The sequence below is a fragment of the Erinaceus europaeus genome, chromosome 5, assembly GCF_950295315.1.
Source record: "Erinaceus europaeus chromosome 5, mEriEur2.1, whole genome shotgun sequence".
Classification (NCBI taxonomy): Eukaryota; Metazoa; Chordata; class Mammalia; order Eulipotyphla; family Erinaceidae; genus Erinaceus; species Erinaceus europaeus.
Genome location: NC_080166.1, coordinates 119,596,691 through 119,657,638, shown reverse-complemented (window position 1 = coordinate 119,657,638; position 60,948 = coordinate 119,596,691). Strand labels below are relative to the sequence as shown.

The following is a 60,948-nucleotide window of genomic DNA, read 5'->3' as shown; positions in this document are numbered from 1 at the left end:
TCTAACCAGAATCCTCACGCTGGTCCTTGCACTTTGCGCCACATGCACTTAACCCACTGTGCTACCACCTGACTCCTGAGAATATTCAATTTTAACAAGGGCTCCCAGCTCAGGAAACATTTGCTAAGCCTCAAAGGAATGATTTTGGAAATAACAATTTCTAGTATTTTAAATTGAGTGTTATATACTAGTGAAGCAATCATTGATTATTCTACAGGAAACAAAGTCCTAAGCAATGTTATCAAAACCATACTATGAGGCAGAATCCTATTTTCAAAGAGTTATGAAGAAATTAATTATCTCATTGTACTTTAATACATTTTTGTTACAATAACTTAGGAAATGACAGATTTGAAGGATCTGTGAAAATATTACAGAACAGTTGCTGTGGAACTATATCCTGTAATCTTACAATCTTGTCAACCACTAGTAAACTTAAAAAAAAAGAAATAAAAATATATTACAAAGCAATTTTATGGGTGATGGACAGAGAACTTTGGTGGAGGATGTGGTGACTCATAATAGCTGTGGGTTTGAAATTACTACCCCTGAAATCTTATGCTTTTGTAAAACACTGTTAAATCACTAATAGAAAAATAAAACCTGATGTAGTATCCTGGCAAGTCGGTGATTACCACCCTCACAATGCATTAAAAATATATGTAGCCTTATTTTTATAAGTGAAAACAAAATTTTGTCATCACTTAGTTCAACCAGAAATTATTGAAGATACGGTAAAACGTCAAAGATTGCCTCTGTCCTCAGTGTACTCATTATCCAATAGAGAAAAGAACAAGGCAATGCCAATGCTAGGACTAGAGTTTATACAAAAGGCTTCTGCGGGGACTAAGGGAGAGGTGGGGAGAAATTTCAGGAAGGCTGAACAGAGGAAACAGTGGCTTGGCTAAGATTTGAAACTTTCAAAGGGAGGAAGGGCAAATGAAACTGTTATGCCAGGTCCCTCAGGCCAATATCTAGTCTATCCACCAGCACAAGAACAACCATGGAGGACTGAGGAGGCAGCATGAGAATTACGCAAAAGACTTTCATCCCTGAGGCTCTGATGTTCCCAATTCAATCTTTAGCATCACCATAAACTAGCGCTGAGCAGTACTCTGGTAAAAGTAAATAAATAGCTAGAGACTGTCATGCTGATTTACTGAAGGATTTTATTGCAGGAGAGGAGAGACAGCTGAGACCAGCCACCTGAGCAAGTCCAGAGGGGCTGCTATGCCACCCACTACCTCACCTAGTAATATGGCTCCTAGTATTTGGTAAAGGTGGCTCCCAAAGGAATGATCTCTGGTGCATTGTAGTCTTGTCTTCTCTAGCAGTTATCTTGCCAGCTCCACATTCTTCCTAGGTAACCACTTAAATGTTATAGAATCATGGAGTAGGGGACAGAGACAGTCATGATCTCTAGTAGAATCACAGTGCAGAAGGACAGTGGCAAGAGAGAACCTGGGGTTTTCAGAGCACAGGTGAATCCGGGATTAGTATAAGTCAGCAAGAAACAGGTAACCTTTTACAGAATAAGGAACAAACCATGGCTTTATGTTATTGATACAGCACAATTTAAATCCTTTGCTATTAGCAGTTGACTTATTTTTAACATTTCTTCAGAAGGAATTTTCTTATGCAGTCACCTCTGTGCTACATACGGGAGTATTATGCCTGTTATTGATAAAATGTATTAAGAAAATTAAAACTTTTTTCAATCGTTCCCTTTTTAAAAAAATATCTTTTTTTCTTTTTAAACTTGATAGGACAAAGAGAAATTGAGAGGGGTAGGGGAGATAGGGAGAGAGACACCTGCAGGTGGAGACTGGATGTTCAAATACAGGTCTTTGCACGAGGGAATGTGTGTGCTCAGCTGCGTGTTTGACCACCTGCCTTCAGTTGCTTCCCTTCTAAAAGTTTTGACAATCAGCAGTACTTTGATGAACTCTGAAACAAAGCATTATCTAAGTGGAGATAAAATTATAAATATTTGAAACTTCTCTCATCATTTCCTGTCAGTAAATGATTTGTCATAATTTTCAAGTTATGCCCTTTTAAAAAAAATCCTGAAAAACCCATTTCGCTGATGAAGTAACTGAGGTAGAGGTCTCCTTGGTCTCAATGGGAGACTGGAATATGTCAGGGAGATTATTGCTTTTAAACATTCCATTTCTTAACCCCTCTTTATATCACTAAGTTTCTGTGGGTTATGTTTAGAGATTTGTTCTTCCATATATCGGAAGCAGTAGGATATTTATAAAGTGCTGGAAGTGCATTAGAAGTTAGAGCCAGAAGCCCTATCTTTGACTGTAGAGTCTAGAAAAAGGACACGTTGCATTGACTATTCATGAATTATTGATTGTAGAGCTGGATCATATTCTTCAGAAGTCAGAGTATGGCATGTGTATTTGGCTTTTTTTTCCCCTTTATCACCATTGATCAACTGTCTGAAGTATCTTCATTGGATTCTTCTTGTGTGAGAAGTACATAGCTTCCTTCATTCCAGTTGGTACACTTGACAACACTGCCAATGCAAACAGGACATTTTAAAACTGGGGTTAAAGCAAAACATAAATCATCTGCTCTCTTCTTTTTCCTGGCCATATGACTTTTTTATACATTATGTAGAAAAGGAACATCCTAATATTCTGAATCCAACTGATATATACATATATAGCATTCTGAAAATAAGAAATCTGCAGGAATTTTTTTCAGACTCAGAAGATATCTTTTTGTTTACATTTATTTATTTATTTATTTAACCAGAGCATTACTCAGTTCTGGTTTTTGGTGGTGCTGGAGACTGAACTTGGAATCTCTGGTGCCTCAGGCATGAAAGCTTTGTGCATAGCCATTATGTTGTCTCCACAGCCAGTCTGTCTTATTGTTTGCTCTCTGTAACCTACATAACTATAATTAAAGTTTATGTTCAATAGTTATGCTTAATGCTAAAACAAGGAGGCATATGAAAATAAAGAAAAAGCATGTACTTTTATTTTTTTAAATATCAAATGATATAAGGTTAAAAATATCTCAGAAGACTGTACTTACATTATTAAAAGCATTGCTGAAAGGATAATGATCTTTTGTTCTTTTGTACTAATTTTTCTAACACAAAATATGTGTTCATAAAAATATTTATAAGTAGATGAATAAAATGAAAATGAACCATTATCCTATGTATGCAATTCTGATAAGGTCACTTTTTTATTAGTGACTTTATATTGATTTACAAAATTACATATCAAGCAGGGTTATATTTCCAGACTGTCCCCACCATCAGCTTGGACTCCCCAATCCCTCCACTGCAAACCACTGTGGTTCTCCTAAGGCTGCAGACATGGGTTAACTGTCATCTCTACAACTATCTGTCTACACGTGGACATAGGTGCCCCCTTTTCTTCCAGGTTCAGTCCTCTCTATACAGTCACTTTTTTATGATATAGATGCATCGTCATCATCATCGCCATTTATCTAGCCATTTCTTCTTGTTGGATGTTTTGGTTACTTAAAACTTTTGCCACAACACACTTCTGTATATATAATTTTTGAGATCAGAATTCTCTGAGATTAGGTCTCCAAAAGGAATTAGTGGGTTAAATAGTAACAGTTTTTAGATGATTTTTTTTTTTTAAACTAAGCACTGCTCAGCTCTAGCTTCTGGTGGTAGCTGAGGACTGAAACTGGGGTCTCAAAGCCTCAGGCATGAAAGTCATTTGCATAACCATTATGCTATTCACCAGCCCCTATTAACTTGATTTCTCCTAGAGTTCATTCTGATTTATTTCTGTTTTAGTATTGCTTTTTTTTTTGGTAGTACATATTTTGATACATATTCCATAATCACTTTCCAGAAACGCACAGTGCCTTCCAGAAAGCACTGAATAACATCACAACCGGTAATGCTGTCTAACTAGCAGAATATGTTGTTTTGTCAATTTGATGGGTGAATATCTCTTTTGAAAAATATAATAAAATTAAATTTTTCCTTAGAATTACAGAGAAATTGTACATGCTACTGTCTTCTGTCATGCACAGATCAAGGTATCAGCATTCAGACGAGACAATGTGTATTGAGGTCAGACTGTCTACAAGACACTGGCTAGTTCTTTAAGAAGTTTATAGGAGGGGATGGGATACGCAGTTCTGGTGGTGGGAACTGTATGGAGTTGTACCTCTCTTACCCTTTGGTGTTTTTTTTTTTGTCAGTGTTTCTTTTTTTTTTTTTCTCCTCCAGGGTTATTGCTGGGTTATATGCTGGGTTCATGGTTATGCCTGCACCATGAATCCACCGCTCCTGGAGGCCATTTTTTTCCCCCTTTTTGTTGCCCTTGTTGTAGCTTCGTTGTGGTTATTATTATTGCCCTTGTTGACGCAATTCGTTGTTGGATAGGACAGAGAGAAATGGAGAGAGGAGGGGAAGACAGAGAAGGGGAGAGAAAGATAGACACCTGCAGACCTGCTTCACCGCCTGTGAAGCGACTCCCCTGCAGGTGGGGAGCCGGGGGCTCGAACCGGGATCCTTACGCCGGTCCCTGCGCTTTGTGCCACATGCGCTTAACCCACTGCGCCACCGCCCGACCCCCTGTTTCCTTTTAATAAATAAAATTTAAATAAATAAATAAATAAATTTAAAACGAAGTTTATAGGTTTAGTGGAATTCTTTAAGTATATGGTCAAATATTTTTCTTCTTTATTTCAGTCAAACCCAGAGTGTGCAGGAGAAAGCAGAGAGACCTAACGTCACTTTCCTTTTCTTTTTAAGAATATATATATGTATATATATATATGTATGTATTTATATGTATTTAAAATTTCCTTACATTTTTCCTCTCCCCACCACCTGTCTCAAGGTTTAAATAATCTTTTTTTTCCTTTCTTTCTGAATAATCTCTAGGCTAGGTAAAAGTAGTCATTTTTATCCACTCTTTAGTCAAAATATTGTTATTTTATGATTGTTAAATGTCAAGGCTTCCTGATAAACTTTATTCCTTACCTTCAGCGGCATTGTGTGTTTAGTATAGTATGTCATACATATGGCCATTTCTCCCCAGTGATACGCTTGTCTGATACACCTGCTCATCTCACATATGAGCAACTCCGTTGCATGATTCTTTTATTTCAAAGTTCATTTCCTAGGGTCACTATCTATATCAGGTTTTTTTAAATCAGTTTCAGAGCAGAAAACAGATGGGACATTAAGAAAAAATAGAAAAAGACTCATAAGGGGATTATTTTTAATGAGGTGGGTAAAATTAAATTAACCAGCAAAAATGGCAAAACAAACAAAATTTGAAGAGGTAGTGAGAAATAGCTATAACTAGAGTTTAGGGAGAATTGTAGTTATAGAGAAAGGTTGCCTTTGGGGAGCTATGCTCTTTTTAATTATTATTTTTCCCTTTATTGGGGTATTAATGTTTTACATTCAACAGTAAATACAATAGTTTGTACATGCATAACATTTCTCAGTTTTCCACATAACAACACAGCCCCACTAGGTCCTCTGTCAGCCTTTTCCAGGACCTGAACTCTCCCCCCGCCCCACCTCAGAGTCTTTTACTTTGGTGCAATACACCAACTCCAGTCCAGGTTCTGCTTAGTGTTTTCTCTTCTGATCTTGCTTTTCAACTTCTGCTTGTGCTAACCCCACTTTCTATTAAGTTCCAGCAGCCTGATGAAATGGGCAGAGCCCAGCAGAGGCAAATCAGTGCGCTCTCAGCCCCATGCTTTAGCCCTATAGAAGGTACCCAGTTTGCTTGGGCATCTTAGCAACCACTTATCTAGTTGCCTGAAAGCTTTTGTTAACTAAAAGGGCAAAAGGAGCAATAAACATTACTCTTATGTTTATGTCTCAATCTTTTAATTTTATGTATGCCCTATAAATTGAATTTTGTACTTTATTTGGTCATTCACATTTAAGAAGCAAGTTCAATAAACAAGTCAACTTTCTGGGAAAAGAATTCCTAATGCTGCTTGCTCTTGTCACTTATCCAAGTATCTAGATTAAAGTATAACTTCTTTTAGTAATCTTTTGACCAATAGGGGAAATCATTGTTTGAATATATGCATCTCTATTTTTGGATGCTAATTTAATTAGCTATTCAAAGAAGAGGTGACTTTTCAGAGCCAATCTTCTTCAGGGATCTTAGCCATGTCAGTCTTTTCTTTCTCAGTCTCCAAAGTTACTGAGAGATCTTCATGTCTAAAAGTTCTTCAGAAAAGTAAAACCTGAGGCAAAACTTTAATAATAATAATATATAGTTTTACCAGCAAAGGCACGGCACACACTTAATCCAACAGGCAATTAGTATAAGCAGACCAGAGAGAGAGAGCTGACCTGGTAGGACTCAAACCCTAGCACCACTGGGAGCACTATGGCACAGGGTGAAGCTCTGCTACTATGTTGCCTCTTCCTTCCTTTTCTGTCTATCTGGATGAAAACGCAACCCAGGAGTAGTAAAATTGCATATGTGTGCTGTCTCGGGGAGACACACATGCACACGCACGCACACACGCACGCACACAGAAAGAGAGATAATAAAAATGAATTACATACCACAGGCTGATCATTGGAATTAGTAGTATCCCAGCAGATAGCAGGAAGCAGAAGCCTGGGTACCAAGCAACAGTGGCCGAGTAAATTCCATTGAAAGCAATAACTGCAGTGACTCCACCCAGTGTTTCTAAGAAAGCAATACAAGCAAACAGGGTACCTGTTTGGGGTTGAGATGTGGAGGGCGAGGGAGGGAAAAAAAATAGACAGCTGAGTTATGTAACCAACAACAAAATCAAGAACATTGTCACTCACTGAAAAGACCAAACCTAGAGGCAATGTGTGGTAGATGAGAGGTATTCCCTCAAAATAAGAGGTTTTGTAGGTAACACAGTAAAGAGACAGAGATCAAGAGCTCTTGACTTTGAGGTGAGAGATAAAGGGAAACCCAACAGCCAGTGGCTGTAGGGCAGAGCTGAGTGGTCATAGCAGCTGCCTCATTAAATACTGTAAAGTTCTCCACAGCACTGGCCTGAGGTTCTCAAGGCTGTCTCTCCTGCTCTGCCTTCCCACAAACCTGTAAGGGCAGAGTGGCTCCTAGGAGGGGATGAATGGCCACCCTTTTGAAAACACAGCATTTCTTTGTATCTTTCTCTTAGATCTGAAGGAGGACAGTTGCAGATAAAGAGATGATCATACACATCTGCAGTTGGAATTTGACCCCTTTCTCTAAGGTAAAATAATACAGTTCCCAGAGTCCTGCATGTTTGACTCTTTGAAGAATGACTCTATGATCTCATAAAGGCCTTGCCTTAGTTTGATGTTGTTATTTTTTAATCCTTATTTATTGGATAGAGACAGCCAGAAATCAAAAGGGTAGGGGGAAAACAGAAAGGGAGAGAGACAGAGAAACAGCTGCAGCCCTGCTTCACCACTCATAAAGCTTTCCCCCTGGAAGATGGGGACTCAAACTCAGGTCCTTGTGCATTGTAACATGTGCATTCAAACAGGTGTGCTATCACCCACCCCCTATGTGATTCTTTTAAATCATATTTTTTCTGGCTAATTCGCTTATAGGTGCTTCCAGTCTGAGGTGGGTCACTCACTTTAAAATAGGGGATTCTGGTTAAGTGCACGTGGTACAAAGCACAAGGACAGGAGCAAGGATCCAGGTTCGAGCCCCCAGCTCCCCACCTGCAGGGGAGTCGCTTCACAGGTGGTGAAGCAGGTCTGCAGGTGTCTTTCTTTCTCTTCTCCTGTCTTCTCCTCCTCTCTCCATTTCTCTCTGTCCTATTCAACACTGACAACATCAACAACAATAATAACTACAACAACAATAAAAACTAGGGCAACAAAAAGTAAATAAATAAATATTAAAAAAAAAAGAATAGGGGATTCTGTTGCCATTCACACTTGTGACAGACCAGCTCTGATCTAGAGTAGGCGTGTAGGGTGATATGTGCATTTAACCTGGTGCACCACTGCCCAGCCCCAGGAATATATTTTTAAATCATTTGTTTGATAAGGGAATTTCACTAAGAATACATAAGAACTCTTAAAGTTCAATAGTTCTATGAACATGCTTAGAATCACTGAATTGGATAATTTAAATGGGTAATTTTTATGTCATATGAGTTATATCTCAAATAAAGTTGTTTAGGGAAAAGAAAAAGATTGTAGTATTATCTGAAGAACTAAATGTCATTATACAACAACTTGAGTTGGTACAGGTTGTAGATTCATTGTACTTGTTAAGCATTGTAAGCTCACCTTGTTCAGTAGAACGAACTACTTTAGACATCATGGACCGTAGAACAGAGAGTGGTACAATGGCGAAAAGGAATGGTAACCTGACTGTGAGAGAAATAATGGGAAAATCACTGACTTCATCAGAAACTCAATGATCAACTTTAAATGTGCGATATTTTCTTCTTTTTTTTTTTTTTTTTTTTACTGTAAGCATCCTAGCACAGACTGAATTAATCATGGAATTCTGCTGAAAGAATTTAGACAGCTCTATTTAAGGTTAACTGATTATAGAGTCCTCTCTCTCTCTCTCTCTCTCTCTCTCTTTCTTTGCCTTGAGTCACTGGCATTCAGTGCTTGCACTACCAATCCACTGATTCTGGTGATTCCCCCCCCCCCTTTCATTTGACAGACCAGCGAGAAATTGACAGAGGAAGGAGATAGAGAGAGGGAGAAAATTAGACAAATGTGGATCTGCTTTACTGCTCATGAAGCTTCCTTTGTGCAGGTGGGGACCCCCCTCTTCTTCCTCTTCCCCTCCCTTCCCTCCCCTCCTCCTTCTCTCTCTCTTTTTCATTTCTTTATTGGGGAATTAATGTTTTACATTCAACAGTAAATACAATAGTTTGTACATGCATAACATTTCCCAGTTTTCCATATAACAATACAACCCCCACTAGGTCCTCTGTCATCCTTCTTGGACCTGTGTTCTCCCCCCTCCTCACCCACCCCAGAGTCTTTTACTGTGGTGCAATATGCCAATTCCAGTTCAAGTTCTACTTGTGTTTTCTCTTCTGATCTTTTTTTCAACTTCTGCCTGAGAGATCCTCCCATATTCATCCTTCTGTTTCTCACTTACCACAAATTTTTCAAGGTCCATCCAAGATCGGCTGAAAATGGTGAAGTCACCATTTTTTATAGCTGAGTAGTATTCAATTGTGTATATATACCACAACTTGTTCAGCCACTCATCTGTTGTTGGACATCTGGGTTGCTTCCAGGTTTTGGCTATTACAAATTGTGTTGCCAAGAACATATGTTCTTTTTGGATGGGTGTGTTGAGTTCCTTAGGATATATCCCCAGGAGAGGAATTGCAGGGTTATAGGCTAGGTCCATTTCTAGCCTTCTGAGAGTTCTCCAGACTGTTCTCCACAGAGGTTGGACCAATTGACATTCCCACCAGCAGTGCAGGAGGGTTCCTTTGACCCCACAACCTCTCCACCATTTGCTGCTGTTACCTTTTCTGATGTATGACATTCTCACTGGAGTGAAGTGATATCTCCTTGTTGTCTTGATTTGCATTTCTCTGACAATCAAAGACTTGGAGTATTTTTTCATGTGTTTCTCGGCCTTTTGGATCTCTTCTGTGGTGAATATTCTGTCCATGTCCTCTCCCCATTTTTGGATGGGGTTATTTGTTTTCTAGTTGTTGAGTTTGGCAAGCTCTTTATATATTCTGGTTATTAGCCTCTTGTCTGATGTATGGCATGTAAAGATCTTCTCCCATTCTGTGAGGGGTCTCTTGGTTTGGGCAGTGGTTTCTTTTGCTGTGCAGAAGCTTTTTAATTTGATGTAGTCCCATAGAGTTATGCTTGCCTTAGTCTTCTTTGTAATTGGATTCGTTTCATTGAAGATGTCTTTAAAATTTATGTGGAAAAGAATTCTGTCAATATTTTCCTCTTAGTATCTGATAGTTTCTGGTCTAACATCCAAATCCTTGATCAACTTGGAATTTGCTTTTGTATTTGGTGAAATAAAGTGGTTCAGTTTCATTCTTCTGCATGTTTCAACCAACCCATTATTTCCAACACCATTTGTTGAAGAGACTCTGCTTTCCCCATTTAATAGTCTGGGCACCTTTGTCAAAGATTAGATATCCATAGGTGTGGGGGCTCACTTCTGGGCTCTCAATTCTATCCCACTGGTCAGTGTGTCTATTCATGTTCCAGTACCAAGCTGTTTTGATTACAATGGCCGTATAATACAATTTGAGATCTGGGAGTGTGATGCCTCCAGTTCTGTGCTTTCTTCTCAAGATTGTTTTGGCAATTCTAGGTCTTTTGTGGTTCCAGATAAACATTTGTAGCATTTGTTCTAGTCTCCTAAAAATGTGGTTGGGATCTTGATGGGGATAGCATCAAATTTGTATATGGCTGAAAACCTGGAAGCAACCCAGGTGTCCAACAACTGGCTGAGCAAGTTATGGTATATCTACACAATCGAATACTACTCAGCTATAAAAAATGGTGACTTCACCATTTTCAGCCAATCTTGGATGGAACTTGAAAAATTCGTGGTAAGTGAAATAAGTCAGAAACAGAAGGATGAATATGGGATGATCTCACTCTCAGGCAGAAGTTGAAAAAAAGATCAGAAGAGAAAACACAAGTAGAACCTGAACTGAAATTGGTGTATTGCACCAAAGTAAAAGACTTTGGGGTGAGTAGGGGGGTTGGGGACAATACTGATCCAAGAAGGATGACAGAGGACCTAGTGGGGGTTGTATTGTTATATGGAAAACTGGGAAATGTTATGCATGTGCAAACTATTGTATTTACTGTTGAATGTAAAACATTAATTCCCCAATAAAGAAATTTAAAAAAAATGTATATGTCTCTGGGTAGTATATTCATTTTGATGATGAGTGTGTGCCAATCCATGAACATGGAAAATCTTTCCATTTCTTTGTGTCTTTTTCAATTTCCTTGAGTAGTGACTCATAATTTTCAGTATAAAAGTCTTTTACTTCTTTGATTAGATTTATTCCTAGTTATTTTATTGTTTTTGTTGATATAGTAAAAGGAATTGACTTCTGGATTTCAACTTCTTCTAACTTAGTGTTTGCATAGAGGAGTGGCACTGACTTTTTAATGTTAATTTTGTAGCCTGACACCTTACTATATTGCCTGATGATTTCCAAAAGATTCTTGCTGGATTCCTTGGGTTTTTCTATGTATACTATCATGTCATCTGCAAGTAGGGAGAGTTTGACTTCTCTTCCAATCTGCATCCTTTTAATTCCTTGCTCCTGCCTGATTGCTATGGCAAGAACTTTTAACACCATGTTGAATAGTAATGCTGATATTGGGCAGCCTTATCTAGTACCTGATCTGAGGGGAACTGCTTCCAGTTTTTCACCATTGAGTATGATGTTGGCTGTAGGTCTGCTATATATAGACTCCACTATCTTCAGGAATTTTCCATCTTTTCCCATATTTGGTAGTGTTTTGATCATAAAGGGATGTTGTATTTTGTCAAAGGCTTTCTCTGCATCTATTAATATGACCATGTAGTTTTTGGTCTTGCTTTTATTGATGTGGTGGATCATGTTGATTGATTTACATATATTAAATCAACCATGCATCCCTGAGATAGACCCCACTTGGTCATGATGAACAATCTTTTGAATATACTGCTATATCTGATTGGCTAGAATTTTGTTCAATATTTTAGCATCTATGTTCATCAGAGATATTGGTCTGTGGTTTTCTATTTTGGTTGTGTCCCTGTCTGCTTTTGGTATCAAAGTGATGTTGGCTTCATAGAAGCTGGCAGGGATTATTCCAGTGTCTTCAATCTTCTGGAAGATATTTAAAAGACCAGTCAATGCCCATGTTCAGCAGGGAAGCAATTACAGAAGCCACACCTTCCACCCTCTGCAACCCACAATGACCCTGGATCCATACTCCCAGAGAGATAGAGAATGGGAAGGCTATCAGGGGAGGGGATGGGATATGGAGATCAGGTTATGGGAATTATGTGGAATTGTACCCCTCTTATTCTATGGTTTTGTTAATGTCTCTTTTCTTAAATAAAAAAAATAAATAAAAATAAACAGTTATATACAAATAATAATAATAATAATAAAAGTAGAGGTATTACTTCTTCTTTGAAGGTTTTGTAGAATTCATTTGTAAAACCATCTGGTCCAGGAATTTTTTTTGGGGGAAAGTTTTTGATAACTGTTTCAATTTCATTAGCTATGATGGGCCTGTTCATGTTACCTAGATCCTCTTTACTTAATTTTGGAAGTTCATAGGTATCTAGGAAATGGTCCATTTATTCCAGGTTTTCTAGCGTGGTGGCATCGTTCATAGAACGATGGTGGCATTGTTCATAGGAGTCTCACATGATATGCTGAATTTCTGTGGTGTCTGTTGTGATATCTCCTCTTTCATTTATGATCCAATTTATTTGGGTCTTCTCCCGTTTTTGTTTTGTGAGTCTGGCTAAAGTTTTGTCAATTTTGTTCACTCTTTCAAAGAACCAACATTTACGTTTGTTGATATTTTGTATGGTTTTCTTATTTTCAGTGTTACTGATTTCTGCCCTAACTTTAGTGATTTCTGTCCTTCTGGTTGCTTTAGGGTTCCTTTGTTCTTCTTCTTCTAGGGCTTTAAGCTGTGCAATCAGGCTGTTTATTTGTGCTTTTTCTTGTTTCCTAATGTGTGCTTGTATGGCTATGAACTTCCCTCTCAGTACTGCCTTAGCTGTGTCCCAAATATTTTGATAGTTTGTGTCTTCATTTTCATTTAACTCTCGAAACATTTTGATTTCTTACTTTATTTCCTCTATGACCCAGTAGTTGTTAAGGAGTGTACTGTTGAGCTTCCACATTTTGGGAATCTTACTAATCTTTTGTTGATTGTTAAGTGTTAGTTTAATTCCACTGTGGTCTGAGAAGATGCTAGGGATGATTTCAATGCTCTTTAATTTGCTGATGCTGTCTTTGTGGCCTAACATATGGTCTATCCTTGAGAATGACCCATGAGGACTTGAGTAGAATGTGTATTCCAGTTTCTTGGGATGAATGATTCTGAAAGTGTCCAATAGTTCTAGTTTATCTATCTCTTCATTTAGGTCCCTCATGTCTTTATTGATTTTCTGCCTGGATGATCTGTCAAGTTGAGAGAGTGGGATGTTGAAGCCCCCTACTATGACTGTGTTGCTGTTAATATATTGCTGTAGCTCTTTCAGTAGATGTTTGATATGTTTAGATGGCTTCTCATTGGGTGCATAGATGTTAATAATTGTTAAGTCCTCTTGATTGACTGATCCACTGAGCATTAAGTAGTGTCCATCCCTATCTTTTTAAATTTTATTTATTTTAAAGTCTATCATGTCAGATATGTGAATAGCTGTTCCTGCTCTTTTTTGTGTGCCATTGGCTTATATTATAGTTTTCCATCCTTTCACTTTGAGTCCATGCTTATCTTGTTGAGTTAGGTGGGTTTCCTGTAGACAGCATATAGTTGGGTTGTGTTTTCTGATCCACCTTCCTACTCTGTGCCTTTTAATAGGTGAATTCAGGCCATTGACATTTATTGATATCAAAGATTGATGATATTTTAACACCATTCTTGTAGAGTTCTAGAGTGTTCTGATATATGGCCTATTTATGGTGGTCTGACTATTTATAGGAGACCTTTCCAAACTTATTTCAGGAAGGCTTAGTGATAGTTGATTCTTTCAACTGTTGCTTGTCTGAGAAGGTTTTGATACCTCCTTCTAGTCTGAATGACAGTCTAGCAGGATACAGTAGTCTTGGTTGAAAGCCTTTCTCATTGAGCACTTGATAGATATCTTGCCATTCTCTTCTGGCCTGTAGTGTTTATGTGTGAAGAAGTCTGCTGCTAATCTTATGGGTTTTCATCTTTAGGTGACTCTTTGTTTTTTCTCTTGCAGCCTCCAGGATACTTTCTTTATCCTTTTTCCTTTCCATTCTAAATATGATGTGTCTTGGTGTCTTTAAGTCTGGGTTAATTCTTTTTGGGACCTTCTGGGATTCTTGAACTTTTATATCTTTTATGATGTATAGACTAGAGAAGTTCTCAGCCATTATGTCCTGAAGAATGCTTTCTTCCCCTCCTTCTCTTTCTTCCTCTGGTAAGCCAATAATGTGTATATTATTTCTTTTTTTTATTTTTTTAATATTTATTTTATTTATTTATTCCCTTTTGTTGCCCTTGTTGTTTTATTGTTGTAGTTATTGTTGTTGTTGTCATTGTTGAATAGGACAGAGAGAAATGGAGAGAGGAGGGGAAGACAGAGAGGAGGAGAGAAAGATAGACACCTGCAGACCTGCTTCACCGCCTGTGAAGCGACTCCCCTGCAGGTGGGGAGCCGGGGTTGGAACCGGGATCCTTATGCCGGTCCTTGTGCTTTGCGCCACCTGCACTTAACCCGCTGCGCTACAGCCTGACTCCCAATGTGTATATTATTTCTTTTGAAGTCATCCCATAGGTCTCTGTTGTTGTTTTCAGTATCTCGTAAACTCTTTTTGAGAACTCTTCTTTTTTAGTTGTCTCTAATTCGTCCTTGATGTTGCTAATTCTGTCTTCAGCCTCATTGATTCTATTCTCTCTCCCCTCTACTACTTTCTGGAGTACATCTATTTTGTCACCCTGTTCTGATACTGGTTCAGCTAGTTGTGTTCTTAGCTCAGCTATTTCAGCTTTCAGCTAATAACCTTGAGATATTTAGTGTTTTATTCCAGTGTCTCATTTCTTGTTTCTGCATTTCTGATGACAATTCTTTCAAACTCCTTACTCACTCCTGTGATTATTTCCTTAACTAGTGTTTGGATGTTGCCCTCATGTTATGCTTCAACCTTTGGGGGGCTTTTAGCTGTACCTTGTCCTGGTTCATTTCTCCAGTATTTCTTCTTGTTGGTTTAATCATTTTATATAGTATGTTATAGGGTCCCTCTCTCATGACTTTTCAAGTTACTGATCACTCTTGCCTGGATTGACTTGTGTCTAAGTAAGGTAATTAATGAGTTCATAGTTGTGGAAGTTGATAGTTGTTTCAATATTATTTTAATCCCTGAGTTGGTGCTCAGTAGCTTAAAGGCCCCTTTTGTTCTTTTTCTTCCCTGTAGGCTATGGGAGCCTGAGGGCTTTAAAACTCTAAGTAGGCTTCTTAGCTTAATCACTAACTCCTGACCAAGAGATAAAGCAAGGTGGAGCAGAGATAATCCAGTGGTTATGCAAAGAGATTCTCACAGCCACACTGCTAGACTACCAAGGTGTAGATCTTTTTCTGAGTTTCCTGGTTAGTTATCTGTTCTCGGTGTCAGCACTAGGCCTCCCCACCGCTGCTCCAGATTCTGAGGGCAGTAGCAATGGTGACTCACAGTTGCATTTGGTGAATCTTATGGGAGTCCTCTCCTCCCTTCAGCCATCTTTTTGTTGGTGAAACACTGGAGGTGGTGTCTCAACTGGTAAACTGCCGGACTGTTACCAGGCACTTAATCTCTCCCTAGGCTCCTCTCTGTCCACAAGCCACATGTGTTTGCACTCACCATTGATTTGGTGGGTTCCTGAAATTGTTCTAGTCCTTATTCTTCTTCTAAGGTTACTTATTCATTAGGAAGCCAGAGGGAGAAAGAACCAGAGCATCATCTGGTACAAGTGTTGCTGGGAATCAAACTCAGGACTTAAGAGTTCTTATCCACTGCACCACATCTATAGAGTTCTTTTTCTTTTTAAATACTATTTATTTATTTTTATTATTAGATACAGAGAGAAATTGAGAGGGAAAGTGGAGACAGAGAGATGGAAAGAGACAGAGAAACCCCTCCAGCCCTGCTTCACCATTCATGAAGCTTTCCTCCTGTAGGTGGAGGCTGGGTGCTTGAACCCAGGTCTGTGTGGATTGTAGTGTGTGTGCTTAACCAGGTATGCCACCACCTGTCCCCTACTAGAGTTCTTATGGCAGTGCTAACAACGAGAGTGAATGAAAGTTTTAGGCCTAGATCTATATGATCTGTCAATTAGGATTAGCCTGCTATTTTCATTATTATTATTATTATTAGTAGTAGTAGTATTGTTATTTTATTGCCACCAGAGTTATCAGTAAGGCTTGTTGCCAGCACTATGAATACATTGTTCCAGAGCCCATTTTTTCTTTCTATTTTAATTGATAAAACAGAGAGAAATCAGGTGTGGAGGGGGAGATAAAGAGGGAGAGAGAAAACAGAGGCCTGAAGACTTGTTTCATGGCTTGTGAAGCTTCTCTTCTGCAGGTGGGGAGCTGGGGCTTGAACTGGATCCTTGTGCATAGTAATGTGTGCGCCCAACCAGCACCACTGCCGAGGCCCCTACTAATTATTATAGTATCCTCTTATTTAGCAAATTGTGACTGCTATTGTATATATATATATTTGGTTCTTTTGTTTTGCTTTTTTTTTTTTAGGTTTGGCATCCTTTGTGGTTGTGTGCCTTCATTATATTGATTGATTCACTGATAAACTAGTTTCTTTAAAGTCTTGTTTGTTCTTCTTTTTGGTTGAGTTGCTCCATGAAATTGTGTCTAGTCTTAATTATGACACTCAATAGTCAGTACTATTTTTAATTCTATGATAAAATAGGAATACATTTGCAGATCACGATCACGTTAAAGCTTCTGGTGTGCCTTCAGATATATTGCTCTGGACAAGTATGAGGGAAACAGAAAGTACTAGCACTTACTGACTGAGGTAGTGTGCTAAGTGCTCTATAGTTACCTAACATTCCTATAGCCCTCAGAACTAAGTACTGTTATACTCATTTTACAGATAACAATGAGGTTTAGAGTGGTTAAGTAACTTGCCTAAGAGCACCCATTGCTATAAATGTAAATGAAGTCCAATTCTGTTTGGTGTCTGCAAGGTAGCAAGGGGTCAAAACTGCATTTGTAGGAAAGAATTAAACTGGCCTTGGGAGACAGTATAAAGGTTATGCAAAAAGCCTTTCAAGCCCGAGGCTCTGAGGTCCCAGGTTCAATCCCCAGCACCACAATAATCCAGAACTGAGCAGTGTTCTGGTAAAAAAAAAAAAAAAAAGAAAGAAAGAAAGAAAGAAAGAAAAGAATTAAATTGGAGATTTCCAGAAGTCCAGTTAATCAAGCCCAATGCCCTTTCACATTGTAATATCTCACCCAGGCCTGTCAGAAAACAGTTATGAGGTAGGTAGTTAAGCCTGGAATCCAATTTGCCAGAAAGTGATTCATAAATTGCCCATTTATGAAATGATCAATATACTGAGATCAAGCTGCAAAAAAGTCTGTTGAAGAATTCCCACCTCGAATATATTCAGTGACTATGACTTTTGAGTATACATCATGTAGTTCTCTTTACATATAGTATGGGAAATAGTCTCAACAATATTCAGTTTGGTGAAAGCTGTTCATAAAGATTTTGTTCCTCCAAACAACCTTCTGGCAAATACACAAATGCAGAAAATTGTGGTTATTTGGTGAATTACTTTTTCCTTAGCAAAATGGCTTTCAGCTTCTGGCACACTATTAACAAATACCCTTTAGTTGAACTAGAACAAGTTAAGTAGAGAATTTCAACTTAAATTTTTCTCCCCCAGCAGACTAATTTTATAGAAACATCAAATGCACAGTTTAGGTTGTGAAGCTATATTTGTAACTCACCTAAAAGCATCATCAGTGTTGTTCTGGCAAAGGCTGTCATAGCCATTCCTACCATGGTGGTGAAAATTCCAATGAAGGCCATGTGAATATCTTCCATACAGTACGAAAAGAGCCATATTCCTAGAAAACTACTCAAAAAAGAGACACTACCCAAAGCTGTACCATAGCCTATAAAAATTTCATTCCAGCAGAGTGGTGAATCTAACTCATAAAGGGTAAAAATAGGGGAAGCACCAACAATCACCAAAAAATAAAAGAGCATTGTAAAAAGTAACAAACAGAGCAAAGATCGTCGCTTACCAGAAGCATTTTTAAAAAGCACGTAAGTGTGGTAAAAAATATTTTTTAAGCTTTCACTCCATGATAAAGAAGCACTCTGAGATGAAGACTCTTTCACTGGCTCATCAAGAAAAAACAAAATATAAATCAAATTAACAGTAAGAATTATTGCAATTATTATAAACGACCACACAAAACCTAGTTCTCTAATAAAATAACCAGAGGACAGTCCTGCTAGTCCAGTAACAAATCCAAGAAGAAAGTCGATTATAGCTATCCGAATTGTTTTCTTTTTCTGGTCTTTACACTGATCAACTATATAGGCAAAAGAGGCTCCAAAAAACGTGGTAGAATTGCCACAAAGTGCAGCAAGAAAAGTAGATGCAATCAAAAGCTGGAATGGAAGGGCAAAATAAGAGAGCAAACAGAGCCAAGTGCTGGTAGCAAGAGCACCAATAGAGGACAAAATCATAGGGAATTTCCGTCCGTACTGATCACTGCTAGACAGAAGTATGAATGTAGATACTAGACTTGGAATTAATCCACTAATATCCATCTTCAGATTAAAAAGAGAAGCTTTTTTCTGAACTTCCTACAAAAAAAAATAAAAAGAAGATAATGTGTTTATAGAGAGTTACACAACATGCATATCAGTATCATGGTGCCAGGCCAGGCAGTGGCACACCCAGTTGAGTGCACATGTTACCAGGCAAAAGGACCCAGGTTCAAGCCCCCACTCCCCACCTGCAGGGGGGATACTTTACAAGCAGTGAAAGAGGTCTGTATATCTATCTTTCTCTCTCCTTCTCTATCTCCCCGTCCCCTCTCAATTTCTCTCTTCCCTATCAAATAAAATAGAAGAAAGAACAGAAGGGAAGAGAAGAGAAAAGCAAAGAAAAGGCTACTAGGAGTGGTGGATTCATAGTGCTGGCACCAAGCCCCAGATATCCCTTGTGGCAATTAAAAATACACACACACACACACACACACACATCATGAATAAGGAATCTGGTTCATGGATCTAGCACAGCTTAAATTTTCATCCTGTGCACAAAGCAAATATCAAGACATGACAACAGTCACCAAAGCTCACACTATTCAAGTTTATAGTGAAAACTAAGTGATACAAAAGAAACTGTGTGTACTAGCATATGTCTGTCTAATATAGAGGATCCCCACACCTGTAATGTATGTAAGACTAATTGTATAGTGATTTCTACTTCTTCTGTGGGCAGTTCCACTAAGTGATCATGACCATTGCTCTAAAGCAAGAGCAATGTGCCCTTTTCCATAAAAATAATAATAATAATAATTTTTTTATTTACTTGAAAGGGAAATGGATACTAGGAAGAGCTTTACTGGTGAAGAGCTCAACTGCTTCCTCTGGAAAAAAAAAACAGGGGGTCAGTCTGTAGCACACCAGCTTAAGCACACATGGCACAAAGCACAAGGACCAGCATAAGGATTCCAGTTTGAGCCCCCGGTGCCCCACCTGCAGGGGAGTCACTTCACAAGCGGTGAAGCAGATCTGCAGGTGTCTATCTTTCTCTCCCCCTCTCTGTCTTCCCCTCCTCTCTCCATTTCTCTCTGTCCTATCCAACAACGAATGACATCAACAACAACAATAATAACCACAACAAGGCTACAACAACAAGGGCAACAAAAAGAGGGGGAACAAGCCCTCCAGGAGCAGTAGATTCATGGTGCAGGCACTGAGCCCCAGCAATAACCCTAGAGGCAAAAAAAAAATTCTACAAATAGGTTAGAGATTCATTCTTTATCCACTAAAATATAAAATCCAAAGAAGAACTTTACATTGACCAAAGACAGTAGGGTGTTGTGAGCTGAAGAGTGAAATAAACTTAACACCCCACACACTGTGTCTAGTCTCTAGGCAGAATCAAGTACAACTTGGATTTCTCTGACATTCCCAAATATCATCTCTTCTTCTTGGGAATGTTTTCCATATGACAAGTGATCATTCTTTGCTTCATTTTCTTTTTCTTATATTTTGATAGGACAGAGAGAAATTGAAAGAGGAGGGGAGTTAGAGGAAAGAGACAGAGACACATGCAGCACTACTTTACCACTTGCGAAGCTTCCCACCCTACAGGTGAGCACCAGGGACTTGAACCTGGGTCTTTGCACATAGTAATACCTGTGCTTAACCAAGTGCACCACTGCCTGGCCTCAAGTGATTTTTTTTTTTTTTACTCTAGGATTATCGCTGGGTCTCGGTGTAGGCCCTATGAGTCCACTACTCCTAGTAGCCATTTTTTCATTTTACTGGCTAGGACAGAGAGAAATTGAAGAGCAGGGGGAGATAGAGAGGCGAGAGAAAGACAGACACCTGCAGACCTGATTCACCACACATGTAGTGTCCCCCTTGCAGGTGGAGAGCTGGAGGCTTGAACCCGGATCCTTGCAGGTCCTTGTGCTTAGTACTATGTGTGCTTAACTGGGTGCACCACCATCCGGTCCCCAAGTGATCATTCCATATTAGTCTTTTTCTCTTTCCTTTCCTTTCCTTTCCTTTCCTTTCCTTTCCTTTCCTTTCCTTTCCTTTCCTTTCCTTTCCTTTCCTTTCCTTTCCTTTCCTTTCCTTTCCTTTCCTTTTTCTTTCCTCCAGAGTGATTACAAGTTGGAGCATCTGTAGTCAAGATGACTCTACTCGAATCTAGTTAGTTCTTTACACACTAACTAGTATAACCTTTTGAAAGCACACACAGTCACTCCCTCTCAAAGCAGTGTGGGTTTCCACACTGGAATAGATCTTGTTATGGAAAGGGCAGCTCACATCCTGACTTTATCTCTGCACTCCAGGGCAGATCCGCCAGTCCTCACACACTGCAGCCATTTGCTTTTGTACAGGTTTTGTTTTGACTGTGGTTCAGCTCACTTCTCAACTCCAGTGCTGCCTCCTGGTGAGGGAGAGCACTTTCATGATTACTCACTTCACCCAAAGCGATTCCACTTACCCCACTACAAGCAGTAGTCCCATATCCTGCTATATTTTTCTCTAGAGATTTATCAGTACTTCAATTAATCTGCTCATTGCAAGCTTTCTGCACTGCAACCTGAGCTCCAAGTGCACCTGAACTTTGACTCCCCACAGTACCAATTTCCAGAGAAGTGCTTAGCTCAAGGGAGCTAGGTACTCAATAAATATTGATTGAATGAATGACTAGCCAAGGAAAACAGTCCTCCGGAACTCTTAACTGTGTGTGGTCATGACTTATGACAAATGGGAATAACACTGTCCCTACCATGCAGACTGTTCTGAGGGGTAGATTCAAAATTAACACTTCCCTTCATCAGAAATTTATGTTTTCAAGTGCAACTTTTTTTTTGGTGACTTTGAAACATCATTCATGCATATGACTGCTCCCTAGTCCCTTTTCCCCTTTTTCTTTCCCTTTCTTTTCTTTTCCTTTCCTCTCTCTCTCCCTTCCTGTTTATTTCTATTTCAAATAGACAGGCAAACGGGGACGGGGGGGGGGGGGTGAGAGAAAGATACGACAGGACTGACTGCTTCACCACCCAAGGAAATTCCCCTGGTGCTGCAGAGTTCCTATGTGTGGCCAAGGCTTTGTGCATGGTAAAGTGTGTGAACCTTCATTTTAGGACTAGAGAGACAGCACCATTAGTAGTGTACCAAATTTTCATGACTAAGGTTCTCTGGTCTCTCATTCTCTCTCTCTCTCCCCCTCTCTCCCCTTCCCTCCGTTTCTCATCAGTATAAATAAATGAATCTTTTAAAAAGACTTTAACAAAAACAATCTCAAAGCACATTTCAGTCATATATAAAAATTGGGACATAGGAAATAAACTTCTATGTATATCTGTACCTTTTTTTTTTTCCTCCAGGGTTATCACTGGGGCTTGGTGCCTGCACTCAAATCCACTGCTCCTGTAGGCCATTTTTCCCTTTTGATGCCCTTGTTGTTTATTGTTGTTGTTATTATTATTGATATTGCTGTCATTGTTGTTGGATAAGACACAGAGAAATTGAGAGAGGAAAGGAGGACAGAGAGGAGGAGAGAAAGATAGACACCTGCAGACCTGCTTCATTGCTTGTGAGGCGACCCCCCATGCAGGTGAGGAGCCAGGGGCTTGAACTGGGATCCTTATGCTGGTCCTTGTGCTTCATGCCATATGTACTTAACCCGCTGCACTACCGCCCGACTCCCATATCTGTACCTTTTAAACACTGGAAAATGATAACTATATGTAAGGGTAAATAGGAGAAATCTGTCAAAATGTTATTTACTATCCAAGATCCTACAGAATGACAGTGGACTAAGATGGAAATAAATTAAGGAAAGCAATATTGATTTTAAAGAAAACATGATTTCATAGACTAGAATGTATTAATTTCAGTGCAGTAGAAAGTATTTATTCTCTGTTGGCAATAAAAGATTGTATTAGCCATTAAAAGGCTTATAAGTATGGGCTGGAGAAGGAGCTCATTGGGTAAGGCATGCTTGCTCAGCCCAGGCGTGAACCCCAGTACCACATGAGGAGCGCTATGATGTTGCTGTTTGTCTGACTCTCTCTCTCTCAAGATTTTATTTATGTATTTATTTATTAATGAGAAAGATAGGAGAGAGAAAGAACCAGACATCACTCTGGTACCTGTGCTGCCAGGGATGGAACCTGAAACCTCATGCTTGAGAATCCAGTGCTTTATCCATTGCACCAGCTTCCAGATCACACTTTGTCTATCTCTATCAAAGAAAAGAGTTAGCCTGGAGTTGTAAAACTGTATGTGCAAGATTCTGGCTTCAAAAAAAAGTTTGTAAACAATTTCCTGAAGCTGGTGAGACAACTCACCTAGAAGAGCACCTGCTCTGCCATGCAGGTGACGCAGGTCCTAGCAGCATAGACGCCATGGGGGAAAGCTGCCGTGCTGTCATGTCTCTCCCTCTCTCTCTTTCTGTTCTAATTGGAGAAGTTGGCCCTGGTGACAATAAAAAAATTAACTCCTGAGTAAGGACAACTTCTTGGTCTGCTGGGTAATAATATATACTATTGTCCTTGCCAATAGCCAAATGCCTAACTTGAAAGTGGCCTGAGGAGAACAGACCCCAGTAACAAATTTACCACTTCCAAACTAATCACCTAACGAGGAGAGGGTGGTAAGGAACTTAGAAATGCTTTCCTCCGGTGCCATCAACAAATAGGCTTAGATCTCTTCAGCTTCTTATCCATAGTTAAGGGCTTCCTTCCCACAACCTTGTCATTAAGAGGTCATTTAGAGATTAACTTTATTGCCCACAAGAAGTTTTTAGGTGTGCTTATATTCACAGAAACTAGGGTACTTGAAGATTAGAAAAATATAGATCAATATTCATTAATATGAGTATATATCTTTTTTTTACTTTATTTACCGGATAGAGACAGCCAGAAATCGAGAAGGATGGGGGTGATAGGGAGAGAGACAGAGAGACACCTGCAGCCCTGCTTCACCACTTGCGAAGCTTTTCCTCTGCAGGTGGGGACCAGAGGCTCAAACCTGGGTCCTTGTAATATGTGCACTCAACCAGGTGCACCACCACCTGGCCCCATGAGTGGATATCTTAACCCCAGATGGGGTTAAGACTTCCATCCACATAGACTTTCAAAATGTTAGATATAAGCAAAATAACTCAGTTTACTTTTACATCGGAAGTTCCTAATACTATCTTGTATTCATATATACATATTTATTCATATATGTATGAATATTCATATGTATATGAATGTCCACAATGTATATATATGAATATTCATATGTATGTATTCATATGTATATACATTGTATTCATATATATATATATGTATGTACCTGTATGCATTTATTATGTAGGAAAGATAACCAAATATAGTAGAAGAGTGAGAAGTTTAGTACATCATTGCAGTATTTACTCTTCTTACAAAGAGTTAATCTTTTGGAAGAGTAACAAGAAAAATCTGAGTTGCAAAAAATTAATTATGTTTATTAAGTTTAAAGACTGCCCCCCGTGCTATAATCTTTATTTTCAGGGTTACAAGAACAGCCTAGGGCTGGAGCTATATCTCACTAGTTAGGGCACATGCCTCACACAAGGCCTCAAGCTCCAGGGGAAAAAAATAGTCTACAAATCCCTAAACTCCTTTCAGTGAACAAGTGATCAGAATCCACCTTGGAGAGCTGGGTGCTGAATCAGAAACTCAGGAATATGGAAAAAACATATTTAATGCATTACTGAATGATGAACTAAGGACCTCAAGCATACAAGATACAGCAAAATGTTCTCCCATCCATTGTTTCATTCCATACATTGAGAGAGAGAGGGAGGGGGGATAGAGAGAGAAATAGAGAGAGACCGAGAGAGACCAAGTGCTCTTAAATTTAAAGGGGGGAAGATGTTCTCTAAGAAGTTAAGGAGGAACAGTATGGGGGGGGCCAGAAGGGAATCCTGATGGTACCTTTTGGAAAGCAGAAATATTCCTGCCTTAGGAATGAAATAGTGAATTGGTTGCCATGCATTATCCCAGTTGTGGATGGTAAATTGGGCCCTGAGGATAGGTTCTACTTCCCCAATCTGAGAAAAAAAAACCACCTGTAGTTCTAGAATACCAGTTTACTGGGTTCTAGGGAAGTGTTTTCTCTTGAATATAAATCAAATTCAAAAGCAATCAGGGAGACAAGAGTCAGTTTCAAAATCTTCAGAAATGCTAGACATTGGGAGTTCTTAGCTACTAGGCCAGAGGTGGGGTCAATATTCATGACCTGCACAGTCACTGAGGGTGGGCAAGGCTTTTGGGGTTCAATTCCCAGTGGTAGCATAAGCCAGGGCTGAGAAGTGCTCTGGTAAAAATAAAATAAATTAATAAATTAAAATAAAATAGGAGAGGATACTAGAGAGGGAGAAGAAAAGTTTCTATAATAGCCAGTGAAACATTTTCAGTGTTCTGCATCTCCTTGCACACTTGAAACTTAAAAGCTGATGTGACAACACCAGATAATGACTGACTAGTGCTGCCCAACACTGCCTCCACCTTAACCCCATGAAAGACACTGGCCAGGGTGGGACACAATGTTCAGGGTCCTGGATCACGGAACAAGGTCATAAACACGTAGTGGAAGGGGACTAGGACTAGGAAAAGTCAGAAAGAAAAAAGCAGGAATAGATCCATCCCATTCATCTACCAAGGACTCATTGACTGACTTTGGTTCAAGTTCCAGGCTTGGGGAGAGGAGGAGGACAAGAGCCACAGAGAAGATAAAGACAAAGCTGAGAGTTTCTGAAAAGGAAAAAGCCAGTGTCACAGAAGGGAGCTGTAAGTAGTAGGGCGAGATGTCAAGAAACTTCAGCTAGGATGAGAACTGGATAAAGGTCCTTTGCACAGGATTTTGGAGTTTTATGGTGACCCTTGAGAGACTGAGGTGTAAGTAGTGTCCTGTTTGCTGTGAGACCCCATCACACATTCCCTTTTATCATATTTGGGTGGGGGGTGTTTCACTTCTTACCTCCTGGAATGCAAAAATTGGGCTGCTTTTGTTTTTCTCACATTCAGAAATGTTGGTACCAAATGCAATAGTGTAGTTACTTGTCTCTTCCCATATTCTTCTGTACACATACTGTGTTGTCAGGGGAGTGATCAAAGTAATGGCAAATGCATTAAGGCAAATGGCAGGTTCTACAAATAAAATCTTCATGCTGCTCAGGTAGGTAGTTGAATTCTACAAACAAACAAAAAGGAGGTCATCGGTTGCATTCTTATCTCACAGGGTAGTCATTTATTTTTATTTAATCTTTTAAATTTAGAAACAGAGGCAGACAGGCAAGGACAGAGAGAAAGAGCACAAAACCTTCCTTCAATGTGGTGGGCACCCAGGTGGTGCACATGCTACAGCAGCGCACTATTCAAGTGAACTGTTTTGCCTGGCCTCACAGGGTAGATTTTAAATGCTGGGGAAGTTAGAGGAGTTTGTTGAGCAAAACAAGCCAAATAGGGAACAGAAAACAGTAGCACTTCCTAATTGGGTCACTTTTACCGTGGAGTCGGGTTGCAGTACTGAGTAAACCTGAGAATCTCGTATTTTTTCAATTTTATTTTAAAAGATTTATCTTATTTAAGTCAAGAGAGGGGAGAGGGAGGGAAGAGGGAGAGAGAGAAAAGGGAGGAGGGAAGGGGAGGGGAGGGGGAGCCAGTCAAAACACCACAGGGGGCAGTGGAGATAGCATAAGAATAGTACAAAAAGATTCATGCCAAGGCTCCTAGGCCCCAGGCTGAGTCTCCCTCCCGGCCCCCACACCAGCCACGACCTTACATCCAGAGCCGAGCTGTGCTTTAGTAAAACATACAAAAACAAAGACAACTCCTCTTCTCCCTCTCTCTCTCTCTCTCTCTCTCTCTCTCTGAACTTGGGCTTCCGAGTCCAAGTTAAGCTATTTCCTAGTTACTACTTGCCATCTTTTAAGAGTTCAGGGCTCAAGCCAACTTTAAGGTGATTCTTTAAAATAGCCATAATAAACTGGCACTGTCAAGCATTCTAGTTTTTCAACGATCACAGTGCACTATGTACCGCTGGTTAATTTTCCTAAGCTGAACTACGAGGCTCCTCTGGGGACAGGACAGTTACGCAACTGCTTGTCATTATTTTCCTGCAATGTGACAGGAAAGGGGGTTCTATAAAAAGAGCGACCAGCGATTCGGTCTTCCTGCTACAGAGGCGCGCGGCTTGCGCGTCTGGCTCCCCTGGGGAGGGCGCCCCGCGGACCCGGGCAGCCGCCGAGCGCCCAGGGGAGCTGGTGGCAGCAGCGAGCACGGTCTCGGTTCAGGTCCACCGGATGCATCCCTCGGGAGAGCCCTTGTTTTCAAAGCAAACCTAGGAAGAGCGATGGTCTCGTCTCCGTGCCGCCCTTGCTCGGCTCCTCAGTGGCCGGGGCGGCCCGCGGGCTCCGCGATCAGTGGGTGGCGCCGGCTCCCAGCTCCCGGCAGTCAGGGCCGAGGGGACCCTACGGAGGCTTCGCCGGGTGACTCAGCCCGGCAGCCCGCCTGGCAGGTGGGAAGGAACACGGGGCTGCAAGGCTCTTCTGCGATTGGGCCCCGTGGCCAGCGCCCCCGCTCCGATTGGTCCGCCTCGACGTCACTCAGGCGGGAGCCCACCCCTGGAGGCCAGGAGCGGATCCAACTCGAGCAAGGTCTGCATCGCTGCTGCGTTCTGCTTTCTCTTCCTCTGTGTTCCGCAGAGGAGAGAGATGAGTCACAAGGATGAATCATCCGTGTTAGAGTGGCACCCCGATTGCTAATTAGTGTCTCCTGACCTTGGAATTGCAATGTAGCTGACTGAAAATCTTTTGCAAAGGAACACTTAGGAAGTCCTAAGTTTGAAACTGTGATGAACGGATACTGTAAGAAGGTGCGCAAAGATGGCCAAGACACACCTGAAGCCTCAGGTTCAATCTCAGACACTGTATTAGCCAGAAATGAATGGAGCTCTGGGCTCTTTCCTGATCTCATAAAAACAGATTGAGTGGGGGAATTTAACGGACTGGTTATGCAAAAAGACTCATTCCCGGGACCAGGTTGTGGTGCACCTACCTAATTAAGCGCTCATATTACAGTGCACAAGGGCCTAGGTCTAAGCCTCTGATCCCCACCCCCCGCAGGGCGAAAGTTTTGCAAGTGGTAAAGCAGGTTTGCAAGTGTTTCTCTGTCTCCCCCTTCACTCTCAATGTCTCTGTCTTTACCCAATAAATAAGTAAGACTCATGCCTGAGACTCCAAAGCCCTAGTTCAATTCCAATCGCCACCATAAACCAGAAATGAGCAGTGCTCTGGTAAAATAATAAAGAAATATTTGTCGCTGGGCTTGGTCTCTGCACTATGAATCCACTGCTCCTAGAGACCATTTTTCCCATTATTTTAAAATATTTATTTATTATTAAATAGAGTCAGAGAGAGAGATTGAGAGGAGTTGGGGAGATAGAGAGGGAGAGAGACAAAGAGAACTGCAGCCCTGCTTCACCACTTGTGAAGCTTTCCCTGCAGGTGATGACCAAGGGCTTGAACCTGCCTCCTTGAGCACTGTAATGAGAGCGCTTAACCAGGTGCGCCACCACCTGGCTCGTTTTCCAATTATTTTACAGGATAGGGCAGAGAGAAATTGAGAGAGGAGAGGAAGATAGACACCTGCAGACCTGCTTCACCGTTTTTGAATCGATCCCAATGCTAATGGGGAGCCTGGATTTTGGGGCGGGTCTTTGCGCTTCATACTACCTGCGCTTAACCCGGTGCCCTACCGCCTGGCCCCTATAATAAAGAAATCTTAAAACACATATACACAATACACTTTCCTAGGGAGACAGATAATATTTTTAATAACAGTACACTGTGCTGAAGGCCAAGTTAGACATATTCTCTCTGGAATGGGACAATACGAGCAGACCAAAGCTGGAAGGAAGAAACAGATCTCCAGAGAGAGATCTAACATTCTCACAAGAACATAGGGAAGAATAGATAAAATAATCTAAGCAGGAGCTGGGTGGTAGCGTGGCGGGTTAAGTGGACATGGCACGAAGCACAAGGATTGACTAAAGGATCCCGGTTCGAACCCCGGCTCCCCACCTGCAGGGGGACGGTTGCTTCACAAGAGGTGAAGCAAGTCTGCAGGTGTCTTTCTCTCAGCTCTTCGACTTCCCCTCCTCTATCGATTTCTCCCTGTCCTGTCCAACAGCAATAACAACAATAATAACAATGACGATAAATAACAAGGGCAAGGAAAGGGAAAAAATAGCCTCCAGGAGCAGTGGATTCATAGTGCAGGCAATAACCCTGGAGGCAAATAGATATATAATATATATTATTATATATATTTATATGTGTATATTATTATATATTTATCTATATATAGATTATTATATATAATAATCTAAGAAAATGCTTTAAAGCATTATAAACTACTGTATAACCTTAATTATGATAACTAAAATTATATGTACTTTTGAGCTGGCTGACTGCTTTCTAAATGCTGTGGCTTGTCTAGGTTCTTTTGTTAACCATTGTGAACTATCAGGAGAAAAACGACCATATCAGGTGACTGACCTCTGTAAAATAAAAAAAAGTCAAGGCAGTACTCACAAGCTCAGCCCCTTAAAACAATAAATACTTATTTATCTCTGAGTTACTTGTCCATCTTGGGTCACCGGGGGAGGGAGGAGAGACTTTAGACTCTTATCATTTCTCTGCATTTCTTCTTTTCAGATTTATTTTTATGAAAGATAAAGAGTGAGAGAGAGAGTGTGTGTGTGAGTGTGTGTGTGTATTAGTGTGTGAGGGGGGGAGAGGGAAAGGGAGGGAGAGCTCTGGCACACATAGTAATCCTGAGGATTGAACCTAGGGCTTCTGGAACCTCAGAAATAAGACCTGTGCTCTTTGATCAGCTATCTCCCTAGCCCATGATGTATGATTTTTATTCATGGTCAGATGAATGGAGCCATCCAACACCACCTTCTAACTATTTCCTGCTGGAAATGACACATGCCACTTTTGCTCACAGTTGATTGGCTAAAGCAGGTCACAAGACCATATGGAGAAATGCAATCCTAGTGTGTGTTCAGAGGAGGATGAAATAATGGTAAATAACTCTATTACCTTCTTATTCTCAGGTCATGACTTCTAACACTTTTTGTGAGTAAGTGGACTTAATATACAGTATACTTCTGTTTTGCTATCCCTAATCTTCCATAGGAGGAAGAAACTCAGGCTTTCTTAATATTTTTCAATGTGTACCTTTGTAGTGATATTTTTTCCCCAGTGTGGCTCAGTGCCTACATAACTTCATAGCTCCCAGTGGCCTTTTTTTTTTCCTTTCTTCTAAACAGAGAAGCGCACCATTTGTAAATCTTCCTCCCTGCAGGTGCTCCCAAGGTTCCTATGTATAGTGGTGTGTGTACGCTACCGGCTGAACCACTTGCCAGCCCCTGTTGGTTATGTTCTTTATGGAAGTCATTTTCTTTTCTCCTCCCCCCCAAATAGTGTTAACTATTTGAGCATGTATTAAATTAATGAGCCTTAATCAACTGTTAAATGGAATCTGGCCCTGTACTGGAAACACAGAGATAATGTGTTCACATTATAATTGATTGTCAAAGGCATTTCCTTTTTTTTCTTATAAAAGGTTGAAATATATGAAAGGAATAAAAACGATTGTACAACCAGGTCTATGTGTATTATCACAGACCAGTAACTAGCCTTTTCTTCTGCTGTTGATTCTCCTCACAGACTCCCACCCAAGCCTTCTCCCCTCAAAGACCTTGAAACTGGAAGCAAAGCCTAGGCACGTAAGGATGTGTGGTCCTTTGTTGGGAATCTCCCTACCATGGTTTCTGAAACATGGGTCAATGCATGTGTTCTCCAGGGTAAGTATCTCCATGGTGACTTCTGGCATTATATCATTTCAGTTCAATGACATAGAAATTTTAGGGGACTGGGTAGTTAAGTAGCACACTGGGTTAAGTGCACATGGTATGAAGTGCAAGAACCGGCACAAGTCTCCCAGTTCAATCCCTCGGCTCCCCATCAGCAGGGTGGTCACCTCACAAGCAGTGAAGCAGGTCTGCAGGGAGAGAGTTCCCTCTCTATCTTCCCCTCTTCTCGATTTTTCTCTGTCCTATTAAAAAAAAATTCGAAAAATGGCTGCAGGAGCAGTGGACTCATAGTGCAAGCACCTAAACCCAGCAATAACCCTGGAGGCAAAAAAAAAAAAAAAAGGAAGAAAAGAAATTTTAATGTAAACATATTTTTTATTGTTTTATTATTTATTTATTAAGAATATACACAGAAATTGAGAGAAGGGTGAGATGGAGAGAGAGAGACCCGTAGCACTGCTTCACCACTCATGAAGCTTCCCTTCTGTATGTGGGGACTAGGGGCTTGAACCTGGACCCTTGCACATTATAACCTGTGCACTCAACAAGCTGTACCACTGCTCTGCCCCAATGCAAGCATATTCAGAACCATCTTTTAATCAAGTACGAACACTTGATTTCAGTACTTATATTTCTGCTTTGATCACTGACTTCAAGAAGAAAGACTCATACTGTCACACCAGGAAGAAAAAGAAGACCCAATAAATATGTACATGATATGTCCAAACTACTTGAAGAAAAATGCCCTATTTCCTTTGGCTGTTGCACATCTCGGCCCTGGCTGTTGGTGCTGAGTCTTGTGCATTACCACTGCTTCATCTCCTTATCCCCATATCATGTTTTCAAAATGTTCCCATAGCCTTCCAATAAAGAATATTGGAAAACAAAGTCACAAATAGTTAGAATGAACTTAAAAAAAAATCTGTGCTGCACTGGCCAATATCATCACTAAGTGGCAAAGTCAAAGCAGAACTAATAGCTACTAGACCTTGTTGGTTTCAAGAAAAGAAAAAAAATGTTTCACCTCTGATAAAATCAGCCAAGTAAAACGTGACGGAAAGTTCTCAGTTATGCCCATTTCTGCTGAGTAGGTGATTGCCAGCGCTATGCTGATAAAAGTAACTCCAAGCACAAATTGTTGAGGGAAACCGTCATCTGGCCATATGACCTTGGCTGATACTATGCCCAAGCAGACATGAACAGGTACTATCTAGCTCAGCAGTTCATAACCTGGGGCCAGGTGGTGGCACACCTGGTTGAGTGCACATGTTAAAATATGCAAGGACCCGGGTTTGAGCCTCTGGTTCCCACCTGCAGGGTGATAGCTCTGCAAGTGGTAAAGCAGGGCTGCAGTTGTCTCTCTGTCTCTCTTCCTCTCTATTACCCCCTTCCCTCTCAATTTCTGACTGTCTCTATCCAATAAAGATAATAAATAAAATTTTTAAAAGTTCATAACCTGACGCCAACCCTATCTTTCTTGCCTTCTATTTCCTCAAATGCTGTTGAAGAAACTCCTCCTTCTTAAGATGCAAAAAAGAAGATGTATCAGGATATTCAGCGAGCTACAGCTGTAAATAACATTTAGTATGTGTCACAAGTGACAGATATGAGAAGTTTTTATGTAGACAGCCAGACTAAAATGTATAACTCACAAAATAATAATAAATCTATTTGACATTATATTCTCTTCCAGGACAAAAAGAGGAAGAATGTTCATTCAAGTCTTAGCAAGTGATCAAACTCAAGGTAACTACAATGGTATCATTTTCATAGTCAAAATGGGAAAAGACTTTGTTTTTAAGAAAAATTTCATTTGGCTAATCTGAGGTGACATTAAAAAAACTGTTATACACTGATGGTAAAAAGGTAATTGCAATTGATAAAACTTCCTTCAGAATATTTTAATAATGTACGCTAAAAAGTGACTAACATTTTGGATATACTTTATCTACTCAACAAGTCCTATTTGTATCAATGATGAATTTACACACAAATTTAGCTATTGGATTTTTATCATAAGGCTGTTTATAATTTGAAAAGGTCTAAATAGATGTTATTATTTAACAATAGGTATAATAATATATATGAAATAATAGGGGAATGATGTAGCATGACTATGTCTATATATTATAGAAAATTCAAGACTGGCAGATAGCTTGCTTTACCATGCACAGAGTCCTAGGTTTGAGCCTCAGTGCCTCACAGAAGCAACATGGCACCAGGAGAAGCTTCATGAATGGAAGAGCAGGGTGATAGTGTCCCATTCTCTCTGTCTTTTTAAAGTACCTGAAATAAAAATAATAAAAAATTCTACCCAGAGTAATGGAGACCTTGGCAATCTAATAGAAAACAGAAAAACAAAGTAGAAGAAAGAAAGAAAGAAAGGAAAGGAGAGGTAGTAAGATTGATCCCAGGGGTCAGGGAGACAGTTTAAAAGTAGAGTGCATACGCCAGTCCCTGGGTGCATGCCAGGAACTGCATGAAAAAAAAAAAAAAAAAGGAAGAGAAGGACAGAGGGAAGGGAGAGAGACAGAGAGCTAGCTCACTAAGCAGAGCTTGAACTTTATCATGCGCAGGACCTTGGGCTTGAACCCAACACCACATGAATTACAGGGCGCTTGAGAAATTCTACAGATGATAGAATGATGCTATGGTATCTCTCACTCTCTGAAATATAAATATAAAGAATGAAAAAGTGCCTCACAGCACTTAATTGTAGGATGTGCCTGTGCTGAATATGTGGCAAGATGGGTGGGGGCAAGGAGAGAGAAAGAGAGAGAGAGAGAGAGAGAGAGAGAGAGAAGAACACCTATAAAGGTCTGCACCAATAAACTAATTAAAACAACCATCATCACTCTGAGTCAGGAGTCAGCACTCAGCTGGTCTGGCTGTGTGAGGAAGCCACACCCAAACCTCCTGACCATCTAAAAGAGCACAGTACCTGAAACATAACATTCACCAGCTATCAGAGCTGTGCAGAAAAGCAATCATTCAATAATATCCAAAATTCCCAGTTCCCAAAGGAATAGATTCAAGGGGGCAAATTAAGAAATGCAAATGACCTAGCTGTTTGCCACAGTGCACAGGTAGTGTTTAACTTGGAGACAGATGGATAATCATTACGCTATAGAATTCCTAAGGCGTTTGCTGCAAGCTCTCGTCACGTCTGCACTCAAGTCTGCCTAATTCTACAATCTCTGCTCCAGGACCCAGATTTTGGAGGCATTATCTTAGAGACTCTTCCTGGACTTTAGTCCTTCCCAGGCTTGACTGCTCCTTCCAGTTTCATTCCTTAATCTAAAATCTAAGTTTGTTTTCAAGTTAACACAGTAGCTTTGCCTTTAGATAGATTATACTTAGCTTCACAGAACACTTAGCTACATGGAAAAGATGGCATGGTGTGACATTAAGTTGTTTTTTTTTTTTTCCTCCAGGGTTATTGCTGGGCTCGGTGCCTGCACCATGAATCCACCGCTCCTGGAGGCCATTTTTCCCCCTTTTTGTTGCCCTAGTTGTTGCAGCCTCGTTGGGGTTATTATTGCCATTGTTGACGTTGCTTTGTTGTTGGATAGGACAGAGAGAAATGGAGAGAGGAGGGGAAGACAGAGAGAGAGGGGAGAGAAAGATAGACACCTGCAGACCTGCTTCACCGCCCGTGAAGCGACTCCCCTGCAGGTGGGGAGCCGGGGGCTCGAACCGGGATCTTTACGCAGGTCCCTGCGCTTTGCGCCACGTGCGCTTAACCCACTGCGCCACCGCCCAACTCCCGACATTAAGTTTTAAAATGGATGAGGTTCAGAGTATAGAGTACACATACTACCATACACAAGGCGCTGGGTTCAGGCTCTGACACGACATGGGCGCACCATGAGTGGCACTGGGTGAGCTTCATGGATGGTAGAACATTGCTCTGCTCCCTCTTCCTTAAAACATAGAGTAACAATTGCGCAGGGGGTGACTTAGCAGAATCTTCCATGGGTAAAGCCCTGAATTTATTTCATAGAACCACATTAAAAAAAAAAAAAAAGACAAAGTATGTATTACATACCAAATTTAGTTAAAAATACGAGGGCACAGAAACCATTGACAGTATAATTTTCTGTGCTTCTCACATTTTTATTTAAAATTTTTTTTAATTAATATATTTTCCCTTTTGTTGCCCTTGTTTTTTATTGTTGTTGTAGTTATTATTGTTGTTAGAGAGGACAGAGAGAAATGGGGGGTGGGACAGAGAGGGTGAGAGAAAGACAGACACCTGCAGACCTGCTTCTCCACCTTCGAAGTGACTCCCCTGCAGGTGGGGAGCTAGGGGCTCTAATCCGGATCCTTACGCCACTCCTTGTGCTTTGCATCACGTGCGATTAACCCGCTACACTATCACCCGACTCCCACTTTTCACATTTTTCAACAGTAAACATATGTTGATTTATATTGAGATCATTTTAAAATAATGAGAGAAAAAAGATAAAACAACTACATGCCAAGTCATTTTTATTACAAAGAACTAGGGAGGAAAAACAGCTTCTCAAAAGTTGATCTTTTCCAAGAGGTTCTATGGGCTTTGAAGCTGAATTAGCAGCCACGCTGCAAAGTGCCATTCTGAAGCTGTCACAGGGGCCCATGATAAGACTGGATGGGAGCCAACCACTGACAAGCAATCAGGGATTTGCACATTGGTTTTATCTAGAAAAGTTATCTCAAGAATGGAGAAACAACTGTCTGAAATGAGAGGAGGAACCAGGGTGAACTTGTGCGCTGACTGGACCAACCTATTTAGCCAGAATGGAGACAGTGGTACCTCTTTTTCCTCCTCCACCTCCTTTTCTCCTCCTCTTTCTCCTTCTTCTTTAAATTTTATTTATTATATTGTATTTGGTAGGATGAAGAGAAATGAAGAGGGGAGAAAGGAAGGAAGGAGAGCAGGAGGGAAGGCGAGAGAGAGACCTGCAGTACTGCGTCACACTTGTAAAGTATTCCTCCTTCAGGTGGGCACTGAGAGCTTGTTCATGATAACATGTGCACTTAACCAAGTGTGCCACCACTGGCCCCCTGACAGTGGTGACTCTGATGACAGCAACCCTCCACCCCCTTCCCACACCCAACTTTACCCAAAAGGAAACTGAGTTTCTTCCAAAGAGAGAAACTGTTAGTCGTCGTGGAACATGTTTGTCCCTCTACTGTCCTGTACTCACAGAGATCTGTACCCACGAGTGGTCATCCCAATTCCGGTTATTTTGTCCATCTCCAAAACTCTCTCCCTTTACACTGTCTGAACTGGAAGACACTTTGAAGAGGGTTAAACCGGGAACAGCTGCTGGCTATGATAACATCACCCCAGAATTCATTCTTAACCTGGGTCCCGCGGCAAAGAAGTGGCTCACTTCATTCCTGTCCCACATCTTGGAATCTGAGTCTATGCCCAAAGTTTGGCGTTGTGCGAAGGTAATAGCGGTTTTGAAACCAAAGAAAGACCCAACACTGGCCGACAGATATAGACCGATTTCTCTCCTCTCCGTGTGTTACAAACTCCTTGAGAGGCTGCTTCTGTCACGTATTTCTCATCTTACAGAGAAATTCCTATCACCCGCCCAAGCTGGTTTCCGACCAGGAAGATCTACCTGTGAACAAGCCCTGGCCCTCTCAACTTACATTGAAAATGGATTCCAGAAGAATTTAAAGATGGGTGCTATCGTTGTTGATCTCACAGCAGCCTATGACACGGTCTGGCATCGTGGTCTCCTAGTCAAGATCTCAAGATGCCTGCCTCCATGGGTGGCCAACACTATATCGTTTCTTCTCCAAAACAGAAGATTCTGGGTGCATCTGGGTGACAAGTCTAGCAGATGGAGACTTGTCTCAATTGGCCTCCCCCAGGGCTCTGTTCTGGCTCCTAGGCTATTTAATATTTACATCAATGACCTCCCAGAAACTTCTTCAAGGAAGTTCATCTACGCCGATGACATCTGCTGTGCAACTCAGGCATCCAAGTTCGACATCCTTGAGGAAACACTCATGAAACACATGTCTCTGATATCTGATTACTGTAAAAAATGGCGACTAATCCCTAGCACTGCAAAAACGGTATCATCTGTTTTCCATCTACACCATGCCTCGGCCTCGAGTGAGCTTAATGTGCAGCTTGGCGATACGAGAATCCAGCATGAAGCCCAGCCAGTCTATCTTGGCATTACTCTTGATCGCACTCTGTCATTTCACAAACATCTCATAAAAACTGCAGCAAAGGTGGGCATGAGGAATAACATCATTGCAAGACTGGCCAGCTCCTCATGGGGCGCGAGCGCTTCCACACTACAATCATCATCTCTGGCATTATGCTATTCCACTGCAGAATACTGTGCCCCAGTATGGTTCCGTAGCCCCCATGTCCACTTGGTCGATTCCAAATTATATTCCTCCATGAGGATAATTTCTGGAACCATCCGTTCCACCCCAGTTCCATGGCTGCCAGTTCTTAGCAACATCGCCCCGCCAGATATTCGTCGGGATGCGGCATCATCTAAGTTCATTTCCCACGTCTACGCTCGACCGGACCTGCCAATATATGTGGATATCTTCGCCCACCCTGTCCAACGCTTGACATCTCGTCACCCAATCTGGTCCCCTATGCCTACACTGAACTTCTCTGTTCCAGTCTCTTGGAAACAGAGTTGGCAGTCAGCTGAGGTAAAGAACAAACACCTCATCACAGACCCCTGCAAGCGTCAACCCGGCTTTGACCTGGCACGTTATGATTGGGCCCTCCTCAATCGCTATAGAACAGGCCATGGCCGGTGCGCCACTATGTTCCATCGCTGGGGAGCCAGAGACGACCCGAACTGCCCCTGCGGCTACAGACAGACTATGACCCACATAGTCAACGACTGCCACCTCTCCAGATTCAAAGGAGGTCTCGAAACTTTACATCAGGCTCAACCTGACGCTGTTGACTGGCTACGGAAGAAGGGCAAACGCTAGAAGAAGAAGAGATCTGTAAAGATCTTCCTTGGAATCTAGACCCTGCTACTGTCCATCTTTCCTCCTCCATTTTCCTAATAGGAAATTGATGGTGCCTTTTGCTTCCCTTTTTCTTTCCTTTATCCTGATAGAAAAAGAGCACTCTCCCCCTCACTGTCTTCCCCTCCCTTCTCAATTTCTCTGTACTTTCCACCACCAGCTGTAGCAACAACAACGTGGAAAAAAAATGGCTGCCAGGAGTAGTGGATTCATAGTGCGGGCACCCAACCCCAGCACTATCTCTGGAGGCAAAAGAAAAAAAAAAATCTTTAAGGAGGTAATTTTCAGGAGTTGAAGCTCTAACCTGGGAACTTGCTTCAGGAAGGTGAAAGTCCCTTTTTTTTTTTTTTTTTTGCCTCCAGGGTTCAGTGCCTGCACCATGAATCCACTGCTCCTGGTGGCCATTTTTCCCCCTTTTGTTGCCCTTGCTGTTATAACCTTGTTGTGGTTATTGTTGTTGTTGTTGTCTTTGTTGTTGGATAGGACAGAGAGAAATGGAGAGAGGAGGGGAAGACAGAGAGGGGGAGAGAAAGACAGACACCTGCAGACCTGCTTCACAGCATATGAAGCTATGGCCCCTACAGGTGGGGAGCCAGGAGCTCGAACCGGGATCCTTATACCAGTCCTTGCACTTTGCGCCAGGTGCGCTTAACCCACTGGCTACTGCCTGATCCCTGAAAGTTCCTTTTTTATCTTTCACTCCTATACTACTGCTGGTGTCTTGTGGGCTGCTGCACTCCTTGCGGTTATGGAAATGGGACAGTGACACTGGTGGGGAGCCACAACCTGGGGAATATTTTTTGATCAATATTCACAGCAATACAAAACAACCAAGCATACTCTAGTGAGTCTGATAATAAATTTGTAACATGCAAAAAAAAAAAAAATTCCTAGGCAATCAGAACACAGTTTGCAAACATTCAGAAAAGAACTAAATGGAACTCTTTTTGTTTCTTTATTTTTTATTTAAGAAAGGATAAATTAACAAATCCATAGGGTAGGAGGGGTACAACTCCACACAATTCCCACCACCCAATCTCTATATCCCACCCCCTCCCCTGATAGCTTTCCCATTCTCAAATGGGACTCTTAAGGAATGGGCATTTAAAGTGACTTCTCCTTCCCTTAGTAATATGCTGTCTCACTGAACTCTTGCCTTTGACGTTCCGTTTCTCACCTCACTCAGCTCTCACAGTCTTCCTCGACTCCTTTTGGTACATTTCTTCAAGAGCTGTTCAGTCGGACCTGGGTTTTGTACTTTATTCTTTCAACACAGATGTACTAAGGGACGGCCAGTTTCAGCTTCAGTGTATAAAGAGCCTGGGACATGCCATTCCTTAGAGCAGAAAAACAGTTGAGCAAGCTGACAGCCAGTGCCTTATCAAGCAAGCTGACAGCTGCACCACATGACCTAGAAGATAGGTGAGTCTCTGACAACATCACCTACCTGCACAGATGGTTCTGAAGCCACAAGCTGGCAAAAACACATAGATGGCAGTGTCCATGAATTGCTGGGCCTAATGTGGATTAACCTGAGAATAAGAAGCACCTAGTGTCTTTCTTTTTTCTTTTCTTTCCTTTTTCTTCTTTCTTTTTTTGTTTTAAACATACTTAATTTTTATGAGAGAGATACAGAATGAGAGAGACAGACAGACACCAAAACACTACTTATTTCTGGCTTATGGTGGTGCTGAGCATTGAACCTAGGACACATGAAAGTCATTTGCATAATCGTTATGCTGCCACCCCAACCTATCTGGAATCTTTCTAACAAGTCTCCACACATCTTTGGGTTTTGACTTCAGGAACTCTACAAGTTATCATGATGAGGAGCTAAGAATGAGCCCTTGTGGGGGCTGAGTGGTAGCGCAGCGGATTAAGTGCACATGGGGTGAAACACAAGGATCGTGTAAGGACGGACATAAGGATCCCTGTTCCAGCCTCTGGCTCCTCACCAGCAAGAGGGTCGCTTCAGAAGCAGTGGAGCAGGTCTTCAGGTGTCTATCTTTCTCTTCCCCTCTCTGTCTTCGCCTCCTCTCCTGATTTCTCTGTCCTATCCAACAACAATAACAGCAATAACAACAATAAACAGCAAGGACAACAAAAGGAAAAAAACAGCCTCCAGGTGGATTCATAGTGCAGGCACCGAGGCCAAGAATGAGCCCTTGTTGGTCCTAAGGATCTATATCATCTTTGAAATATGCCCAGAACATTCTCATAATAAAGGTTTGCTCTCCAAGGAAAAGGCATATTCCATCTGAAAGAATGCTAGCCACTCCCCACCCCCACTCCACAGCCTTCCTGTCATGCCTGAGGGAGGAAAGAAGAGGTAATAAATATGCGTGAAGCCCCAGGACAAAGGTTCACGAAAGGACTGACACCTAATCATAAGATTATGTAAGAATACTTTCTTCTCCCCACACCTCACCATCACCTGTTAGACTCCTATAAAATAATAGTGGACTATAACAGAGAGACCTTTAAGGCACTGACCGTTGATCTGCAGGCAAATGCCCTAAGCTATACCTACTCCTCAAGGCACTGACTCTATTTACTTTGAAGCCTCTGGCACTTGAAGCTACACAAATTAAACACAGCTTAAACCTAGCCATATTCTCTTTCAGCAAGAAGCTGCTAAACATGCTAGAAGGCAAATGAGAATGAGCTCTGCAGAGCATCAGAACCAGACACAGGTACTGCAGAAAACTGGAGGTAACTGGATAGGCGTTTGAGACTAGGGATGATTAATATTTTAAGAGCTCTTGGGGAAAGGTGACAACTTGCAAGGGATATGTAAGCAATAAGATGAAACTAGGGGAGCATTAAAAGGAAATGTTTGAAATTGGAAACTGGGTGGAAGAGATACCTCAGCCTATTGGAGGGCAGATCTTACATACCTGAGGCTTTTAGAGGTCCCAGGTTCAATCCCAGGCACCACCTATGCCAGACTTGTGTGGTACTCTTGTCTCTCTCACATAATAAATATAGATTTTTTAAAATGAAGTCCAAAACACTATCAATGAAAAAAAAAAAAGAGACCGAGTTCAACAGAAGCTCAGACACAACCAAGAAAAGAACCAGTGTGTCAAAACTCAGATCAAAATGTATTGCATTTCTCCATGCTTCTGTATGCCAACTACTGTACTGTGTGCAAGTGAACATGATAGCTGGGCCCATGTCCTCTCAGAGCTCTTACTCACTGTCAAGGAGAAAATTCAGGATCTACTCATTCATCTCTACTCAGTCCTTCCATCTTTTCTACCATCATTTCCCTGGCCGTTGCCTTCTCTCAGATTACTTTAATACAACCACATCTGGATATACGTCTCAATCTTGCCTCATTGGAGTGAATTTTTTGCAGATGCCAGAAAGAAATGTAAACTGACTACTCTCTCCCTGCTTTAGTAGTTAAAGCTTGCTGTTGGGATGAAGTCCAAATTCCTAAGCAAGATGTATAGTTCCTAACCTCTACCTACTCTTTTTTTTTTTTTTATTGCTGAGATTTCACCATTCTTGAATGATTTTTTTTTTTTTTTTTTCAGTTAGAAAGAGAAGCAGAGGGGGTCGGGCGGTGGCGCAGTTGGTTAAGCGCATGTGGCGCAAAGCGCAGGGACCGGCGTAAGGATCCCGGTTCGAGCCCCCGGCTCCCCACCTGCAGGGGAGTCGCTTCACGGGCGGTGAAGCAGGTCTGCAGGTGTCTATCTTTCTCTCCCCTTCTCTGTCTTCCCCTCCTCTCTCCATTTCTTTCTGTCTTATTCAACAACGAATTGCGTCAACAAGGGCAATAATAATAACCACAACGAAGCTACAACAAGGGCAACAAAAGGGGAGAAAAATGGCCTCATGGATTCATGGTGCAGGCACCGAGCCCAGCAATAACCCTGGAGGAGGAAAAATCAAAAAAAAAAAGAAAGAGAGGCAGAGGTACAGAAAGAAAACATCACAACACAGCAATTATCCTCAGTGCAATGGGTCCAGACTCAAAATCTGGGTAGTATACATGGTGAAACAGGTACACTATCCAATTAAGCTTTCCTACTGGCCTTCTGCCTAGAATTTTATGCACAGTCTCATGGAACTGTGATTCTTTCACCTTAAAGTTCTGCTCTGAGTTCTCACCTCTTAAAGAAATGTTTCTCTTTTGCCCTTTCCTCTGCCTTGTATAACCATCCAGATTATCCTTTCAGATCCAGTTCAGAGATCAAAGACCACAAGAAGCCTTTCCTGCTCTCTCAACATACCATATAGGCATCTTCTCTATCATATTAACTGCCAACCTGTCTTCTAACCATCTGTTTTCTTGACAATCTCACCCTGGACTAGGCTATAGGTTTTTTTAAGGAGTCATATCTTATTAGTTGACTACCCAGCCATTAGAACATTGACACATAAAGGTGACAGTAAATGTTTGAAAGATTAAATGAATGAACTGATGGGTGACTGCAGAAGGCTGACAGGAGGTGATTTTTAAAATGGTATGTTAACACATGCAAGTGAAAAAGTTTGAAAATGGGGTCAAAGTTGTGATGACTTGAAAATTGCTTCTTGTCTGTCTGAACTGGACCAAAGAACAATTGTTTCATAGACCCTTGTTTAAGAACCCAGCAGGAAGGCGGACTTCCTGATTACAAAGACAAATGGTTATGGATTTTTGCCAGGTAATAGAGCCAATAACCAATTATTTGTAGTAAGAATAATTTAAGTTTACTAACACTATTTTACTCTTTTCATGAAGCATTTACCTCACTCTCCTCTTCCCGTATTTTTTTATCCCTTCTCATGACACTTTCAGTTTTTACTTGAAACTATACACCATTAATTGCAGTTTTTCAATCCAGACGCAAAAAATATGCTCAGTTGACTCTCATTTTAACTTTTTTAGTTTTAGGTTAACAGGAAACCAAACTATAACAGCTATTTGGATCAAAAACCAGTTCCCAGGGTACATCAGTCAGGGTTCTTGGTTACAAATTACAAAAATCAATTCTAATTAGCAGTGAAGGAATTTTCTAGAACAGTGTTTGTTAAGTAGTTCAGACTCAACAGGAAGACCAAAGAGTCATTGAATAAAAGGTCAAGAACTTGCCAGAGGAATGGCCTGCTGAGAAGGGAGACTGGACCCATTATCTTAGCGCTTGACTGAGTTACTATGGGACAGCAACAGCCACCCATGAGGGTTTCATACTGAAGACTTGATCTTTCTTTAGAAGCTAGGCTAAGATGGACTGGGCTGTCCCTAGTGGGAGGCAGGAGGAGACCCAAGAATGAAAGATTGAGCTTAACTTCAACAGTCAATATACTAAATTCAGCAACTGGGAAAATGGCTCCCGTGGTAAAACATTGGACTCCTATGCCTCAAGCTCTTGGTTCAATTCTCAGCACCAGAATGGTATTCTGCCTTTTATTTCTCTCTCTCATTTTTCTGTCTCATGTGAATCTCTATATCCTACGTATAAATAAAATAAAAATAAATATTTCCAAAAAAATGCCAAGGTCAGCCTAATCTGAAAATAAAAGTAATTTCACTGCCCCACCCTTTCTTTCTAGCCTGGCCTCTTGAAATCATAAAGGATAGTTAAAAACTCATTCTAGGAGGAAGCTGGAGGAGCCATGTGCCAGGAGACCCAAAGATCTGGGGACCTTTGACACCCTCCTGATCCCCCTCAAATTTGGAAGTAGAGAACTCTCTTAAGAGATTTGTATAGGGGCCGGGTGGTGGCACATCTGGTTGAGCGCACATGTTATAATGCTCAAGGACTTGGGTTTGAGCCCCCAGTCCCCATCTGCAGGGGGAAAGCTTTGCAAGTGGTGAAGCAGTGTTGCAGGTGTCTCTCGGTCCCTGTATCATCCCCTTCACTCTTGATTTCTGATGGTCTCTGTCTAATAAATAAAGACAATAGAAAAAAATAGAGAGCTTTGCAGCAGCTACTGCCAGTTGCTTGCTAATACTCTACCTTACAAAGGCTCTCTTTCTAAACCCAATATCTGGTTTGTGATTTCAGAAGGAAACCTTCTAGATTACTGAAGGCAGTGAGTGTGGGCTATAGTGAGGACCTCTCTTAAGTAGTTCTCTTTCTACTTCTATCTGGAGTTAGTACCCAGCAGCCTTCCTGACTTTGTTGGGGCATAAAGAATTCACCTTGTGCCTCCCTGAGTTCTTTAGAGGCTGGGCAAATAAGTAAACATGAGGCAGAATAACAAGAGAATGAGTAAAGATAAGTTTTTAATAACATGTATGCTTGTACACATAACAGGATCCCAGAAATTTTGAGTAATTGACCATGAAATTTTAGGCATCCTTCCTTCTTTTGTTTCCTTCCTTCCTTCTTTTATGACTTTGTTTTTTATAGAAAGTGAAATTGAGAGGGAAGAGGGGAGACGGAGAGGGAGAGAGAAGGAAGAACACCTGTAGTACTGCTCCATCACTTGTGAAGCCCACCACCCCCCCCCCCAGCCCCATAGGTGGAGACTGGGGACTTGAACCCTGGTCCTTGCACATGGTGTGCCCTTTACTGGGTGTGCCACTGTACAGTTTCCCTCATATTTATTTTCTATTAATATTTTTTTCTATGGTCCCATTTTTAAGCAAGTTTATTGAGGTATACTAGATATATGAAGGCAGCAGTCATCTCATGCGTGCAATCCTGTAAGTTTAAGTACACGCACATATGACCACTGTAAAGGTAAGAACATCACACATGGACTTCCTTGTAACTCCATGCTTTTCACTTTCAGTGGTTATTGCTAATATAAGAAAATTTTTCATATCGTCACTTAGAGATGCCCTTATCACATAAGTTATGTTCAATCTGTCTTCAGGGCCCCTCAAACAAAATTAGCTTTTTGATTTATTATTTTCTTAATTATATTTATTTTTTGTCTAGAGATAGCCAGAAATTGGGAGAAAAAGGGATGATAGACAAGAGTCTGAGAGACACCTGCAGCACTGCTTCCATTGTGTATATATACCTCAGTTGCCCAAACTTGGAAGAAGCTTAGGTGCTTAACAACAGATGAGTTACTAAAAAAGTTGTGGGAACAGACTCTTTGTAGCAGAGCATTTGCTACCACAGCTTTCCAGACGGAGAGGAAAGAGGCGGAGGCCTTACTGGAGTTCCTCCTACAAACAGATTGCTAAGGGTGTAAGTGTGGCCCAGAAGAAACCATCCCTTTCCCATGATCCCAGGGGCTTGGTGGGGGAGCAGCATTCCACCTGCACTCCAAAATACATTTTTTAAGTTAATGGGGCCTGGGGAAGTGGAGCAGTGGTTAAAGAACTGGACTCTCAAACCCCTGACATTAGATATGCCAGAATGACGATGCTTCTCTCTTTCCCTCTCCCTCTCCCTCTCTCTCTTTCACCCCCTCCCCCCCAGATATCCAGATAAACTGATAGTATAGGAAAAAAAGGAAAGGGACAGCTGGTGGCATACCATGTGTAAGGACCTGGGCTCAAGTCTCTGATTCCCACCTGCAGGTGAGAAGCTTCAGGAGTGGTAAAGCAATACAGGTCTCTTTCTTTCTCCCAGTGCTCTCTCAATTTCTCTTTGCCCTATCAAGTAAAATATATATATGAAGGGAAAAAATAAAAAGGAAAAAAAGGCTGCTGGGAGTGGCCAATTCATCATGCAGGTATCAAGCCCCAGCAATAACCCTGGTGTCATTAAACAAACAAACAAAAAAATAAAGAAGGAAGGAAAGAAAAAAGAAATGTAGGGAAAAAAAGAACATGAAAGGGAGGATAAGGGTGAAGAAGAAGGCAGAAGAAGTGTGAAGGGAGAGAGAGGGAGAAAGGTCTATTTTATGCTGTTGCCACCCAGAGCAAATTCAGATTCACAAAAGACATTTCACTTCATGTTTCCTGCCACTTGGAATCAGAGTATATTGTACAATGAATATTACAATGTATGGGTCTTCCTCACTGAGGCAGAATCATAGCTTGTAACACCACTGAGTTTATAGACCTGACTATATATTATGGCCGTGTTCCCAAGGGGATAGGGCTGCCCAGAGGGAGGAGGTGACCTAAAATTGAATTAGACCCAAATAGTAACTCTCAGTTACTATTATACAGTAACTATTTTTGCAAGGGACAGTTAGTAAGCTAAAACTAAATTTGAAAAACTTACAGATAATAAATGCTCAGTGTCATAATCATATTGTTTTCACTCACCTTACTCCTTCAAAGACCTGTTGTTGTAAGTTTTGTTTTTAGGAGGAAGTAGATCTGTGATCCAGGAGGTGGAAAGACCTGGTGGTATCCTGGTTTTTACACACCTGTATAAAAGTTGAGTTCTGGGAGTCGGGCTGTAGCGCAGCGGGTTAAGCGCAGGTGGCGCAAAGCACAAGGACCGGCATAAGGATCCCGGTTCCAACCCCGGCTCCCCACCTGCAGGGGAGTCGCTTCACAGGCGGTGAAGCAGGTCTGCAGGTGTCTATCTTTCTCTCCTCCTCTCTGTCTTCCCCTCCTCTCTCCATTTCTCTCTGTCCTATCCAACAACGACAACAACAATAATAACTACAACAATAAAACAACAAGGGCAACAAAAGGGAATTAAAAAAAAAAAAGTTGAGTTCTTTTTTTTTTTTTTTTTTAATTGCCGCCATGGTTATCCCTGGGACTTGTGTTACACAACCAATTCACTGCTCCCAATGACCTATTTATTGATTGATTTATCTTGGCAAGGCAGAGAAAATGAGGGGAGGGAGATAAAGAAGGAACTAGAAAGAAAAACATACAGCACCGCTTTACCGCATACTTCCCTCATGTGGGTGGGGATGACCCAGAGCTTGAACCTGGGTACTTGTACTTGGTAACATGTGTGTTTACCAGGTGCTCCATGCCCCTCCCCCCCAAACACCCCAGGGTGGCTGATCTTGTGTAAGATTCCCTTGTTCCTGTCTCCATTTTATTTGAAAGACAATAAAGCCCTGTCCTTCTGGGGCCAGGTGGTGGTGCACCTGGTTAAGTGCATATGTTAAAATGCACAAGGACCTGGGTTCAAGCCCCCCCAGTCCCCACCCGCAGGGAAAAAGCTTCACAAGTGGTGAAGCAGGGCTACAAGAGTCTCTCTTTCCCTCTCCTCTATTCCCCTCCTCCTCTCAATTTCTGGCTGTCTCCAATAAATAAATCCAATAAATAATATCCAATAAATAAAAATATCCAATAAATAATCCAATAAAAATCCAATAAATAAATAAATAAAGATAATAATAATAATGCCTTGTCCTTCCTACAAAAGGGTGTTACAGTGTTTGACTTTCTGTGGTATTAAGCAATAAGTTCATATTTGGCTTCACAATTTACATTGGATTTTATGTTTTTGAGCTGGGCTTTTTTGCTAAAATTATATTTAGAGGGACTGTGAAATAGCTCATTTAGATAGTGCCCTGCTATGCTATGTTTGAGACCGAGGATTGAGTCTGGCTCCAACCATATCAAAGGAAGCTTTGGTACTATGGTCTGCTTCACTCTCTCTGCCTCTCTGTCACTATATATATATAAAATTATATTATATTTAGAGTAACTTTACTTGTGGTGGCTATAATGTAGATCCAGGTTGAGTTGGGCAAGGTATCATGGTGGGGAACCAGGGTGCTGGATCCAGCTTGGTGTTGCATTTGCTGCCAGATATTGGGAGAATCTCGATTTTTCTGAGCCTTTTTACTCCCTGCTTTTAAATAATGACTTTGAAGAGATTGATCTCTGTGATTCCTTCAGATTCTGAAGTACTGCTCTATGAATGCAAATTACTTCAATATCTAAAAAGCCCAATCTGATAGTAAGTCACTGAGCTGGCTGCTATAACACAGTCCTCGTCCTTTCCATGCTTTCCTCACTGACCTCCCTCACTGAGCCTTCATCCCTCTCCTTGGATGCAGCATTCCTGCAGAAGATGCATTAGGGCCGGCATCCCCCAGTGCTCCAAGCTGAGAGTTTGTCTGGGAAATAAATGTTTTTGATAAGAAGAGTGGCTTCATGTAACTGAAAGGCCTTCCCCTGACCCCTCAACTCGTAGCTAAGCAACGGCCGAAGGAGTATGTATTGTTAGTCTGTTCAGGCTGTGCAATACTGAGACTTATTTCACTAGATCATTGACCTTTATGCACACTTCCTAGTTCCCACCTTTCAAACTTAGGAACTTCTTGAGTGTTGAGAATTAAAGATATCTTTTATTATGTGAGTGAACATCAGAAGCATCTAGGGATGGAGACTGGATTCCTGGAGAAGAAACCACGTGATTAAAGGGTTGAAACATATGGCCCCACTTCCAACATCTGGTGAAAGAAGTGGGCTGGAGATTGAGTTCTGATACCCCAAACCAACAGTTTACTTAATCATGTCTATGTGATGAAGCTTTTTATAGAAATCCATCAAGAGAGACTTCAGAGAGCTTTTGGGCTGGTGGACACTTGGGGTGTTAGGGTGAATAGAAAGACAGGAACTTTCCCCACACCTTGCTGTATCCCATCCAGCTGACTGTACCTGAGTTATATAGCTCCTTTGTAATAAATTTAGAATAGAGCAGGTAATGGGTTTTCTGAGATCTATGTGTCATTTTAGCAAATCATTGGAACCTAAAGTTTCCTTTGGTCTATAACCAGGTAGAAGCACAGTCACAACCTAGCCTTGTGACTGGCATCTGAGATAGAGGTAGAATCTTGATCTGTGTAATCTGAAGCTGCCTAAGGTTAGGTGATGTTAGAATTGAGTTGAAAGAATGGGGAGATAGAGCAGTAGCCAGCAGAGCACGCGACTCACATGCCTTAAGGCTCCACTTTCAATCACCAGTACCACCACGACTTGGACTGAGCAGTGTTCTAGTCTCTCTCATAAGATAAACAAACAGGGGGTCGGGCAGTAGCGTAGTGGGTTAAGTGCACATGGCGCAAAGTGCAAGGACCAACATAAGGATCCCAGTTTGAGCCCCCAACTCCCCACCTGTAGTGGGGTCGCTTCACAGGTGGTGAAGCAGGTCTGCAGGTGTTTATCTTTCTCTCCGCCTCTCTGTCTTCCCCTCCTCTCTCCATTTCTCTCTGTCCTATCCAACAATATTAACAACAATAATGATAACCACAACAACAATACAATACAACAAGGACAACAAAAGGGAAAAATATGGCCTCCAGGAGCAGTGGGTTCAGAGTGCAGGCACTGAGTCCCAGCAATAACCCTGGAGGCAAAAATAATAGAAAATAAAAGCTAAATAAATAAATAGAATTGAACTGAATTACTTGTTGACTTGGAAAAGCCTTTATCTACTTATGTCAGAATTGGGTCCAGGAACTCAAAACAGGCTGTTACAGGTGCACAGACTGAGTGATTTAAACAGCAGGAAAGGACACTGAATTAGGTCATTTTCAGCAGGTGTATCCATCCAGAAGTTTCAATGCCATGAACAACAGAGTTCTTTCTTTTTTAATTTTAACAACTAAACTTTGCGCATACTTTCCAGCATGTGTAAGTTTTTCTTTTTTCTTGTCTTATCTCCTATGCTGGTGTCTATTATCAAGCTGCCAGCAGGCTTGACTTCTTTTGTAGGCAGTGTCTTCTGCCTGTGTCCCCACAAGGCCTTTGCTCTCATCTCTCATCCTTGATGTCTCTTCTTTCTCTTATAAGGACACCAGTCATATTAGATGAGGGTCACTCATAGGACCTCATTTAGCCTTAGTGACTACTGCACCAATAGGGCAATTATTCATTTACTTAGACTCTTGATATTTATAAAGGCAGCCACATAACAAAAGTGGGAGAATTGGGTGAAAGCCCTTTGAAAAGTTTTCTCCGTGTTTGTCAGGCACACTCTGGATATATGGAAATGTATATCTTCTGCGAAGTGGTTGTCACCTAGTCTTATGCTGCTGTGGATGGTGGTGTCACCAGTTCATGGATCAGTGATTGCCCCATGGCCTTGTTTCAAAGGTGACCCTGGAGACAGTGCCAGGCACTCTGGTCAGGCCTTCCTCCTGGCTGTTGTGTTATCATTTAGTGTTACCATGGCATAATGGGCAGACAGATGTTCTAACTGGGAATACTTACCTTCTCTGATTGTTTTCAAGTTTTGTTTTGGTTTTTTTTTTTTTGCCTCCAGGGTTATTGCTGGGGCTCAGTGCCTGCACCATGAACTGCTCCTGGAGGCTATATTTTTCCCCTTTTGTTGCTCTTGTTGTAGTTATCGTTGTTGTTGGACAAGACAGAGAAAAATTGAGAGAGGAGGGGAAGGCAGAGTGGGGAGAGAAAGATAGATACCTGCAGACCTGCTTTACCGCCTGTGAATTGACTTCCCTGCAGGTGGGGAACCGGGGACTTGAACTGAGATCCCTACGCTAGTCCTTGCACTCTGCGCCACGTGTACTTAACCAGCTGCGCTACCGCCCAACTCCTGTTTTTCAAATTTTAAGACTTCGATCCACCCCTGCACAAGCAAGTTATTGCAGAGATATTTTTGGTACAAAATCATTCCAGAGCATGTACTACTTAACTGGTAGCTGCACGAAAGAAAGAGTCATGCTTCTTTGACTTTTTTTTTTTGGTCTCCACTGACACAGTGCCACACTTCCAAGCTGCTACAGCATGAACTCTCTTTGTTAAAAAAAAAAAATTCAACAAGAATTACAGCAGTTTGGTTTTTGTAAAACGTTTTAGGTGAACTGCTTTCAGTTTTAATGGATTGCTTTTAGACATCATTATCTTTTTTCTGCAAAGCATAAAGTTATATTAAAGTGCTAAACTCACCCACTCTGCAGATGGTACTTATTCATTGTGACTGTTCAGTTTTATGATGCATTTTGTAAGCTGCTCTAACATTGGTTAATAAACGTATTGATACTTGAAAAAGAAAACCAGAAAAGCAAATTGATCAAAAGGCAGTGAACTCACATGCAAGTTTAAGTTACATAATCTGCACTTGGTTCTGCCGTTCTTGTGTCAGAACTACATTCCTGCCCTAACTCCTAATGACCTCCAACAGTTTTGCTTTCTCCCTACTGACCCTGACTTGTCTGTACAAGCCAAGGAAAGCATTTAGGTCACCAAAATAGCAGAGATGAAAATCACAAAAGGGTGACTCTACTCGAGAATCTGCTGTATTATTGAGTATCTATTCCATGCACAGCACTGTACCATAGGAAATAGGGGAAAAGTAGAAGAAAGCCACTTGCTTTAAAGTTATTACAAAACAGAGAAATAATTGAAACTTGTCATTGCACCTGCAATGTGCCCAGAAAAATTACCATGATCTTGCTTCAATCAAATGAAATCTGGCAACTGTGACCAAGGTTGACCCATGGGAATCTCTTGATCTCTTTGTCCTGTTATTTATTACATGCACTGTGGCCTCCAAGAGGAACCAGTTAAGCATTTACTTTGTCCTCAATCTACAGGCTGTGACTTGGAAGAAGACAGCATTTTCTGCTGCCTGGAACTGAGGTTCCCCACATCAGTATTAGTGCAGTCAGTAGATTGTAAACCTCGCATAAATGACCTGAAAAGCCTTTTGAGCTCTTTGGAAGTATGCATAAAGTAAACATCACGATTATCATTGTTCAAGACCAGGTTGAGCGGACCTACTACTATGTTTATGACACTAACACAAAAATAGCAACATTCTCAGTTCTTTTCTTATGAGCCATTCCTATTGTTCATAGAACTTATAGCCTCAACAAAATGTTAGTATATTTATGTCTGTCTAGTTTCCTTTAGGAGTCCTATATATGTCCCTCAGGAGAAAAAAAAATCACATTGAGCCAAATACATAACCTACTTAACGAGTACAGGAAACTCAAAGATTTAGAAGAAAAATTTAGCATCAGACATCATGATTCAGCTCTAAAATTCATTCCCTGCCTTCTGTCGCCTCACCGTGGAGCCATGGCATAGCAGTGTACCTATGTGTCCACTCTTCTCCAGAAACATTGTCTGTAGTAAAATGCCACAGGAGAATTTAGCGCGTCCTGCTGAACTGTGTACTAAGCCTAATGAAAGGATGCAGGGAGTCTTAGCATGAATTCTGAGTCAACTCCGATGCTCGAAACTCTGTGGTACTCGTTGTTCAGGACCAGGTTGAATGGCCTGTCATTTTCTCTGGAAATAGTGGAGGGTCAAGGCTATGGGTTCTAGAAGCTCTCTGGAGACTCTTCTGGAGGCCAGGTGCAGATATGGGATGAACAGGGCAGTATACTCTGAAGTCAATTTATTATTACTTTTTAATTGATTGAGCACCAGTTTACAATACTATTAAATTTTAGGGGTATAGTTTCACCCCCTACATTTGTGGTTAATACTTACCACAACCATCATCACCAAAGTTCCATTTTAAACTTAAAGGGATTCCAGAAAGACTATAAATTGCCCTCTCTCCAATACTTCACTTTTTCTTTTCTTTTCTTTTTTTTTAATATTTATTTTATTTATTTATTCCCTTTTGTTGCCCTTGTTGTTTTATTGTTGTAGTTATTATTGTTGTTGTCGTTGTTGGATAGGACAGAGAGAAATGGAGAGAGGAGGGGAAGACAGAGAGGAGAGAAAGATAGACACCTGCAGACCTGCTTCACCACCTGTGAAGCAACGCCCCTGCAGGTGGGGAGCCGGGGTTTGAACCGGGATCCTTATGCCGGTCCTTGTGCTTTGCACCACCTGCGCTTAACCCGCTGCGCTACAGCCCGACTCCCAATACTTCACTTTTTATTCTTTTATTTATTTATTTATTTAGCGCTGAAGCATCATTCTGGCATATGCAATGCCAGGGACTGACTCGAGACTCCATATCGGAGAGTTCAGCACCCTGTCCACTGTACCTTCTTCCAGGCTGGGCCTCCAGAACTCCCAGGTGGTGTTTGAATCTGGCTTAACATAGGCTTACCCTCAGACCTCTGACAGGTGCATGCTCAGTTATAAGTAATGCCAAAATACATTTAAATCAGGTAGATATACATATGAAGCCGCATTACTGTAATGCATAAAGATGTAGCTATTAAATATTTATTGTGAAAATATTGTATGTTACTAATATATACGAATATATATATATATTTATGCATACACACATTGGTGGCTACATATTAGAATCTATATGTGTATGTGCATATAATCTGTCATCATGAAATACCCGGCTTTGAAAAAAATTATATAAGTAAGCAAACTTCAGGGGTGGGATTTGTGGATCATATAGCAATTCTATTTTTAATTTTGATAAAACAGTACACTTTATTATTATTTACTTTTTTTTTTTTGCCTCCAGCGTTATCGCTGGGCCTTGGTGCCTGTACTACAAATCCACTGTTCCTGATGGCGATTTCTTTTTTCCCATTTTTTGGTGGATAGAATAAAGAGAAATTGAGAGGGAGAGAGGGAGAGAGACAGAGAGACACCTGCTTTACTGCTTGTGAAGCGCTTCCCCTGCAGGTGGGGAACCAGGGGCTTGAACCAGGATCATTGTGTGAGCACACTGTTTTCTATAGTAGCTGTTCCCTTTTACATTCCCACCAGTAGTGATCAAGAGTTCTAGTTACCCTGCATCTTTTCTGTCTTTCTGATATGGATTTTTTGTTCTGTTTCAATATCACTTCATTGAGGACAGGATGGGATTGTTGTCACGGGAATGTAAATTTTTTAAGTGTCAGCAATTAACTAACTCAATTTTAGGTGTATTTCTCTAAATTTAATCTCAGAATCATGTAAAAATGCAGACTCCTAACCTGATCTCAGATCAAATGGGAGCTGAGTCCTCCTCCCAGTGAGACTGAGGGCCTACTGATACATTGTTGTGGAAAAATCTGAGGGGTATAAGACCTTCCCAGGCCCCACCCCCAAACCACAGCTTGTAGGAGCAACTAAACCACACCCATCAAGGTAATGTCTTCTTATGAATTCAGATGACATCAAGAACTGTATTCATGTTTTTTTTTTCTTCAAGTTTCCAATCTTTTCTATCATGATCTCCTTGAAAAATCTAATCAAGACCTGGAAGCATGACATTTTTAGCTAAGGAAATGCTCTTGATCAAAAACCAGATTTTTGCTGGTGATCCTCGAATGAAGTTCCCTACTATCAACTTCCTGCAGATCTCCTCAGAACCATTCTCAGGCGTTAGGGAAGCAATCTTCACAAGGGCCACTTCCCTGGCGAGGATGCCTACTGTGATGTGAGTCATGTCTTTTGTCTTGTGCCTGGAATTTGGGGATGTTTATGAAAGGCTGTTGTAAATAACTAGTCATAATTCCTCTTTTCACAAGATTCTTTATTTCAGAAAAATAAGAACCTTGTCGTGTACAAACATCACATCACTTCCAGCTCCATTGTCACCTGGAAATAGTCCTGCTGATGTTTTACTAGAGATTATTTCAAGGAGTTTGAGAACAGCCTGTCATTGAAACCCTCCAGAGATCCTAGTTTCTCCATTGCCACCAGAAATGTCAAAATGCACGTTTGTGTCACTGTACTGACTTCATCGTTTTAAGGGCAGAAAGGACAGCCTTGAAATTATAAAGTAAATGTAATGCAAAGCAATTTACTTACTTTTGTGAGTGAGAGAGAACCAGAGCATCACTCTGAGACATGCAGTGCTAGAGATCATACTTGTAGTGCTCACAGATCAGATGTTCTCCCAACCGCCTTCCTTACCTCCTGAGCTGCAGCAAAATGTTTTTTCAATGCAGATCTTTTGAATTTGAGTACAATGTTTACTTCCTCGAGCACTTAAATTCCCAAAGCAGATGAATATGTAACAGATACAGACATAAGACCTTCTTTGCAAATGAAACTGCTCTGTTACTGATCATTAAGATTTGAGGGAAAGTGTGAAGGATTCCAACTCTCTTTTAAAATACAGAGACTAGGTCTCTGGAGTTGTCCCCCCCAGGGATGTTAGGATTCTGCATAGGCTCTTGCACAAGATATTAGACTTGACCAGAGGAATAGAGAGAGGCAGGACACAGTCCAGACTGCCCCAACTAGCCTTAAACAAAACAAACAAGCACAACAACATTCCAGGGGATGCCTGTAGACAGAAATATACATTATGTAAACTGTCCCTTATTCGAAAGGGTGTGTCCACAGTAAATGTTTGTGGAATAAGAGAAGAAAGTTAGAAATGAATATTCAGATTTATGTGCCTTATCAGTAATGCAGGGGAAGTCAGTAAACTGTGCATGGAAACAAGTACAAAAAATACATACTTTTAGTCCCCAAAGGGACATACTAAAGGGAATCATCCTTAGTAAGGAAATGTAAGCACCAGAACAGAAAGAGAAATACATAGAAAGAAAGCAGGGGGGAAAGGGAGAGAGAGAGCACAGCAATGAAGCTTACACCAGTGTGGTGGGACCAGGACAGAACTTGGCTCTCACACATGGCAAAGCATCATAGTGTCCCAGTGAGCTAGCTATCTTGCCAGCTCATACTGGCATTTCAAGGCTTGAAGGAAGGTGAATTACTAGTTGATTGTAGTCAATTTCATAGGTTGACAAGAAAGTAAAAAAATTTAGGTGGGAAAAGATGACCTCTATTCCCCTCTCACATTTAATTCAATGAAGGATAAAGAGATAGAGATAGAGAAATACCAGAGCACTGCTCAGCTCTGGCTTATGGTAGTACTAGGGAATGAACCTGGAACCTCAGAGCCTCAGACATACAAGTCTGGTGTGCTACCTCTGTGATGTTTCTCCAGCCCTAATGCATGCCAGTTTTTTTATTTTTATTTATAAGATGGAAATATTGATAAGACCATAGGCTAAGAGGGGTACAATTGCACACAATTCCCACCACCAGAACTCCATATCCCATTTCCTCCCTTGAAAGCTTTCCTATTCTTTATCCCTCTGGGAGTATGGACCCAGGGTCATTATGGGGTGCAGAAGGTGGAAGGTCTGGCTTCTATAATTGCTTCTTTGCTGAACATGGGCGTTGGCAGGTCAATCCATACTCCCATCCTGTCTCTCTCTTTCCCTAGTTGGGGGGGGGGGTTCTGGGGAAGCAGGCTCCAGGACATATTGGTGGGGTCGTCTGTCCAGGGGAGTCCATTTGGCATCATATTAGCATCTGGAACCTGGTGGCTGAAAAAAGAGGTAACATATAAAGCCAAACAAATTGTTGATTAATCATGAACCTAAAAGCAAGAATATTACAGATGAAGATTTGGGGTCTCCATTTTGGAAAAAGCTAGTAGGTCTATTTTAGGTATATTCCAAGGGGCCCATGACTTTACTAGTTTTTGCCTGAGCCTGACATCTAATATGCAAGTGGATCCAGGTTATTGTCTGGGAGATGCTGTCATAGTTGGAAAAGGACTAGAAAGCTGGATCAGGGAAGACAATAGCTCCCAAATATGGGGAAAGTATATGAATATTATTAACTGTAAACTCCATCAATTTGATCTGGGGCCCATATTCATTATAGGAACCTATGTGATTTCTGCATCCCTGTAGGTCTGAGCTCACATTCTGTGGTCACAGATAGGAACATACCAGGCTGCACTAATTTCAGGACCCATCTTCCTCGGGTAGTAGGTAGAGTATGTTGCCCAACCTAGCCTCCCTTTGGAGAACGGAACAGTCCTTATCATTGATGATCCACACTGAGAGCAAGGTTCTATAAGGGCCCACAAAGCAGTCCATTATGTTGTTCCTGATGGAGATGACCAGTGACAGTGGCAAGAGGGATCTGGTAGAGGTCTAGGCCCATCATGTCTGTGTGGGAATCCCAGGACTCCTGACTAGGGCCCCAGGTGATGGGGTGGTGACCTGCTAGTCACTAAAGAGTCATCATTAAAGTATGCCAGTCTCTTGCCCTTATTCAGCTTTGGTAGTCCTTACTTTGACTGGCAAAGTTAGCTTTGGCGTGATTGAGGGATGTGTAATAGGTGAGGAGGGTATGTAGGTCTTAGTAGAAGCTGTTTCATTAGGTACTTTCAGGTGTCTTTTTAGGTCTTTCTACTTGCTTGCTTCATTTACTGACTCACTGCAAACTACTGTGCACTTCTGCTTATTTCCCCCTAGCTTATGGATTCATGTACATATGCCCCATCTCATGGGCCCAGGTCTATATCTAGGTTTTGAGGTTTTGTTAAGACGTGCACCACCCAAAATGGAATTAAGGAGTCCTATCACTTTTTTGCACATGCATTATTTCATCATTCCTGGGCCAACTTTTAGTCATTCTTTTTTTTTTTTTTTTACTTCAGATAGACACACACCCACCCACCCACCCCACAGCACTGGAGCTTCTCCCTAGTGTGGTAGTACTTTCTTTTTTAAAAAAAATTTTTTTTAAATTATCTTTATTTATTTATTGGATAGAGACAGCCAGAAATCAAGAGGGAAGGGGGGGATAGAAAGGAAGAGAGACAGAGAGACACCTGCAGCACTGCTTTACCACTCGTGAAGCTTTCCCCCTGCAGGTGGGGACCGGGGACTTGAACCTTGTAACATTGTAACATGTGCACGTTGTAACATGTGTGCTCAATTGGATCGACCTTCTTGTGGTGCATCCCGTGAGTACCCATTCATTGGGGAAACCGACGATCCTTCCTAGCCAACTGAATCCACATGGATCCCAGTCACTTTCAAAGCCAGCAACAAGCAGCTCCTGACAGCTTTCAACCTGACGCTGTTGACTGGCTATGGAAGAAGGGCAAACGATAGAAGAAGAAGAACCAGGTGTGCCACCACCCGGCCCCAATGGTGGTACTTTCATATGATGCCAGGGGCCAAGGCTACACTCAGTGCACAGGATGCATGGCAAGGCACACACTCTACCTAGTGAGCTATCCCTTAACCTTCCTTTCTTGTGTCTAATAGAGAAGAGGAGCAGAGCCTCTTTTCACGGGTACATTAGGAGAGCAGTGTGCCTAGCACGTTCATGTACTCCACCCAGGGATTGGTTAGTGCACAGATTGTGGTCTAGCCAGTGTGGGGCCAGGTCTGGAACTGGGAGATGAGGCACTTGGCATGCTCCCTCTTGCTAGTTGCGGGACTGTTGGAATTGAACTTTCAGTAAGAGAGCAGCTCTAAGAGGCAAACAGATGCTTGGTTGGTATTCTCTCCCAGGCGCAGGGCAGAAAGGTGAGCCAAACTGTCAGCAACAGCGGGCAACCTATTTGACTCCAGCAACAGAGGCCTTTTGTGTTTGTTTGTTTGTTTGTTTGTTTGTTTATAGGTTTTAGTGGCATGGGAGATGGCAGAGTAGATTTAAAAAATAAAACACATTAGATTCATAAGCATGAGGTCTTCAGTTTGACCCCTACCATTACATATGCTAGAGTGTTGCTCTGATTCTTTCTCATGAGCAAGCAAGTCTTTTATGTGGGCTTTCTACTCTCTAGAGGGTCTTAGAATGTGAAGGAGGTTCAGCACCTTAGAATGTGAAGGAGGTTCAGACATAGTATTCTCACTCTACAGAGAACTACAGGCCTTACAGACACAACCCTTGGGCATGGACAATGCCATCAATATTTCCTTCTTATGAGGAGATCCCGATGTTTGTCCCATGACCCTGATCCTGACTGCTTTTTTAATTGTTCTTTTACATTTTTTTACTTGCCAAAAGTATTTGTCAGATTATAACAGCAATGAATGGTCCTGTTATCTGAGCATTTTGAGTGAGTCAAAGCTAGAGGTTAATGTTGCAAGGTCCTGGCTGGGTGTTACAATCCTAAAGGTACAATGCCAAGGCTGAGCTTTTGTCTTTTTATGTGACTGCTTTCAGTAAGACTCAGGTTTCATGAAGAGTCACAAGGTTGTGGGCAACATATTTAATAAGGGTCCTCTGGCTCAGCACTACATATGTTACTCCTACTGAACCCTCAGGACCCATGAAAATCTGGCAGCCTGGGGTTCAGCAGTGAATTCCTTTTCTCTCCTCTCCTCTCCTCTCCTCTCCTCTCCTCTCCTCTCCTCTCCTCTCCTCTCCTCTCCTCTCCTCTCCTCTCCTCTTCTCTTCTCTTCTCTTCTTTCATTATTTTACAAAATCACATGTCAACAGGGATTTAAACCCACACCATTCTCATCATAGAGTTCTGAATCTTCAGTCTCCCCAGCAGTGAATTCCTTAACCGACAGCTGAGCAGCTGACTAGGTGCCTGCTTCACTAATCTCCACAGTCACCAGTCACTGTGAGCTTCGTCCAGCGTTCCCTGTGTACACACACTCGCTCACATTGCAGTGTCACCTGACATCACTCTTTAACAGCTCTTCTTGCAGATCTTGAGTTTAAGATCCACAAAACAGGGGGTCAGGTGTTAGCGCAGCGGGTTAAACACACGTGGCGCAAAGCGCAAGGACCGGCAGAAGGATCCTGGTTCGAGCCCCCGGCTCCCCACCTGCAGGGGGGGGTCGCTTCACAGGCGGTGAAGCAGGTCTGCAGGTGTCTGTCTTTCTTTCCCCCCTCTGTCTTTCATTCTCCTCTCTCCATTTCTCTCTGTCTTATCCAACAATGAACGACATCAACAACAATAATAACCACAACAAGGCTACAACAAGGGCAACAAAAGGGGGAGAATGGCCTCTAGGAGCAGTGGATTCATGGTGCAGTCACCAGCCTCAGCAAGAACCCCAGAGACAAAAAAAAAAAAGGAGAAAAAAATCCACAAAACTGAAAGGAACCCCCTTTTATTTATTTATTTTTTTTGAGAATAACCTTTTTTGGTGATTACAATTTCCTGATTCTAACATCAAGTTGTCTTTACTTAATATGGTAGTCATTTGAGTTGTATTTAAAATAATTAAGCTGTTCTATCTGGGCACATGATGTTTGTACTTTGCTGTGTGTGTGTGTATGAGGGAAAGAGAGAGAGAGAGAGAGAGAGGGAGGAGAGACAGAGGGAAGAGAGAGAATTTATAATATTCTATTTTTTCTACTTTTTTTTCCCCTCCAGAGTTATTGCTGGAGTTCAGTGCCTGCACTATGAATCCACTGCTTCTATGGCCATATTTTCAATTTTTTGGGTAGGACAGAGAGAAATTGAGAGAGATGGGGAAGATAGAGAGGGAGAGAGAAAGGTAAACACCTGAAGACCTACTTCATGCTTGTGAAGCGACCCTGCTATAGGTGGGGAGCCGGAGGCTCGAACCGGGATCTTTGTGCCAATCCTTGTGCTTCATACTATGTGTGCTTAACCTGGTGCACCAGCGCCCAGCTTCATACTATGTGTGCTTAACCTGGTGCACCACCACCCAGCCCCTCTACTTTTTTTTATGTGGTGTGGAGGGTCAGATCTAGAGTCTCATACAGGCAAGGTGTGTGTTCAATTATTGAACAACCTCTCTGGCTCCATTTTATGGAATGTTTTTTTAAAAGATAGGCATGACATGTGACTTGCCCTGGCCAGTGAAATATAGATGGACGTTATATGTTACTTGTAGAAGGCAAGTGCCAAAATAGATGGTATAGGATTGCAGTGTCATAGAAGCATTTCCCTGGAGGGTCTCACATAGCCCAGCAGCCTGGATGGTTATATAAGAGGAGGTGGGGAGGAGTCTCTCAGGTTTGAGGAATGGCTAGAGGAATTACTTCCTCATCTTTTGGGTCAGTTGGCTTATAGCTCACTCAGCAGCAATTTTGAAATCATTTCTGGCACACTGTTGGGGTTCCATAAATATCTATTTATTAAAAACAAATTGTAGGCATCTAGACTGCATTTCTATTCATTCTTCCAACAACTATCTGAATGGCACCTCCATATTGGGTATAGACAGATGCAGTCTTCAGAATGAACTATTAAAAAGTATGCAGCAAACCAGAGACAGGAAAAAAAAAAGTCTTCTCTAGAAGGAGAATCAACTTACAAGCATGGGGATACATTGTATTCTTGTAGGAATAATGAGAAACTACAATAACTTGGTTATTTCACTGCTTCTGTTTCATGCAGTAATTAATTTTGGAACTTTTGACTGCATAAGAACTTGTACTGACCACCACTCTTCTGACTTTGAGACCAAATCCCCTCATCCCTTCCCCAGTTCCCACTCCAACACATATCTCAACTTTGCTGATAGGACCACCAGCTGATAATGAAAAACCTAGTCATTTTGTGGACATTTCCTGACACATTTTTCTTTAGTCCTTCCTGTACTCGAAAATAATGTTAATCCAGAAGATACTTATTCTTCTCGTTGTTGAAATTATTGACTTCTTTGTGTGGGATGCAATTCATATACCAACTTAAAAAAAAACTGACTTTTTTATGGAGTTAGTATTATTGTGAATTGATTAAGCTTTTTAAAACAAATTATTTTATTGATTGATTGATTGACTGATTGATTAATTGGGTAGACACAGCCAGAAATTGAGAGGGAAGGGAGATATAGAAAAGAAGATACTGGAGGCCAGGCGGTAGTGCAGCGGGCTAAGCGCAAGTGGCAAAGCTCAAGGACCGGCAGAAGGAGCCCGGTTAGAGCCCCCCGTTCCCCACCTGTAGGGGAGTCGCTTCACAGGTGGTGAAACAGGTCTGCAGGTGTCTATCTTTCTCGCCCCCCTCTCTGTCTTTCCCTCCTCTCTCCATTTCTTTCTGTCCTGTCCAACAACAATAATAGTAATAACCCTGATAAACAACAAGGGCAACAAAAAGGGAAAAAATGGCCTCCAGGTGCAGTGGATTCCTG

At 41.4% G+C, this 60,948-nt stretch overlaps 1 protein-coding gene across 2 annotated transcripts; it reads right to left on the bottom strand.

Moving 5' to 3' along the window:
• Window positions 1–234: 234 nt before the first annotated feature.
• Window positions 235–27,133, bottom strand: SLC46A3 (solute carrier family 46 member 3). 2 transcript variants are annotated; one of them, XM_007522392.3, is made up of 6 exons: window positions 26,797–27,133; window positions 25,435–25,647; window positions 17,661–18,531; window positions 8,264–8,347; window positions 6,557–6,713; window positions 235–2,524 (listed from the first exon to the last, which is right to left on the bottom strand). In XM_007522392.3, exons 2-6 carry the CDS (start codon window positions 25,621–25,623, stop codon window positions 2,440–2,442), a joined length of 1,386 nt encoding a protein of 461 aa, XP_007522454.1. In that variant the 5' UTR covers window positions 25,624–25,647; window positions 26,797–27,133; the 3' UTR covers window positions 235–2,439. The 2 variants fall into 2 exon arrangements, with proteins under 2 accessions (XP_007522454.1, XP_060047679.1); XM_060191696.1 differs by lacking the exon at window positions 26,797–27,133 and having other exon boundaries at window positions 25,435–25,649.
• Between the last annotated feature and the right edge of the window lie 33,815 nt (window positions 27,134–60,948).

What these genes read in the sequence shown, in the direction of transcription:
- SLC46A3 (XM_007522392.3), bottom strand. Translation starts at nt 25,623, where the DNA reads ATGAAGATTTTATTTGTAGAACCTGCCATTTGCCTTAATGCATTTGCC. An exon ending in AACACTGATGATGCTTTTAG is followed by an intron (nt 8,348 to 17,660) that starts GTGAGTTACAAA and finishes TTTCTCTCACAG; the next exon opens with TCAGGTTACCATTCCTTTTC. An exon ending in ATTCCAATGATCAGCCTGTG is followed by an intron (nt 2,525 to 6,556) that starts GTATGTAATTCA and finishes TTGCATTGGCAG; the next exon opens with TGTTGTCAAGTGTACCAACT.